Source organism: Sorex araneus, chromosome 6 (assembly GCF_027595985.1).
Source record: "Sorex araneus isolate mSorAra2 chromosome 6, mSorAra2.pri, whole genome shotgun sequence".
NCBI classification, from domain to species: Eukaryota; Metazoa; Chordata; class Mammalia; order Eulipotyphla; family Soricidae; genus Sorex; species Sorex araneus.
In genome coordinates, this window is record NC_073307.1 from 136,140,711 (window position 1) to 136,211,664 (window position 70,954).

Genomic DNA, 70,954 nt, shown 5'->3' on the forward strand with positions numbered 1-70,954 from the left:
GACACTCATAGGAGTGATCTCTCCAAGGTTGCTTCCCCAGTATAGACCAGGGTTTAAACTGGACTCCCAAGTCTCTTTTGGGGGGCGGTGGGGGGGTTGTGGGGTAGTAAAAGTGATGTTTCACCATGCCAGACCTGCCGGGGCTCAGGAGCAGCCCCTGGTGGTGGTGGTGGGAACCACATGTCTTGCTGCTTGCCCTATGAGACTCTCTGATCCTCCCTCCCACCTTACATGGACACAGACCTGGGGCGGGATTCCTGCTCTCACATCCTGCCTCCGTTTGGTTGCAGGTGAAGAACTTCAGTGATGTGCATCCTGACTACGGCGCCCGCATTCAGGCCCTTTTGGACAAGCACAACGCCACAAAATCCAAGGTGAGGCCCCAGCCACCTGGCCATGGTGGGTGGCGGTGGACCCGGATTGCCTCTGAGGATGGTTTTCCCAGGGGCTGTGACTGCTGAGTTCAGAGCCGTACTTGAGATATAAGTCAGTGGTCCTTTTTTTTTTTTTTCTTTTTGGGTCACACCTAGTGATTGATGCTCAGGGGTTACTCCTGGCTCTGCACTCAGGAATCACTCCTGGCAGGGCTCGGGGGACCATATGGGATGCCGGGGATCGAACCCAGGTCAGCCACATGCAAGACAAATGCCCTACCCGCTGTGCTATCGCTCCAGCCTCTGAGTCTTCGGTCAGGCAGCCCATGGACTGGTGCTGGCGTGCCGGTGTGGGAGGGCTGAAGACCATTGACCTTTGGCCACCGCTGCCTTGGTTGTAACTGCTGAACTTGGACAGGTGTCTGTCCAAGGGTGTAAAAGGGGTGAAGAATGCAGATTCGAAAAAACTCATCTGCAAAACAGAGACTCTTGGGATTTTTGTTGTTGTGGTTGCTGTTGTTCTGGACAGCACCAGACCAGTGCTTGAGGGGAGACAGGCAGTGAACTGTTATTTTCTTTCTTTCTTTTTGGGTCACACCCGGCAATGCACAGGGGTTACTCCTGGCTCTGCACTCAGGAATTACTCCTGGCAGTGCTCAGGGATGCTGGGAATCGAACCCGGGTCAGTCGCGTGCAAGGCAAACGCCCTACCCGCTGTGCTATCGCTCCAGCCCCGGTGTTCTTTTCTCGTGCATGTGGATTCAGGCGGAGGTAAATCTTGCCAAGTGGCAGCTGCCGAGTCCGTGAGTTAGCACGCTGATCTTGTTCTTTCAAAACAGGGCGCGATTCATACCTTTGTGCAACACGGGTCGCACTTGGCGGCGAAGGAGAAAGCTAATCTGTGAGAGTCGGGGGCCTGTGCCCCGCCCCCGTCGGGGAAGCCAGCTCGGCATTCGCCTGCAGCCCACCCATCAACTCACTCGTGCCGGAGAGAAGATGCCCCCCTGCTAGATGCACAGATGGGAGCTAGTGTTTGCAGAGGATGTGCCCGGTTCCTGTAGCAAATGGTGTGATAACAGCTTCTGCTGCTGCTTCCCTAGGGGACAGCGAAGGTTAAGGCTTAACAATCATAACAATCATTTAATACAAAGTATGGATTTTCTTTCTTTTTTTTGCTTTCGACAGTTGGTCGGGTTATTAACTTGAAATGGTTAGAATAAAAACTTTGGGCAGATGTTAACTTCCATTCATAAGAGAAAAATCACTTAGGTGAAATTGGTCTGTTTCTGTCACGGGATAGCCTGCTATATGAAAACAGGGCTATAATTGTATCAGCAGAAAAGATAAAGATCATCTACTTAGAAATTTTCATTTTTCTAAGTTCTTAGAGGAAAGATAGTGGTTCAGTGTCTCTCTAGACTAACATTAGTACCTTTAGGAAATCGGCTTATTCCTGCTTGAAGTTGATTGGATTTTCTTTTTTAAATTTGGAATTACTTTTATGCTGATACGGCATTGATTTTTTTTTTTGCGAGACTGATTTGTAATTGCTTACCTTTTTAACAATAAAATAATCTGTACATAAGAATGGCACTTGCTTTCCTTTGGCTTCATATGTAACTTGAAATTCCTCCCAGACTTTGGGGGGTGGGGGGGACATACCCTAAAGGACTCGAGGACCCTCTGTGGCTCAGGGCTTGGGGCTGTTCCTGGCAGTGCTTGGGGACCATGTGGTGCCAGGGATCAATCTTGGGGCTCTTGTAGGCAGAGTTTTCACTCTAGCTCTTTAAACTTTCTCTCCAGCCTCCACATCACCAGATTCTTCTTTTTTTTGGGGGGGGGGTCACACCCGGTGATGCACAGGGGTTACTTCTGGCTTTACACTCAGGAATTACTCCCGGCAGTGCTCAGGGGACCATATGGGATGCTGGGAATCGAACCTGGGTCGGCTGCATGCAAGGCAAACGCCCTACCTGCTGTTCTATTGCTCCAGCCCCCAGATTCTTCTTTTTTAAAAAAAAATTTTTTTATTCTATATCACTGCATGTTAAAATGATATAAAATTAAAAAAAAATTATTGTCCCCCGGAGAGCCCGGCAAGCTACCAATAAATAGTATACTGCTCGCACGGCAGAGCCTGGCAAGCTACCCGTGTCGTATTCAATATGCCAAAACCAGTAACCTCAAGTCTCACAATGGAGATGTTACTGGTGCCCGCTTGAGCAAATCGATGAGCAACGGCAGTGCTAGAGTGCTACAGTGCTTTTATTTTATAAAGTAGTTCACAATATTTGATTACACTTAATATTCAAACACCAATCCCACCACCAATGCACTTTCCCACCGCCATATTTCGGATGTTTTCATCCCAAACCCCAATCCCTGCTCCAAAGCAGAACTGAAATAATATGTTTTGTATTGTTATGAAAAATCGCTGAAAATGCTGCAAAAATGTATCCGTAGAGGAAAGAGTGTGGAGATTGTGGTATTTCACCCAGGGGCCATTAAGCCCTTCTATAAGAGATCACTAACATGTTAAAAGTTGAGCCTTGAGTGCTTATATATATATTTGTAAAAAATAAGATTTTTTACTCTAAGATTAGTTGCCTCCTACTTTGAACCCTATTAAATGACGTCACCAGATTCTTAATCTGAACATCATCCATTATCAGTTTTCATCCTTAAAATGGAAAAATCAAGAAGATCATGAAGAAACTATGTTATTTGTTTAAGCCAGTAGATGGGAACACAGTCTTCTAAGACACTGGGGACAGGAACTTGAATTCTGTTGGGGAAAATAGCTAACTTCCCCAAATTGAACATTTTAAAACATTTCTTGCTGACTTGATTATCACTTTTGAAAATAAGGGCTCGGAATCTCTATTTGCTTAAAGTTATTTATTTTGGGTGGGGGGGCACACCCAGCTGTGCTCAGGGCTCACTCCAGGCTCTGCTCAGGGATCAGTCCTGTCTCTGTGCTCAGGGTTACTCCTAGCAAGACTCAGGGAACTATATGAGGTGCCAGAGATTGAACCTGGGTCAGCTGCAGGCAAGGCAAGTGCCTTACCTACTATACCATTGCTCTGGCCTCTCCATCCATTTCTGATTTTATTTCTGAGCCATGTCATCTAAAAATGTATCATTTAGTGTTTTTCAGTATAGAAAAAATATTTTTTAAAATATTTAAAAGTATAGAAATGTATAGTATAAAATGTATCACTTAATGTCTTTCAGTTTTTCAGTACACAACTATCACCACAATCAGTTTTATTACTCTGTCCTGGCCCCCCCACCCAACACCTCGTTCCCTGGGCAGTCACTCATCCCTGACTTCTTCCTATCCCCCAGACCCACTTCTAGTTCTAGATTGACAAACTCTGCGAATATCACTTAAATGGGGAGGGGCGCTGAGATAGGAAAGAGGGTAGGGTGTTTGCCTTGCATGTGGCCAACTCAGTTTTGACCACGTGCAAGAACCCTGGGGTCCACCTCTGGTCTCCTGAGCCCTGCCAGGAGTCATCCCTAAGCTCAGAGCCAGGAGTAAGTCCTGAGCACCATTGGGTGTGGCCCCCAAACAAAACACAGCAAAGGGGATCATGCAGTGTATGGCCTTCTGAGACTCGGTGTGTACACACAACATGTCCACACTCCTTGCGGCTTGCTCTCCAAAGAGCCCCAAAGTAGAAGCAGCCCTGTGTCTAACAAATAAAAAAAGTGAGCCAATAAAACAACATGCACCAGGGTTGTGGCTCAGAGGCAAAGTGCCTTGCATGTATGAAACCTCAGTTTAGTCTGACCACCACAGAACAAATGAATGCAACAACCTATTCCAAGGAGTGTCATTTGGTCACTAAAGGAAATGAGTACTGATAAGAACCTGGAAATGAGTACTGATAAGTCCATTTAAGAACATGGAAACAGGCTGTCCCATTTCAGTGCCAGGGTAGCTTATGGCTTGCCTTGGGTCCATCCAAGTCCCTCGCTGGAAACCTCTTTTTGAGGGTGATAGGAAGTAAGGGCAACTGAGGCTTATATCAGGTAAATATGATGGGTGCCCAGGAATAAATATTATTTGGAGTCAATTAACTCCCATGGTACAAAAGCATAACATCAACTGCCCTGTGTCTATACAAAAAGGATATTGCTAACCCATGCAACGAACAAACAAAAAAGAAAAGAAAGAGAAAAGCGATATAGGATTTTTAGTGCCTGATGGTATTGGGTGTGCCTCAGGAGCACTGTGCTGGGAGTAACTCAATAAACCTAAACTCCCTGTTCGAGGAGTGAGGACCAACGAATATTATCCAACAGACCCTTACAAAGATGTTCATGATCAGGTTTCAGTCATACGGTGTTCCAACACCTACCCCTCACCAGTGTACATTTTCTGCACCAGTGTCCCCAGGTTCCCTCCCATCACCCCCGCCCCATCCCTATTCTGCCTCTAGGCAGGCACTATTCTTCTCTCTCTGTCTCTATCTCTCTCCATTTGGGCATTGTGGCCAAGGCTAGTCCTGCTCCCCCAGGTTATCCCAGCACCCCCAGGGGGCAGTATCGTCCACTGTGGGGAACACTGCGTACATTTAAAGAATCCTGTATATACTACTTTGAAGTTCACCTCTGAAAGTCCAATTCCATTCTCATTGTACGTTTTCCCTCTAGGCCCCAAATGCCCCTTTAAGTCATCTGATACAAGAGAAATGAAAGGTCTTAAAATCTTTGCCAAATTTTAAACGGTGTGAAGGGTTTGTTGGGGGTGAACTCAAGAACTTTTATATACTTTGAATGGTTGAGAATTTTAGATACATATATTGAAAGCTAAACTGGAGCGATAGCACAGTGGGTAGGGCGTTTGCCTTGCACGTGGCCAACTCGGATTCAATTCCTCCGTCCCACTCAGAGAGCCCGGCAAGTTACCGAGAGTATCCCGCCCGCACGGCAGAGCCTTGCAAACTACCCATGGCGTATTCGATATGCCAAAACCAGTAAGAACAAGTCTCACAATGGAGATGTTACTGGTGCCCCCTTGAGCAAATCGATGAACAACGGGACGACAGTGCCACAGTGCAGTGCATTATTGAAAGCTCATAATGCTAAGTATTATTGTATTCCTTTTCGTCATGGAAAGACTTTTTTCCCCCTCACTTGTTTGATCAGTGAATTTTGCATGTTTCCTTTGAAATATTTTTTTATTTAATTAGACAATCCTAATTAACAAAGTTATTGAGAGTTGAGTTTTAGGCTTGTAATATTTCAACACCAGTTCCACCACCTTCCCTCCACTTCCATCCCCTCCCCTCACCACCTTGACATGTGACAGAGTTCTTTGGTTGCAGCTTAGATCTCATGTTTGTCTCTTATTTTTATTTAGCTTTGAATTTTTTTTTTTTTTTTTTTTTTGCTTATAAGTGTAGTATATTGGGGCTGGAGAGATAGTATAGTACTTGCCTAACACGGGACCAAACCTGGTTTAGTCCCTCGAGTACCCCGCCCCCCTCACCCCCACCCCCACAGAAGTCTGCTGTCTCTATACCATCTTTATTTCTCAGTGAATTGCAGCATGAAGAGATGTGTGTAAGTAATACTCATATTTCAAATAATACAGTGTGTCGGAAGTTGGTGCTTACGTAGGAGACGCCCAGGTCCAAACCTTTGCAGCCTGTGAAGGGCGAACCTTGGGGGAAAAAATCTTTGCACGTACCTGTTAGTTAAAGATCTCCAGTTAAGATCACCCTGAAGCGTGCATCGTGCTTGACGTCCAGTGACAAGTGTCCTTGTGTGGGGCCGGGGGGGGGGGGGGGAGGGGCAGCTCCGTGAAGGTGGAGGCACAGCCAGCAGCTAAGGAAAACCTGGAGGCTCCAGAAACTAGAAGGGGCAAGAGCGAGCTGTGTCTGGGGTCCCAGAGCTCTCGCCTGCGGACAGCCCACCCTGGACTGAGAAAACACATTTCTCTCCTCAGCTATTGCCCTCAGCAGCCTGAGGATACTAATACGAAGAGGCTGCTGCTGGTTTAATGGTTTTGGAAAATGAAAACTTCTCAAATAGCGGAGGTATGAAGGGTTTTTTTTTCCCCCTGCTCTCTGAATTGCTGGATGAGTAACACGCCTCACACACAGGTCCCCAAACACAAAATCCCGTGGGAGGGTGAGGCGGGGGGAGGGGGGATGTCAGGCAATGTCTCTTTGCTTCACAATCCCTGCCATTCCCCTGAGCTTTGGCGTTTTGCTTCTCTTTCACTCCATGGTCTTTGCCTGCAAGCTCCGATCCTCTTCTATTCACGAATTTCCAATTCCTGCTTAGTCTTCTCTTCCAACTCCATTGCAATCTCTTGGTACTTACCCCTTCCGATGGCCATGACCAGGGTCCCCAGTCAAACTGTACCGGCACTCAGGAGATATGAGAAACCCAAACCAGAGCAACCTGACCCATAAGAGGGCCAAGAACCGGGTTGGAACGATAGTATAGCGGGTAGGGCATTTGCCTTGCATGTGGTCAACCAGGGTGCAGTCCCTGGCACCCCCTATGGTCCCCTAGGCATGACCAGGAATAATTCCTGAGTGCAGAGCCAGGAGTAAGCCTGGAGCATTGTTGGGTAAGAGAGAGAGAGTGTGCAAAGAATCAGGTTCAATAGCACCTAAGCAAAACTGAACATGGAGAAAGCAGCATGAGGATGGGAGCAGGCCCACTCAACAGGCCCACCCGCCACTAGGGTCAGCCACAGAGCTGCGCCCCTATGCCCCCCCCCCACACCCCAGGAGGAGCCTGGGAGTCCTTGGGGAGTATGAACACGAATCCAGTCTGAGCAAATAATGGTCCACTGAGAGGGATAGCGTCCACTTAGCTCCAGGAAATGATGGCCACCGGCCCCAAGAAACCAGGGTTGTCAGCCCCAGTTTGTTCCAAAGAAGCCAGGCATCAAAAGCCCGGTGACCAACAACTTCCAGAACTCAATGAGAAGTGCAGGTACATAGGTTCAGTGATGGCAAACTCCAGGCCCTCAAGGGATAGGGGATGGGCCGGTCCCTTTCATTCCCCCATGCCCATGGGACCCTGCAGGTCACGCCCACAAACTGCCTTTGGCTGTTACTTAAGCTCCTTAATGGCCATGATCCAGAGACACACAAAAGAATCTCCGAACCCGAGCAGCTCACTGCAGAGATTTCTCCAGACCTTAATTCTCTACAAGTTTAGAATTCCAGGACATCTTACCCTATTCATAACAAGCTATACAAAAGAGAGTATGGGGGAGATTGTCTGCCCTAGAGGCAGGGGGAAGGGTGAGGTGGGGGAGGGATACTGGAGACATTAGTGGTGGAAGATGTGCACTGGTGGAGGGTTGGGTGTTTGATCATTGTGACTGAAAAACTGGAAGGTTTTGTGACTGTATCTCATGGTGATTCAATAAAAGAAAAATAAATAAAATTAACATTCTGAATAAAAAAAAGTAATGTGGAATTCATGCCAATTTTATCAGCTTAATCAATGGCTGAATAAATAGCAGTACTCCTACGTTCAGACGAGCCTCACACATGAAGGGACCGGCAGAGGAACCCAGGTGTGCGGGACCCGGGGCTGAGACCTCCAAGCCTGCTTGGATTGGGACTGGGCCTTCTCCACCCAGACCCCCCATTTTCCAGTAGCTTGGCAGCCACACCCACAAACTGTCTCCAGTACCGTGTAATCCCAGCAATCACCAAGACCCAGACTATAAGACAAAGCTCCCGGAAGAGAGCGATGCAGTCTTTTGCCCCCTGCGCCTGGCTGTCTTCACTGGGGCCCCTCAGAGAGGACAGGTTGCCTTTCCCTCCCTGCCCCAAACAGAGCCTTGACAGCGGAAGACCTCCGGAATCCAGCCACTGCCATGCTCAAGGCCACACTCCACACGTTCGGACGAGCCTCACACATGAAGGGACTGACAGAGGAACCCAAGTGTAGCCTTCTTCTCCCTCTTGGAGAATTTGACAAGCTATCCAAGCTATCAAGAGTCTATTGTCCACACGAGAGAGCCTTGCAAGATCCCCATGGCGTATTCATATCCCAAATACAGTAAAAGATATGTACATACTTCTCGGAGAGCCTGGCAAGCTACCGAGAGTATCCTGCCTGCATGGCAGAGACTGGCAAGCTACATGTGGCGTATTCAATATGCCAAAAACAGTAACGATAGGTCTCATTCCCCTGACCCTGAAAGAGCCTCCAATCGTTGGGAAAGATGAGTAAGGAGAGGCTGCTAAAATTTCAGGGCTGAGTGTAATAGAGATGTTATTGGTGCCCGCTCAAGTAAATCGACGAGCAACGGGATGACAGTGATACAGTGACAGTGATACTCCCACATTAAAAAGAAGAAGAAGAGGAGGAGGAGAAGGAGGAGGAAGAGGAGGAGGAGGAGGATGAGGGGAGGAGGAGGAGGAGGAGGAGGAGGGGAGGAGGAGGTCATCTACATTTTCCTGAGTAGAGAAACAAAACAAATCCTTAGGACCACAAATTACATGTATAGTTGTGTACATGTGTGGCTCCAAGCAAAAGTTTAATAGACCCCACTAGATCTCACTGGGAAGTTTCAGTTACAGTGTAAAGGTGGCAGAATCCCTCCATATTCCTAGTATCTTTAGGGCTCTATAAAGACGGCCACCCCCACTGCTACAGAAAGCAGAGAGTCATCACAGGGTTGACTGTTTATTGAGTCAGCTTGAATGGAAATAACAGTCCAGAGACAGTTGAACATGTTAAATATTTTATTCACATTGTTTACAAACTATATCCACCTGGAAAACACATGAATCCAAAAATAGATTATTTTACAATCATTCACATTTTTTTTTAAAGTTACTTTTGACCTTAAACTCTAGCAGGACGTTCTCAGTCTTGACATGTAGCACTTCCTGCTCTGGTGAGGTCAGAGTCTGGGAGACTGTCCACCTAGGTGAGGGCACTAATGGCTTCCCCGTCGGTGGCTGGTAGGGAAAGGTCAGTGCAGACTTTAACCGTGAACAGTTCACGGGGTTCACTGTCACTATTTTTCTTTTTTGTCAAGGAAATATGTGTTTGAGAGCTTGAGTACGTATCAGGTAGGAAGACACAATAAAAGACACTCATTGTTGACCATTACAAAGACATCAGATTGTGTCCAGGTCTATAAAGACCTAATGTCTTGGTTGTAAGATAAAATCCACTAATTACAATTGTATGGTGTCAACAGCAAGAATCACACGAAGAGCTGTGCTTTGGGCTTATTGATTTTCTGCATATCCAATGCCCACCCCCCCTCTATGGGTAGAATGAAGAAGGGCAATGAACTCAGAATCCTGATGTGCCTAAGTGAAGCATGTCACTATAGAACAAGGGCCCTGGGAGTTTTGCCAAGTGGCCCAAAAGATGCTCTGGTTAAAAACCTTACAATGAACCTCTGTTACAGCCAGTCTCTCACCTTGATGCCTTCGCTCTTTCATTACTTAAGAACCTTCTGTTTGAAATCTGACGTTCACAATTTAGCATCTACACTTTGTTTGCTCCCCCATATCTCACCCCTTCCTAGTAGGTCAACTACAAACTACTCACGTCTCCCCTCTTTGCTGCTGCCACTGACTGTGAGGAAACACGTGAGCCTGTGCAGTGGAAACCCTAAGGAGACTCATGGCAGAAAGGGGATTTTTTTTTTTCACTGTGCAGCACCCATGGCATGTTGGTTCTGCAACTCTTGACTAGGGAAATATGTTTGATCGAGACATCACAAAAGATCATGTCCTCCTCCCCTCTGCTTGAACAACAACAACAACAACAACAAAGACGTCTCAGGGGTTGTAACCACCACCCCCAGCAGACAACAACTCTGAATCCAAAGGTAAGCTGAGATGTGGAGAAATTTTATCAGCACGTTTGCAGGTTTCAAAACAAAACAAAACAAAGACTTTCAAATGTCCATTGCAATCGGATTGCTTCAAAAGACAGAAATCCATAAAAGGAACTTGAGCCGGGAGACAATCATAACTTCTCTTCCTGCCACCCGTGGGCATTTTTTCCAAATTTATACACTAACCTTCGGTCGACCCGTTCCAAAATCCCTGTTTTATAGTAGTACCTGTGAGAGAGAAAGAGAGAGAGAGAGCAGAAGAGAAAGGAGGGGCAGAAGAGGGGCTGGCACCCAGAGAAACAACAGGATAACCCACACTCTCCTCCCCCGCTCTCGGGTGACAGGTAGCTTGGGGCTTACTCGGTATTTTCACACCCTATTATCAACTTACACATAAACCTTTCCCAGACAGCTTTCGGGCTGAAGCTCACCGGATTCCATTGAAAACATAGATGGGGGGTGAGCTTGGGGGATGGCCCTGAACCCCACCATCATCAAACACATACAAACACACATCCCTTTTAGTGGAATCTGGTGAGCTTCAGGCTGGAAGCTCTGTGCGTGTGTGTGTGTGTGTGTGTGTGTGTGTGTGTGTGTGGTATGTGGGGTTCAGAGCGATCCCCTGGGGAATACTGCCAAACAGGTAGGCACTGTCGATTTACAAAGCATAATCCCACCAGTAATTAAGAACCGAGGGTTTGTCTTCGAATCTTTGGGCAATCACGTGGCCTCTGCCCCACTGTCTGAAGTTTGTTACTTTATATAACTCTGCAGGGAGTTGGGGCTCCAGGGGTGGGTGGGTGGGTGGGGGCCGAGGGAGGGGTGGGGGGGGTGGCACTCACCTCAGGGCTCTGCTCAGCTTTTCGTAGGTCATTCTGTCATTTTTCTTCCTTTGTCCCCACATCTTGGCCAGCGCTTCCGATTTAACCACCCGGAAAATGCCTTGCTCCCTATCTTCCCACTCCAGAATGCCACAGTTTTCCTCCGGAGAGAGCAGCAGGTCGCGCACGAATTCCCAGAGATGCGAACTTTGGAGGCCTTTGGCCAAAGAGGGGCAAAAAAGAAAAAAGAAAAAAGAATTAACTTCCGGGGTGTTTTTAAATTCTAAGAGAAGAGGTGCCTAACTTGCTCAACCAAGAGGATGGCTGCTCCGGGGGTCCTTTTGCAGTGGTTAAAGCAGGGTGCGGTCCTTGGGAGGGTGGTACGTCCTGGGGGCATGCCAGCCTCTGGGAAGGGACCTCTGGATCTTGAACTCTAGGGCAGCCACCTGGACTCCCTGCACCAGGGCTCCGGAATGTTCTGTGGAACCGTGGACTCATTCCATTGCTGCGAGCTGAGTTAAGGACCCTTGAAGTCCTCCACAGGTGGCAGATGGCCCTGGGTTGCATAGTTATCAGAAAGGCCCCACCCCTGGTTATGTTTTCCATGAACAATTGGCCCATGTGGGGTTTGGACAGCCTCCAGGTACAGACCCGGAATTCATTTCTTTCCACATCCCTCCCCACATCTCTCTAGGGACCTTGCATGCTAAAAGAGATAGTAAAAGTTCCAATTCCTTCACAGAGACGATGGCTTCATAAACACATGGCAGGTGGCTGGATCCACATCCCGAAGTCTGGGTTTCTGAACGCGTTTGAGTTTGGGTTTGGGGGTAGCTATGCAAGTGTCAACCCTGGGGGGTCCTTCTGTTCCCATCTCTGGGGGAAACTGAATGAGGGCCAGCAGCCCGGGAGAAATGCGCTCTCCTCAGATGCTCTACAGCCACCTAACAGCTCTCCCCCCTCATGTCCCTTGTGATGATGCCTTTTCCAAATGAAAAGAAAAAATAGATGTTGATCATATCTGTGCACATGAGCGTACACTTCTCTAACACACAAAGAATTGGGAGGTGGCTGCCCCCTCCCCCCAATATATAGTATCAAAACTTTTCAGAATCTAATTTGCCGCTGGACATTGGGAGGAAGGTGCACAGGGGGCTTTCTGGGACATGGGAGTGGTGACAATGAGATATACGCATGAAAGACCCCACCGCCATGATATTGTCAACCCATGACAAGTCACCAAGTCCTAACTAAACTTAAAAAGAAAGTGAAGGGGCCGGATAGGGATAGCAGGTGTCTATCCAGTGGGTAGGGCACTTGCCCTACACACGGCCAACCTGGATTCAATCCCCGGCATTCCATATGATCCCCCGAGCACTGCTAGGAGTAATTCCTGAGTGCAGAGCAAGGAGTAACCCCTGAGCATCGCTGAGTGTGACCACCCCCCCACCACCAAAAAAGAAAGTGAAAAGGCTCCTCCTGCACTTACTTGTTCGCCCGTGACCGTGGCAGTCCTGGCTCTTGATGCCACTTGTCTTCAAGCAACTGGAGTCGGCATCTGCAACAACAGAGTGATTTCCAGCAGTCAGACAGACTCAGGAGGCCACAAGACAGGTACGATGGTGCCAACAATAGTCAAAGAGCAGCAGAACACCTTTTGGGTGGAAAGCGCCCTGCAGTGAGTTTTGGTCGTCATTAGTCAGGGGGAGAAACAGAGATGCCAAAGTCCTGGCACGTGTCTTTAAAACACGTTGATACTGCCATTTGTGTTGACTGACGTTGCATGTCAGTGTGTGCCAGCGGTGGTACATGCTGGCATCAACGTGGTAAGGATGTTTGTATCAATACTGCTGTGTGCCAGGCTCTGGGCTCCGAGCTAGAAGACAAGAGTGAGCAAGCAGATGTGGTTCCTGCTTCTGGGGACTGAAGTCCTCATGAGCAAAGCTAAACACAAGCAGCACAGGCAAATGGTCCTTTGCTTTACATGTTGGGAGGACGGCAAGATGGTAGACAGAGAAGGTGAGGAAAGTATTGACTTAAGGGTGTGTTGGGAGGGTATGGGGGGCACATGGTACCACATGGCCAAGATGCCAAGGGAACAAGTGAGGAGGTGGGAAAGACTGTCCCAGCTGAGCAATGCCATGGAGGGCCCACTCAGTGCCAGGGGAGAGGGGTGGTTGGGATGCCAGGGTGGGGGTGGGGACGTGTCCATGTCCAACTGGTCTTCCTTGTTGGGGAGGGAAAGGACTTTTTTTTTTTTCTCAGGCTGGAGCGATAGCACAGTGGTACGGCGTTCGCCTTTCATGTGGCCGACCCGTGTTCGATTCCTTCGCCCCTCTCGGAGAGCCCGGCAAGCTACCGAGAGTATCATGCCTGCACGGCAGAGCCTAGCAAGCTCCCCATGGAGTATTAGATATGTCAAAAACAGTAACAATAAGTCTCACAATGAGAGACGTTACTGGTGCCCCCTCAAAAAAATCGATGAGCAACGGGATAACAGTGACAGTGACAGTGACAGAGCATAGAACAGAATTCGGGAATTTGACAAGACCCACATTTTAAGAAGGACCTCTGGTTAACGTGTGGAGAACTTGCTAGAAGGAATGCCAGGAAAAGAAAAAGCAAGAGACCAGGGTATTTAGGTAGGAGAAGGCCAGGCATAAACACACACGGGCTCAACTCTTGGGCATAAGCACCCGCCCAAGACAGTCACACATAGTGACACCCAAGACAACTCAAAGCAACCTGAAATGTAAAAATGTTGGTGGTCGCCTCAGCCCCCTGCCAGTCCCCATGTGCACTCTCATTCTGTCCCCATGGCCTCCTGCTGTTTTCTGAAACTCAAGCACATTCCACTTCAGGGCCTTTGCACCTGTGTTCTTTCCTGGGGTGTTGCTTCTCCTCTCAAGCTTTGCTGCTGGTCACCTTCTCAGGAAGGTGCTCTCCAATTGCCCGAGCTCTCTGATAGTTTCTGGTCCCACCCACATACTCCTAAATATCTTCATCACCAATTTTAATACTGTTATCATCATCATCATCATCATCATCATCATCATCATCATCATCATCATCATTGCCATAACACTGATCTCTACTGAACCTATTCCTTTTCTGTTTGTTTATATTGGGGCCATACCTGACTAGACTCAGGGATTACTCCTGGCTTTTTGCTCAGAGATCACTCCTGGTCAGGCTCAGGGAAGCATATGGGGTGGTAAGGATTGAACCCAGGTTGGCTGCATGCAATGCACAAGTACCTGTCCCACTGTATTATTTCTCTGGCCTTATCAAACTATTCTATAAAACGTTGACGGGTTTGTTCTGCTATCACACCACAGAGGGACTTGTGTTTACATACCCCCATGTACTCCACCTGCATCCAGCGTAGTGCCTGGCACACAGTAGGTGCTTGGTCTTACTGAGTAGCCATTAGAATCTATGTACTCAGCCACCCTGCACTAGCCTTCCCCACTGAACAGTCCTGTAGCTCTGAGATGGTAGAAGCATATCAGTGAGGAAAGGGAGGTGGCCTGGGTACCACACAGCTGCCCCTGGACTGCCCTAGTGCCATCAGACCATGGGGCTCCCTGGCTGAACACCCCGCAGGGCTCGGCACTCTCCTGATATTAAGGTGAACACTCCCCTCTCATGCCAGCCTTTCAGACTGGCCCTTAGTGTCCCTACCTTCCTTCTAGCTGCTCTCTAATTTCCATAGAGCTAGAGGGTGGCTGGAGGGCTGGTTTTCTCCTGATCTCGGCCTCTGCTCAGTGTGCAGGGCATCACCAGCACCCCCTCCCTCTCCTGCACCTCTGCAAGAATCTTCTCCACGCTCAGCCTCTGCAACGAGTCTCCATGCTCAGCCTCCGCAACCAGGCCCTGCTCTGCCCCAAAGCACCTGAGTACTCTGGCTTTGCAGTGGGACTCCTGCTCCCCGCCACACACACACACATAAGAGCCAACGTCTACGTGGACCTTCCTAAGTGCTCAAGAGTGCACTAAGTGCCTTGCATCCAGGTTCTCTTTAGCCCTTTCCATACCATATATTATTATTTCCATACCCTCTATTATTGGGATTTATTGCTATTTATTTATAAAAAAATAAATCTGTTTACTTATTTGGAGCTCCTAAGCAATGCTCACAGGACCAGGATCATTCCTGGTGAGTCTCGTCCACCAGGAATGGAGGTTCCATGCTTTAGTCCAGGTCCCAGGGCCCCAAGGGCTTCCAGGGCCACCACAAGAGTGCCGGGGGCGAGGTCTGCCGAGGATCAAGCTCAGGGGCTGGCTGCTAAGCTATCTCCCAAGCCCGGCTATTTGCCTTGTACTGAGTTTGGAACCTAAGCACAGAGAGTTGAAGTTTTCTCCAGTTTTCAGCAGGCCCTGAGCCCAGAGCAGTTTGGCTTCAAAGTCCGAATCAACCACGGCTGCTGAACTGTCTTTCCTGGTAGATGCTCGGCAAACACGGGGTGTTTCTGGAACATGTGTGCCATCCGCAGGCACTCACTTATCTTTGGGGTGCGCGACTAGAACTGTCCCCCTTCCACTACGTGTGACAAAGTAGGGGGTGGAGTGGGAGGGCTGCTCTCAGCAGGTAGTTCACCCCCTGGTAGGAACTGGTCTCCGCAGCACCCCACAGTATGGGGGATTGGAGGTGCAGCCCCAAAGAACAAGTGGGCTCCTCGGGCGGTGGGAACAGTCACTGACAAGCCGGCCCAGAAGAGTTGAGTGGTGGTGAGTGCTTCGGAGGGAAGGAGCGGGCGAGGCAGAGTGGGGGAGTCAAGTGGCAATTTTATTCTGGCCGCACCTGATGATACTCAGGGCTAACTCCTTGCTCTGAGCTCAAGAGTCACTCCTGGCAAGCTCTGGGGACCATATGGGGTGCCAGAATCAAATCAGAATCATTTTCCTTGTGCTGGGTTTGACCGCATGCAAGGCAAATGCCCAATCTGCTGTACTATGGCTCTGAAACCCATTTCTTTTATTATTTATTTATTTATTTATTTATTATTTATTTATTTACATTTTGGATCACACCCAATGATGCTCAGGGATTACTCCGGGCTCTGCACACAGGAACTACTCTTGACGTTGCTCAGGGGACCATATGGGATGCTGGGGTTTGAACTTGGGTTGACCGAGTGCAAGGCAAACGCCCTCCCCTCTGTACTATCTCTCTGACCCTCCTTTTTATTTTATTTTATTTTATTTTATTTTAAGTAAAGGTGAGGGGGTGAGGATGCATCTGGAAGTACTCAGGGCTTACTCCAGGATCTCTGCTCAGGAATCACTCTTGGCAAGACTCAGGACACCATATGTGAGTTCAGGGATTGAACCGGGGTTGGCCACATACAAGGCAAGTGCCCTGCCTGACGTACTATTGCTCTGACCCCAACAAATTTGCAACATTTTTTGTTTATTTTATTATTATTTTTTTGCTTTATGGGTCACACCCAGTGATGCTCAGGGGTTACTACTGGCTCTGCGCTCAGGAATCACTCCTAGTGGTGCTCAAGGGACCATATGGGATGCTGGAGATTGACCCCAGGTTGGCTGCGTATGAGGCCAATGCCCTCCCCGCTGTCCTATTGCTCTGGCCCCAAAATTGCAGTTTTAACCGTGGCCGATCAGGCGAGGATGCTATCTTGACAAGGAGGCATGAGAGCAGGGGTGCAGGAATAGAGTGAGCCCTGGGGATGTTTGGGGGTTCACGACCCCAGCATGGACCCGGTTGCTAGTGGTGCCGTTCTCATTCCAACGCTGAGGAGAGAGTGAATGAGGGGAAGGAGGACGTGGAGCTTTGGGGGTCTCTGACTCTGGGGTCTGTCTCTGTACCGTCAGGCGTGGAGGAGGTGGTGAGTGTTGTCAAGTGCATGAAAGCAGGTGAGTGGGGCAGTGGCCAAGGCTCCCTGAGCATTCTCTCCCCTCTGTGTGACCCAAGGCCTCCTCCACAGGTCACCCCACAGCTGCCCCGGCTAGAAATCACAGAAGAGAAACAAAGGTGAATAGAGGTCAGAAATGCCAAAGGCAACAGAGCGAGTCGCCCTTTCCACTCCTGAGTCCGTTCAGGTGCGTCTGTGATCTGGCTCTGAGGCTGACGGACTAACCCAGCACGGGCAGAGGGAGGCATGTGGTGGCTAGGGGCCTCTTTTTCCCTGGGGGCAAGGTGGGGGGATCCCTGGCCTGAGACAGTCTTGTTTTTACTGCAGAGGCTCTTCTGAACGTTCTCAGAGTTGACTGCAGCTCGAGGCCTTTACTGGCTGGGGGGCGGGGAGTGGCATCAGGACAGAGGGTTTGGTATCTCAGAGGTAGGATGGGTCTCCCCTTCACCCCTGCTCACGGGGTCCTGCCAGACAAAACTCTGTGACAGACCCCAGCATCTCCTCCTTTACATTTTATTTTTGTTTTGGGGCCACATCCAGTGGTGCTCAGGGGTTACTCCTGGCTCTGCAATCAGAAATTACTTCTGGGAGGAGTCAGGGTATCATAGAAGGTGCCAGGGATTGAACCCGGGTCAGCCATGGTGTAAGGCCCTATCTGCTGTGCAATCGATCCAGCCCCTGCAACCCTTTCATTTTGTCTTTTCTTCCCACCACCCTCTCCTATCCCCCCCTGCAGACAGGCTGAGAGCAAAGCCTGGATTCCTGCTCAGACATCTCAAGTACTTAGGGGCGGGGGTGCATATCTACGGCCCACGCTAGTGACCTTCAGGTCTGGACTTTATTCTCCTGGAAGGTGGTGCCTTCGCCTTGCCTGAGCGAGTCCTGGGTTCAAGCCCCTCAGCCCTGGCCCCAGCCCCTTAGGGGCCCATTTTCCCACCCAGGATTGACAACGCAGACTCACTGGGCAGGGCAGCCCACCCTTGACAAATCCAACCAGTCTCGGCCAGGAACTGGGCCACCTCGGAGGCCCATTCAAGGGGAATGACAGTTGTGAGACCGTCCCTGTCCCTGCCACATTCTGGGCCCCAGATTCTACCCCTGAACACCACCGGGGAGCGGGGGGAGTATGGCTGGGTGTGTAGGAGGAGGGCTTCTCTACCAGAGGGGTCCTTGGCCTGGGAGGTGCAACAGAATGAGCCACAGAGGGAAAAGAGCCCCCCGGGCGGCACACAGGAGGGGCTCACTGGCCCAGTAAGTGTTGGCTTTGACTCGCCGTGAATCTATGAAGAGGTGAGTGAATAGATGAAACCCCCTCCTCCCCAAAGAAAGAATGAAGAGATTAAGGGATAAAGAAAGCCCTGTCTGCATGCCTCACCAGTTACCTAAACCCCAAGCTTGCCTCCCTCCCTCTGAGAAGCTTGTGTCTGTCTCCCTGGTTAGGGACGCTTGGGACCCGGTGGATAAAGGTGCTGGCACCAGCTGGCTCAGAGAAAGCTCCTCCCAAAGGTGCAGTAAATGCCGGCTGTGCTATTCCTCTGATTGCTGTGGCAGGATAGACTCTCTGGGCTGTTCTTTTTTCCTGTTTATTTGACGTTCGGGACACATTTGGGATTACACATCAGGGGTTACTCCTGGCTCTGCACTCAGGAATCACTCCTAGCGGTGCTCCGGGGACCATATGGGATGCCAGGGAAAGAACCCGGGTCTGCTGCATGCAAGGCAGGCATCCTACCCACTGTACTACCAGTCTGAACCAAATTGGGCTGTTCTATGTGCAGGGAACACCTGCAAACACTGTGGGTGTGCAGTCTCTCTCCCTGACCCCCTCCGCTTCTATCTCCACATTTCCCAGGGGGAAAGAGACTTTTGTTACAGGTGCAGACACTGGCCCTGGGAAGGGTTGGTTGGGGGCCTGTCTCTGGGCCCGGGAGGACAGAGACACACGCTCCGCGATGCCCTCAGTGGCCTCCCTGGGTAAGGGCCTTTGCTTGGGTGGGGCTGGGTGCTGACAGTTGGGGTCCTCTCCTGAGGCTGCTGCAGAGGGGTCCCAATCAGGGGACCCCCAAGGTAACAGCAGAGTGAGGAAAGCTGAGGGCTGAGGGTCCAGGCCACAGAGGTGAGCCTGGATCTTCAGTGCCCAGGATTTTCAGCCTGGACCAACCCCCCTACACTAACCGAATCATTCCCAATATGAGAATTTCGCTTTTTTCATTTTTGTTTTGTTTTGTTTAGTTTTAGGGTCACACCTGGCAACGCTCAGGGGTTACTCCTGGCTCTGCACTTAGGAATTACTCCTGCCAGTGCTCAGGGGACCAAATGGGCTGCCGAGGATCAAACCAAGAGGGCAGATGCATACAAGACAGACACCTTACCCTCTGCACTATCACTCCGGTCCCTGATTATTTCATTTAAAGTTTTGGTTTTTCTTTCTTTTGGGTTTTTGAGCCATAGTCAGCTGTGCTCAGGGCTTACTCTTTATTTATTTTGTTTTTATTTTTGTTTTGGGGCCATACCCAGTGGTGCTCCTGGCTTATTCCTGCCTCTGTGCTCAGGGATCATTCCTGGTGGGCTCTGGGGACCATATTGGATGTGGGGGATGGAACCCAGGTTGGCTGGGTGCATGGCAAATGCCCTCCTCCGCTGTGCTATCTCTCCAGCCTCTCAGGGCTTACTCTTGGTTCTGTGCTTAGGGCCCCCTCCTGATGCTGCTCCAGGGGATGCTATGCAGAACTGAAAACTGAACTGGAGTCAGCCATGTACAAGGCAAGCGCAGGAACTCCTGGACTATCTAGCCCTTTGAGTTTTTAGGAAGAGGAACAATAAATCCTAAGAAATGTTTTCTCTCTGTCTGTCCTCAGCTTGGACCTCTCAGAGGTCAGAGAAGTCACCATACACCCTGTCCACCTTAGTAGATGAATGAATGGATGTGCAGGGAGGGAAGGGGCTGCAAGGAACCCAGGTGAACACATGGGTCAAGACCTTTGTGTGGGACACAGTAGTTCATAGTTATCACCACTGTTGTCACCACTATCATCATCACTATCATCATCACCATCCACCATCATCACCATCATTATCACCATCATCATCACCATCAACACCATATTCATCACCATCAACACCATCATCACCATCATCATGATCACCATCACTATCATCACCATCATCATCATCACTGTCATCATCATCATCATCACCATCATCACCATCACTGTCATCATCATTATCACCATCACCATCATCATCATATCACTGTCATCATCATCATCACCATCATCACCATTACTGTCATCATCATTATCACCATCACCATCATCATCATCACTGTCATCATCATCATCACCATCATCACCATCACTGTCATCATCATTATCACCATCACCATCATCATCATCGTCATCATCATCACCATCACCATCATCACTTTCACCATCATCATTATCATCATCATCATCATCACCAACATCATCATCATCACCATCATCATCACCATCATCACTGGTATCATCATCACCATCACCATCATCACTTTCACCATCATCATTATCATCATCATCATCATCATCATCACCACCACCAACATCACTATCATCACCATCACCACCATCAGCAGCATCAACATCTGTAAAAGCCATTTCCAACATTTCCTTTTCTAAACCTGCATCTGCAACTGTGGAGCCACGAGGGTTAACCGTCGGAGCCAACAGATCCTTCCATCACCAGGTAACCCTACACCAGACCTCCTCCTGAGAGCTCAAATTCCTCCTCTCTCAGCAGCAGGGCCAGAGGAGCTCGGCAGGGGTGGCTATGATGCCTGCTAGTGGATGCCAGCCTCGAGCGGCTTTGCCGTGCGCAGTGGACACTTGGTGGCCACTGCTTCTGGAACTCCCCAAGCATGTCCCACGTTTTTAAAAACAGGGAAACAGAGTCTGGATCAGCAGTCCCTAAACTCCAGGGGATTCATGGTCCCAACCCACACCCATCCTGCCACATTTATCCTGCTGCTTTCTTGGTCTGTGGCGGTCTCAGCTCTCCCACCTCATGGGCGGATCCCCAAAGAGCCTGGAGCCCATCTGCCCAAACTCAGTGTGGACATGGCTGCAGGTGTGGGTGTGGCCACTTACAGTCTTTGATGGTGGCCTTGGTCTTGTCAACGTCATTGAAAAAGGAGTAATCTGGAGAAGAAAAAGAAATCAGCAAACGCTCCTATGTTCATTGCATCACTATTCACAATATCCAGAATCTGGAAACAGCCCGAGTACCTGAGAACAGATAACTGGATAAAGAAACTCTGGTACAACTACACTGTGGAATACGATGCAGACTGGAAAAAGAAACTAGGGTTCATCTACATTATGGAACACTACGCAGCCACCAGGAAAAATGGAGTCATGAAATTCACATATAAATGGATGGACATGGAGAGGGATCTGCTGAGTGAAATAAGTCAGAAGGAGAGGGACAGACATAGAATGATTGCACTCATTTGTGGGATATAAAAAAAGATGCAATGAGACTAATACCCAAGGACAGTAGAAACAAGGGCCAGGAGGATTGGTCCACAGTTGGATGCTTGCTATAAGTGTGTGAGTGGGAAGTTAGGATAGAGAAAGGACCACAATGACAATGATATTGGAAATGATCACTCTGGACAAGAATTTAGGACTGAAAAGAGGTAAAGTGATATGCGTGATACCCTTCCACTAATACTATTGCAAACGAGAGAGAGAGAGAACGAGAGAGAGAGAGAGAGAGAGAGTTGCAGATCCGCAGTGCTGAAGAAGACTCAGCTTTTTCAGCCTGAGAAGTTTCTACCCAGCCCGTGTCCGTGTGTGTGTGTGTGTGTGTGTGTGTGTGTGTGTGTTTCTGATTCTGAACAATTCATAGGCAGAAGCCAAATGTGACTTCTATGTCAATTCTTTCCACCTTGTTTTTTTTTTCCTGGGCTTTTTGGGTTACACCTGGTGATGCTCAGGGGTTACTCTTGGCTCTGTGCTCAGGATTCACTCCTAGAGATACTTGGGGAACCATATGCCTGAAATAGAACTCAGGTCAGCCGCTTTCAAGGTGAATGCCATAGCCACTCCCTTATTCTGATGTGACTCTGTGCACTGTCCCCACCCTGGTGGGGGGGTTGCTGCTAGAACTCTGGTCTTGGGGGGAAGGCTGGGAAGAGGAGGAGTGTCTGCATGAGGCAGTGACCAGAGCCAGAGCATCTGCTGCTGACACTGAGGCACTTAGGAGGTCAAAAGGCAGCTCTGAGTCCCAGTCCTGGTCACAGGTGGAAACAAGTTGCCCAGGGAACAAACCTGGCTCACAGGTGTCTTACGCCCTCAGTCCAGTCTCCCGCTGGGGGCTGGGAAAGAGGGATTGCGGAAGAGGGGCACAGAGAGATTTACTATGATCACTTGTCTGCCCTGGCCTTAGGTGGGGGGGCTGCAATTAGTGGGCTGTACCCCAAGCAGACAGATTTTTGTCTATTGGCTCTGCACAGACCCAGAGTAATGGCATCAGGCACTGGGATTTCTGGGGGGACATATCTGGAGGTGTGTGCTCAGGGCTCATTCCTGGCTCTGTGCTCAGGAATCACTTCTGGTAGGGCCGCGTCTGGCTGGGCTCAGGGTATGGGGGCGGGGTCTATCTGGGGTACTGGAGACTGATCCCAGGTCAGGAGTGTCCAAGGCCCTAGCCGGTACCCTATCTCTCCAGCCCCTGGGTCTTTTGATGTAACCATTCCCAGGGGACAGAGGAGCCCTGCTAAGGGCGGGGGCAGCTGGAGTCTGGAGACAAACTTGGTCCAGGCTAGCAATGCGAAGCTACACCTCCCTGCAGCCTGGAATGCTTCCCTGTCTGGGTCCCCGGGATTGGAGTGCAGTGGATTCTCTCGGCAGGGTTCTGGGTGAAGCTGGAGCATCTCCCCGAGCTGCTCTGATCTGTTCAGATTTGCACACAGATCACCGTCCCCAGCTATAAGAAGCTAATAGAGCTCGGAGAACAGGGATATGGGTGGAAGAGTCGATTCTTCCCCTCCCTTCTCTCCCCGGTTCCCCCCCCCTCCAGGGTGGGAGTAAGTAGTGGGATGGGAAGGAGACCCGAGTGGCGGGGTTCTGCTAGACTTTCTGCCATATCATCTCCACTCAGCAGGGGCTACTCAATTGCTTGATTTTCTCTAGTGACGGGGAGCCTCCCACTTAGCCAGCTCTTCCGAAAGTAGGAGCACACTTAAAAAAAATTTTTTGTCTTACAAGGGCCAGGACAAATGGTCCATGGTTGGAAGCCTGCCTCAAGGGTTGGGAGAGAGGGCATTGGGACAGAGAAGGGACCATTATGACAATGATGGTTGGAAGGGATCGCTCGGGATGGGAGGTGTGTGCTGGAAGTGGGTCAAGGACCAAACACGATGGCCTCTCAGTATCTGCATTGCAAACCATGATGCCCGAAAAGGGGCGGGGGTGGGGGAGAGAGAGAGAGAGAGAGAGAGACAGAGAGAGAGAGAGACAGAGAGAGAGAGAGACAGACAGACAGACAGACAGACAGACAGACAGAGACAGAGAGAAAGAGAGAGACAGAGGAGGCAGACTGGGGGTGGAGGGTGGAAGGAGGGAAACTGGGGACATTGGTGGCGGGAAATGTACACTGGCGGAGGGATAGGTGCTGGAACATTGTATGACTGAAATCCGATCACAAAAGCTTTGTAATTGTATCTCACAGTTATTCAATAAATAAAGACAAAGATTTTCAAATCCAAACAATGAAAAAAAATCTTTTCTTAAAAAAGTTAGGTTATCACGTATATCCTTTTACCTATTTTTAACACTCAGTTCTTGTCCAGAGTGATCATTTCCAACTATTGTTGTCACACTGGACCCTCCTCTATCTTAATACCCTCCCCACCCCGCCCCCCACACGTGTGGTAATTTCCAACCACTGACCAGCCCTTCTGTCCCCTATTTTTTCTGGCCTTAGATATTAGTCTCATATTATTTTTTTATATCACACAAATGAATGCAATCATTGTACTGTTCCATCTCATGGTGATCCCATTCAAAAAAAAGAGACATCTCTCTAGTTTTTACCTGTAAGCCATGTAAGCCTCACATGGTCTGCAATACTGTGAATGGTGGAATCTAAAGCATCTGATGTTCTAATTTGACTCCCAGGGTTAGCATCCCCCCACCAATGTCTTACATCACCCTTCTACCCACCCCTCAGCAGACTCAGATCCTGAGCCCCATTCTTAGGGAGAAAGAGCTTTCTTAAAAACTGAGCTGGATTTTCTCTATTTATCTTTTTCTGTCTTGGGGACTGGAGAGACAGTTCAACAGACTGGAGCACATGTTTTGCATGCTGAGGCCTCTGTACAGGTCAGTTCCTGGCATGGTTATGGTCCCTCAGACACTGCCAGGAGCACCTCAAAAGTAGGACACACAAAATTAAAAAGGATCAATTTCTGTTTCTTGGTTGTGGGATGACTTTCACTGACTGTATTTGTGTGTCCATCGGTATGAGGTAATATGTCCCTGACTATTAGCTGGTGGAGGAGGGGGTCGAGATCTCACGGTAGAGGTGAGGCAATGATGAGGTTCTGTGGCTCTGGACTTGGAAGCAGGCTTCGAACATAGAACTTTCTCATCTCAAACTTTTTTTTGTGTGTCAACCTTTCTCTAGGCAACCCTGTTATTGTGTGATCTTGGAGAAGTCACTTCACCTCTCAGCATCTCTGTTTCTTTATCTGTGGCTTGGGTGGACAGAATTATATCCTCTCTGAAAACAAATACAAACCTGCCATCCAGGTTCTCTTCTTTCAGGGCAGGTGGAGGGGTTAGAAGAAGTTACTAGCGCCACCTTGTGACCGTTCGGGCCTCCCCTCTTCGGAAAGTGCTAAAATAAGCTGCTAATTGAGCTCCTTTGGAGATGGAGAGGGTAAAAGGTTCATTTTCTTTGCAGCTCAGTAAAACGTCCAAGAGCCCTTTGTGCCAGCTGTGAGCTGTGAGTCCTTATAAAAGCAATACGTGTTTGTTGTTTCAGCTGTGTTCTTGTGAGTTCAGTGAATATATTTTAGCTGTCCTTGGGTTTTGAATAATTTTTTTTTTCACCCTTTCTTGTAAAGATGCTTACTTTCTTGTATGTTTTTCTAGGGGAGGGTTTTGGCTATACCCAGGGGTTCTCACGATCTATTCCTGGCTCTCAGTTCATGTGTGACCATTAGAACTGGTGTTCACTGGGGCTGGAGCGATAGCACAGCGGGTAGGGCGTTTGCCTTGCCCGAGACCAACCCAGGTTTGAATCCCAGCATCCCATATGATCCCCTGAGCACTGCCAGGGGTAATTCCTGAGTGCATGAGCCAGGAGTGACCCCTGTGCATCGCCGGGTGTGACCCAAAAAGCAAAAAAAAAAAAAGAACTGGGACTCACCGTATAACTTAAACCCTGTACTATCGCTCCATCTTTTGCTTTTGGGTTACATCCCGAGGTGCTCAGGGGCCTCACTGGTAGGACTGGGGGACCACAGGTAGTGCCAGGATTCGAACCTGGATGGAAGGTGCGGCCCCATGCTAACAAGAGCCATAACCTCTATCTCTCCAGCTCCTCTCTGGCTTTCTTGTAATTTTTGTCTGGGAGCTCGGAGACTCTCGCATAGCAGGACAGCCAGGGATTGAGAGCCCTGCGCTCCCAGTGGCTGCTGGCTCTCAGAGCTTCCCGGGCTGGAGTCGGGGAAGCCCCTGGCTGGGTCACTGGCCCTGCCCCTGCTGCAGCTTCGACCCGTAGGTGAGGCCCCGTGGCACCGACCTTGTGAGCGGATGTTCTGGAGGATGAAGTACAGGTACTCCCCGCAGATGCCGGCCGCCTCGATGAACTCCTCCTGCGTCATGCTGCAGAGCTGCAGGCCACTGATGTTGAAGTGGCAGAAGGAGATGCAGTTGGCGTCCAGCTTGTACTGGTCGCAGCAGAACTGGAGCCACTCCCAGACGTGGTGCTTAGTCCAGTACTCGGGGTGCACTGACGTCCAGTAGGGGTCACAGGCTGCAGCAGGGGGGAGAGAAGCGAGGGAGGAGGGCCCCCGGAAGGAGGCCCTGGTCACACCCACATCCTCATCCCTGCTCTGGGGGGTGCAAAGGGCCTCCACCGCGGGCTGCTCTGCAGGGGTCCAGGCCGCCTCTGTTCCGCAACCAAAACCAAAGGGCGCTGGACGATGGGCTGGATTGGCAGGGGGGGGGGAGGCAGGAGAGGGAAGGACAGGGGAGAAAACCCAGTCATGGCTCGGGAGTGCTCAGGCCCAAATCTGGCGCTCAGAGAGAGGTGACTTGGGGCTGGGGGGTGTGGCGCAGGGCTCTGGGTACATGTCTAAGCACCCGGGCGCTGGCCTTGGCCCCTCCCCTGGCACCACTGGCCCCAAAGCAATGCTGCACCCCCAAGTCTGAACATTGGCCCATCTGTCCCCTCCCCCCAGCTCCCTCACCTCCCACCCACCAGTTCCTTGGGAGGGTCCCCCAGCAAAAAGAAAAAAGAAAACCAAGAAAGAGGAGAACTCGTGACAAGAGAGAGACAACGGTTTGCAGTGTTGGGCTACAGACAGCATCAAGGACAGTATCAAGTAGAGACAAGTTCAAGGGCAGAGGGTCAGGCTCCTCACGGGCCAGGGTTCACATCCTAATTCTGCCACTCGTCATTTGGGCTACAGACACTGAGGCTGCAGCTACCTCGTCTGTCAAAAGGGCATGCGGAGTTCCACTCCCGGGACTGGTGTGGAGTTTGGGGTTCAGGTCGCTAGGCTGTGTGGGATGTAGAAGATGACGAATCAATGGCATTTATGAAGTGCCATTATTAAGGGATTCAATGCAATGGAAGCCCATTGGTCGCCACCTGCTCTCTTCGGCCAGCTGCCCAGCACTGGTGATCAGTGGAGTGGGCACTTGCCTCTGGCCATCCTGTGAGACATCGCCCAGGGTCCAGTAGACCTGGATAGCCCCAGCAGGGGAGCAGGAGGTGGAGGGGTGTGCAGTTGTTAGGTTTGGGGTGGTAGAGGACTTGCTTCCTGAAGCCACAGACCTTTCCTTTCCCTCTCCCACTTTCTACCCATCCCATACCCAGAGGATGCTCAGGGCTTACTCAGGTGTCTGTCCTGGAGACAGGGCTTTGGGGACAATCTGTGGTGGTGGGAATTGACCCAAGCGAGGTTGCATGCAAGGCAAGCTCCCTATCCCCTGTACTAACATGTCAGCCCCAAACCAGTCCACTCTTTGGGAAGAACAGGCGTCCCAAGAAAGGTGGGTGCCACCCTACCCAGGAAGACCGCTCCAGGCCTACAGGCACAGACCGGGTGGTGCTCATCAGCCTTGTTCTGGCTGGGAGAAACAGGAAAGAGAACAAGCACAGGATACAAAGAGACGAGGTACCAGGGATCTGAACAATTTTGCATGAATAATTCTTGCAACTGCCTTGCACACATTAATTCATTCAATGAACTTTTATTTGGTCATCAGTAAAATGGGAGGGTGATAGTACTGGATTAGGTCGCTATTCTGTGGCTTACCTGGGACTTGTTGGTGCAAAAGTGCTTAGAGCAACCCAGAAGATTTTATTTTATTTAAAAATTTAAAAAAATTTATTGAGTCACCTTGAGATACACAGTTACAAAGCTGATCACAATCAGGTTTCTGATCCAATGACACCCACCTCTTCACCAATGTTCATTTCCCACCACCAATGACCCCAGTTTCCTTCCCACCCCCCTCCCCTCCCCTCCCCTCCCCTCCCTCTATGAATCCCTGGAAGGCAATTTCCTTCTCTCTCTCTCTTTTTTTTTTTTTTTTTTGCTTTTTGGGTCACACCTGGCGATGCACAGGGGTTACTCCTGGCTCATGCACTCAGTAATTACTCCTGGCGGTGCTCAGGGGACCATATGGGATGAACCCGAGGAATTGAACCCGAGTCGGCCGAGTGCAAGGCAAACTCCCTACCCACTGTGCTATCGCTCCAGCCCCTTTCCTTCTCTCTCTTTCCCTCCCTCTCTCTCTCCCTCTCCTTCTCCCTCTCCTCTCTCTCTCTCACTCTCACCCCTCCTGTGGCCCAGAAGATTTTAATGTGATGATTAACACTATTATAGAACGTGTGCGATGCTTGAAGCAACATATTCTGTGCTAAGGACTCACGGTGTCTAAGTAGTTGGGTCTCCGTTCCCCGCCCCTCCCAGGAGGCCACAGTCAAGGAACAGAAAGGTGCAGGGCTGGGGCAGGGCTGCATAGCCAGGGTGTGGCAGGCTGGGAAACGTCTAGTCTTCTGGTGGGAGGGATGGGGTTTGAACTTGAACCTTGTTCTATCAACCCAGGCCTCAGAAGGTTGGCACGGAGAGAAACACAGAGAGTGTGGAGGAGGCCTCCGGGGAGCTAGAGACAAGCAGAGAGCCGAGGAGAATAGCAGAGGGCAGCGGGGGCCTTGCTGGCTGGCTGGGACTTGTGTGCTTGACCCCAAAGGGTCACTCTCGATGGAACCTCCCCAGCGAAGGCGAGGAGCCGATGACCATTCTAGTTTCAAATGTTGCTTTATAAAATTTAAAAAATATATTTTTTGGTGCCCCACCTGGTGATGCTCAGGGCTTATTGTTGGCAATGCACTAAGGGGTCATTCCTGGTGGGGCTTGGGGGGAACCCAATGGGGTACCAGGGATCAAACCTAATTGGCTGCCTGTAAGGCAAGTGCCCTACCCCCTGTACCATTGCTCTAAATGATGCATTTTCTGCCACTGGCCCCAAAGCTACCCATGGCATATTGGATATGCCAAAGACAGTAACAATGAGTCTCACAATGAGAGACATTACTGGTGCCCTCTCGAACAAATCGATGAGCAATGGGACGACAGTGACAAGTGACAGTGACATCCTTCCAATGGTCCGAATCTCTTGGCCTGACCGGCTACTTCACTAAGGAGGTAAAGTAAAACCCAGAACCTGTCTAGAAATCTTTTTTTCCCACCATTCAGTATGACAGGGAGGTCAGAGCTGAAGACTAAACAGAGGAATCCACAGCATTAGGTCTGAGGGGGGATGAGAGTCAATATTCTATCGGGATGGATGAGGACCAAGTGGCCAATGGCAGCTGGTCCTGCTCCCTGAGTGCTGGCTGGCTCCCAGGCCGAGCTTTACGGGTCTCCTGGGCAAACAGGGCCCCGTTCCTGAAGGTGGCTGTGCTGTGCGTTCTTTCACCTATAGGCTTCTGGGGACGGGGAGGGGCGGGGACGCTCTGCCTTTCCTGGAATCCTGAGGACAGCTGCTCACCAGCCTGGAAATCCCTCCACCCCTGCTCCTGCCTCGTGCCCCGCCCACGATGGCTATCAGTGGGAGGGGCTGGAGGACACAGTTTACTTCTTCTGCACCGAAAGGCCTGGCCAAGTGCCCTTTCCCCTCCCCGCTCCCCTCCTGCCCGCTCGTTGTTTCCTTTGGCACTTGAAGCAGGGCCTTGTGTTATTTCTGGAAGCCGAGAGGGCCTAAAGGATTCAGAGAAGTGCGGGGCCAGGCGGGCCCTGACACTGAAGGTGGTGCTGACTTGGCCTCCCCTGGCCTCCCTGCCTTGCCACCCTCTCCGCAGCAGCAGGTCCCCACAGAGCAGGCTTTGTGTGCGGTTCCAGTGGCCCCGGGGCTGTTCCCAGGGACCTGGAAGGCCAGGAGAGCCGGAGGTCAGGGGGTGCTTTCCATGGCCATCTGTCCCCCCAGTCCTGCCTTCCCCGCCATCCTCTCAGCCCCTTCCCCATCACTCCACCAGCACCGTCTCCTAGCCGGCGTCTTTCCTCGGGACCCCCAAACCAGGCCCCGCCCCCCCACTTTGGGACACCTGTTTGGAACACCTCCCGGCCGGCCTCCCTCCACCTCCACCTCTCTGGGCAGAGCCCCCGTCAAGAGACTTTGTGGCTGCCCCCTTCCCTCTCACTCCAGACCTGGCTCTCCGACAAGGTGGGGCGCTGCTCTGCTTAGCCCGAGCCTCGAGCGTCGGTCAGTGCGGTCAGTGAACGTGCCAAAACTCTGGTCTCCCTTTTACAGGTGAGAAAACTGAGGTTCTAAGAAGGTCTGTGATTGCTGACAGGACCACAGGGCCCACCAATAAAGCAGTTGGGCCCAATTCCCACAAATCTACTCTCTTAGTTTGGATGTGGAGATTTCCCATCCGATCCTGCCTCACTGTTGTGTGAGGAGGATAAAGTCGGGCATACGTTTCAAAGACTGAAAATGTTTTGGAGAAAGGCACTGAAAAAAAAAATCCCAAAATAGACACAACAGTCTGCGTTGTAGCACAGCCGGTAGGGCATTTGCCTTGCATGCAGCCGACCCGGGTTTGATTCCTTTGTCCCTCTCGGAGAGGCCGGCAAGCTACTGAGAGTGTCCCTTCCACATGGCAGAGCCTAGCAAGCTACCTGTGCGTATTCAATATGCCAAAAACAGTAACAACAAGTCTCACAATGGAGACGTTACTGGTGCCCGCTTGAGCAAATCGATGAGCAACAGGATGACAGTGATACAGTGCTATAGTGATATGTGCATATGTATATTATTATATATGTCCAAATATACACAAATATCTAGATAGCCTATGTACACGTATCATACATATTATATATTTCAAAAGGCAGAGAGAGAGATTGAGAGACAAACGCTGAAAGTATCTGCAGCCCTGGGGAGTATCAGCAAGAAGCATCTTTTTTTTTTTTTTTACTCCTTGGAAATCAGGATGTGAAGGGAAAGGAAGGCTCATCCCCACTGCAGGAGTCTCTTCCATCGGCTGTGTGGCCTGGAAGTGTAAAAGCCCTTGCTCGGCATGAATTTATTTCCTTTTCTTTTGTCTCCCAGCCACACCCGGCAGTGCTGAGGGCTTACTCCTACCTCTGCACTCAGGCAGGCTCAGGGGACCGTAGGGGATGCCGGGGGTTGAGCCTGGATGGGCAGCCTGCAAGGCCAACTTCCTATCTGCTGTGCTACACTCCGGCCCCTGGGTTTCCTGGAGAAGAGCTGGGGAAGTGACCGCTCGCACGTTTTCAGTAACAGTGCTGCAAACCACAGAGCCTGAAGAGAAAAAGGAAAAAGGGGAAAGTGTCTGCCACAGAGGCAGGCCAAGGGGGCGGGAGGGAAACTGGGGACACTGGCGGTGGGAAGGGGACACTGGCGAAGGAACGAGTGCTCTTTCCAGCACAACCTGAAACTTGGTAATTCATGGTATCACTGTATCACTATATCACTGTCATCCAGTTGTTCATTGATTTACTCGAGCAGGCACCAGTAATGTCTCCATTCGTCCCAGCTCTGAGATTTTAGCAGCCTCTCCTTACTTGTTTTTCCCAACGATTGGAGGCTCTTTTTAGGGTCAGGGGAATGAGACCTGTTATTGTTACTGTATTTGGCATATCGAATACTCCATGGGGAGCTTGCCAGGCTCTTCTGTGCAGGAGGGAGACTCTCAGTGGCTTGCAGGGCTCTCCGAGAGGCATCTATATATATAACTATATGTACATATATATATTTCTATTTATAATAATGTAATTCATGATGATTCAATAAATTAAAAAAACAATCAGTGATGAGCTCATCTGCCGGCATGTCCCAGGTGGGCCAGACAGTGTCCTAGGCCAGGAGGCCGCACACGAATGTCCACAGGCCACTGTTAAGCAGCAGGCGTGGCCAGCGCCTTTGAAGTGGGAAGTAGGTCAGGACACTGGTTAGGGACCAGCTGCCTGGGGGAGAACTGAGGTATTACAGGGAGTTTGCAGCAGTTTGGGATGTATTCTTTAAGCGTGGCGATCTATCGCCACTGGAGCAAGTCTGAATTCAGAAAGCTGGGAAGCCTTTATTTTAATTTTTAAATTGTTTTTATTTTGGATCACATGCAGTGATGCTCAGGGGTTGCTCCTGACTCTACACTCAGGAATTACTCCTGGTGGTGCTCAGGGGACTGTATGGGCTGCTGGCGATCAAACATGGGTCATTCGTGTGCAAGGCAAACACCCAACTTGCTGTACTGTTGTTCTGGACCCTGGAAAGCTTTTAGTTCTGGGCTGGTACACTCAAATGTCCGGGGGCTCTGGAGGTAATGTTCAGGCCTAAGATCAGCAGAGGTGAGGACAGTGGGGAGTGAGATAGTTACGTCAAATAAACTATTGCTGCTCAATTCATGCCATTTGGGAAGTGGGTTCTGGCTTGCTAGATCCCAATTGCCAGGTGAAGTCTCATGATGATGATGATGATGATGATGATGATGATGATGATGATGATGGTGATGATAAATTTTGGCTTTGGGGCTGCCCCCAGCAGTGCTTAAGGCTTGTTCCTTGCTCTATGCTCAGAGCTCACTCCTGGTAGACTCAGGGAAACCTTTGGGGGTTGCCGGGGATCAAACCACATTGGCTCTTTGCCAGGCAGGTGCTCTACCCTCTGAACTATTGCTCTGGCCCCAAATTCTCATATTGTTTTCGTTCTGATTTGGGCCACACACCATGGTGCTCAGGAATTATGCCTGGCTTTGTGCTCAGGGGCCACTCCTGAATGGCCTAGAGGATCATATTGGGTGCTGGGAACTGAATCCACACATATGGGCTGTGTACACTATCACTCTGCCCCATTGTCTCATGATTTTGAAGGGTAGGCAATGTATTTGCCATGCTAAAGCTTTTCACATTTTTGTGTGTGTCACTTGAATAGTGTTTTCTTCAAATTAAGATTTATTTGGAAAGATGCAGCACTTCTCTGCTAGGAAAGGAGGTAGAGAGATTTCCCCCTCCTTAGTTCTGAGGGCTCTTAGAGAATCACTGCATTAGAACTTGAGATCAGGACTTCCTTTATTTGCGTTTCTCTGAAAATTCACAGGGTGTGTGTGTGTTCTTATATTAGTGGTCTTGCCTCTTTGGGATTTATCTGCAAAATGGGACTAGTTAGACTGACCTCATTGTGCAACTGAATAGACTAGTGAGTTGATAGGCGGAAAGTGCTTAGAATGGGGCCAGCCACGCAATCTGGACTCATTAAATAGTAGTTAGTATTGCACAATCCATACCATTTTAACTGCATCCTCAAACACATCTGGTAAGTTACTGGTGTGTGAGTGCACAGAGTTATTTTCTAGAACATTGAAAAAATGAGGACATTCTATTTTTAACCATGCGAAAGCATTCTTGTATTGGTAGCATGAGTTCCTGTCCAAGGACATTGAAAAAGTGGGAACAGGGCTAGTAAGATGATTCAAAGGCCTGAAACACATAATTTTCATGTGGGAGTCTCAGATTTGAGGTGCAGTACTGTGGTCCTGCAGTACTGTCGGATTGGAGCGATAGCACAGTGGGTAGGGTGTTTGCATTGCACATGGCCTACCCGGGTTCAATTCCCCCATCCCTCTCAGAAAGCCTGGCAAGATACCAAGAACATCCTGTCTGCATGGCAGAGGCTGCCAAGCTACCCGTGGCGTATTCGATATGCCAAAAACAGTAACAACAAGCCTCACAATGGAGATGTTAACTGGTGCCCGCTTGAGCAAATTGATGAACAACGGGACAACAGTTCTACAGAGCAGTGCTACTGTGGTCCTCTGAGTACCACCAGATATGATTCCCAAACAAAAATATATGGGAGTTTATGTAACCTGTAAACAGAATGCCTCCCTCCCCTGACCCAAGCTTTGACACTGGGGTGAAATGAAGGCTGATTTCTAGGGTGCTAGAGGGTGCCAGAAGCTACATGAACAAGCCTGTGAATCTTCAGTGAAATGCCAGCGTTCGGGTCCATGAAGCCCCCACCTCCATTCTTTGCTAAAAGCATGTGATGTCTTCTCAGGGTACTCTTAGAAAAAACATATTTCTAAGCAAGTTCCTTATCATCGTTTGCAATTGAATGGTTGCCTCTATGCCCTTCTTAAAGAAATTCTGGAGCCGATCTTGTTTATTTTATTAGCATCTTACTGGAGGTTAGAGTGGAGGTGGGGAGTTCATGGACCCACATTCTGGCATGTCACTGAAGATTTACGGGCTTGTTCATCATGTAGTTTCTGGCAGCCTCTACCACCCTAGCAAGAGTATGGATGGGGCAGGGGAGGCTTTGAGTTATAAATAAAACTTGCGATGAAAATAGATACGCAGTAGAATCATAAATCGGCAGATGGCAAGAGTCATTTGAAGTTAGAGCTTTGGGTTGGACCCTCTGCTGCAGAACCTGATCTTTCCCTCCTGCTGGTCAGGGAGTAGAGGGAAACTTTGTGAAGTCAGATGAATCCATGGCTAAAGAGGCCCCATGTGCCTCTTGTTCCCGGTCTCCAGCCTGGAATTCTGTTAACCATTTCCAGAAGTCCGGAGCTGCAGTACTGTGTGGAACGTGTGAACTTGGACTGTGGTGATGAGGGTCTCTGATTGGTAACCCCCACACTACATTCTATTAGTTGTGCAACCCTAACACAATCTCCTAACCTCTCTGAAGCCTCCAGCCTTTTGAATTTTCACATGTGAAGCAGGAATAGTATCAAAATTGACCTTTCAGAATAACAAGATATGGGGCTAGATAGTATATATGGGGTGTACTATCTAGATATGTACATACAAGATATGGGGTGGATAGTACAGTGGATAGGGCGTTTGCCTTAGGAGTAACCCGTGAGCATCACCAGGTGTGATCCAAAAAGCAAAATCAGGAAAAAATAAAGGAAAAAAACCAACAAGATACAAGCTATAAGGCACATTGAGAACCTAGCTGAGTTAACTGGGCAGCAGTAAGCTTTAGCTGGAATCTATCGGCAGTTAGTGATTAGTTAGGGAGTCTTTGTCAGATCCCTGGAAAATGAGGTCTTCCCCACTGGGGCCCCTGTCCAGCGAAGAGGAGAAGCCAGAACAAAGCTGGCCAGGGCTTGGCCGGGGGAGGCAGACAGTCTGGGGCACAGGTGGCCGAGTTCCACAGCCACAGTCCCACACTGTAATTAGTGTGATTTATTAGCATCAGGAATTGGGAAAGTGTTTTGCCCAGGGCAGCCCTGAAGAGAATGGGTGCAGGCATGGGGTGGCACGGGGCCCCACTCATTGCGGTTTTCACTGAAAGGGAGAACTTGACGAGTGAAAACCTGAAATGACAAATGGCTTCCAGACTGCCACCCGGGGCCCGCCCAGCCCCATCCAGAGACCCTTCTTGGTTTTGCTCGCTGCCTGTGGAATGACATAGCCCCTGAGATGGAAAACAATACATCATACAAGTGTAAGGAGCTGGGTGAAGACAGGGCGGTGGGTCCTCGGCCCAAAGAGGCGTGACTGAGGCCCTGGCTGAGGGTGTGGCTATGGCGGTGCAAAGTTAGGATGGAGCACTGAGTCTCAGACACTTGTCAGAGATGCTGGTGGTGGCTAAGGTCGGGGTCCCTTCCCTCAGGGCTTCCTGGAATGTGACTCCTGTCCCATGGCTCTCTGTGACGTTCTCAGTGATTTTGCTTTTACTTCTCTGGTTTTGACTTAGAAAGTTTGTATCTGTTCATTCACTTCGAAACCCATCACCTGATTTTGCTGGGAAAGGGCCATCTGAACCCCATTTTAACTCACGTTCATGCTCAACATCAGTGAGTCTTGTATTTTTTTTAAAAAAGCATTTTGGTGCAGGGCTGGAGCAATAGCACAGCGGGTAGGGTGTTTGCCTTGCACGCGGCCGACCCAGGTTCGAATCCCAGCATCCCATATGGTCCCCTGAGCACTGCCAGGAGTAATTCCTGAGTGCAGAGCCAGGAGTAACCCTTGTGCATCGCTGGGTATGACCACGCCCCTCCTCCCCCAAATAAAGCATTTTGGTGGGGTGGGTGGGATTTGGGCTAACTACACTGGTCTTGCTGAGGGCTCACTGCCAGTGGCGGGTGCTTAGGGGACCATAGAGGGTGTCCAGGGTGGAATCTGGGTCAACCTTGTGCAAGGCAAGCGCTGTGCTCTCACTCTCGCCCCTTAAAGCTCTTCCTTCAACTAAACCTGCCGTGTGTAATGACAGCTAATCTACTGCTGAGCCCTCGGGCTGGGCGGGTGCTCCTGCTCGCCCCAGCACCGAGCCAGGAGGCCCCGCCTCTACGGAGTTAACAGAGCAGGCCAGGTGGCATTTTCCTTGTGGTCATTTGGTCAGTCTGATGAGTGGCTAGGTCGCCTCTCGGGCCCCTGAGCCGGCCTTGGTGAGCGCTGCATGCGACACTGCCTCAGAGTGAGAGCTGGGGCCTTGCTTGGGAGAGAGGAGGGAGAGACAGCGGGAACCTGGGCCTTCTCGGCCCCTCTGCAGGCCCGCAGGGACCTCCAGGAACCCTCGGCGACGCCAACCTAGGAACCTCTGCTGAGAAATTTCATCCCGACCCCAAAGCCCAGAGGACGCCACAGGCTATTAATCAGGATTGAGGTGTGAGGGTTGCAGAGGGTCAGAGGAAGTTTCAGAAAGTTGGGGTGAGGCCAAAGTACCCCTAACGCTCCTCATGCTTGATTACGGGAACTTGATGGGAGAAATAACCTTTTTTTTTTTTTTTTGCTTTTTGGGTCACACACAGCTATGCTCAGGGGTTACTCCTGGCTCTGCACTCAGGAATTACTCCTGACAGTGGCTTGGGGGACCATAAGGGAAGCTGGGAATCGAACCCGGGTCAGCCGCGTGCAAGGCAAATGCCCTACCCGCTGTGCTCTCGCTCCAGCCCCAAGGGAGAAATAACCTTTTAAAACCCTCTAATCACTGTGAAATGGATGCAGCCCTCACCCTTACATGCTGGGAGAGAATGTCCCAGTGTTGAAACCTATTAATTAATTATTATTATGTTTTTTTTTTTCTGGGGGGTGGGGTTCACACCTGGCTGTGCTCAGATATCACTCCTGGTGGAGCTCCGAGGACCATATGTGGAGCTGGGGATCAAACTGGGGTCAGTTGCGTACAAGGCAAGCACCATCCCTGCTGGACTAGCTCTCCAGCCCCCATGGTCCTTTGTTTTAAAAAGAAGCCCGTGGCAGACCAGGGTGAGCGAACGGAATCCGAGAGTCTTTGCAAATGGTGCCGCTCCACGCTGAGTGGAGTGCAGCCAGGCAGAATCCCCACATCAAAGAGCGGCTCCCTTCTGCCAGGGGGAGCCCCCGAGGGCGCAGCTCCAGCCAGGCCTTCCTGTCCCCCACGAGACACCCCGACCCAGCGGTCTTGCAACCCCATCTCTCTCTCTCTCTCCCTCCCTCTCTCTCTCTCTCTCTCTCTCTCTCTCTCTCTGCACTTTTAAAAGTTCTGAACTGGAACCGGGCAGCTGGGGGTCTGTGTGGTTGTTTTTACACCTTACTGGGTGTCATAAAAGGGTCCCTGGGAGGGGGGACCTCCACAGAGCCCTGAGTCTGTGTCCCCGCAGCTAGACGAGGCAGACGCTGACACAGTTAGGGAGAGAGTCTCCTGCAACTACGAGCTGCAGGCCTTGAACTCCCAGGGGAAGCTGCCACTGGGACAGGGCTGAAGTTAAGGAGAGATGTGTCCCTCTCCTGAGGAAGACAGGAGGGTATGCAGAGCAGTGTGGCCGCGTGACTATCCCCTGTCTCCCTGTCAGCCGAGCCTTCTGCTAGTCCTCCAACAGGTATGTGGCATCTCTGAGGAAGAGAGGGGTTGGAGGTGCCGCTGGCTGGGTTTCCTCCCACTGGTGTGTCTGAGGAGGTCAGGCCTGAGAGGCTCACCTCGAGGCACTTGTGTGAACCACCCCCTCACGCCCGACTGGGACCCGTTGGAGGTCAGAGACCCTCGGCTCCCCGTGAAACGCAGAGGTCTGCACGGCCAGGCTGATGCCTGACTCCTCACACGGGAAATATCAGAAACCATGTCCCCTCCTGGAGGAAACGGAAATTTTCAACAGCCTCACACCAACGCGGGAACTTCTATTCTCTCAGTGAGGGAACGAGGCTATATTTGTGCTGTTGCTTAGTGCAGGCTTCAGAGAAGCTTCTGGAAAGAAGCCTCAGCATGACCAGGTCCAACCTCCATTCTACTGTTGGAAAACAGGAGCCCTCAGACAAAGAAAGACCGTAAGTGTCCAATATGGGGGCACTTAAACTCCTCTGGCTGTCCGGGTTGGGATCACTTCAGGCCAGGTTTCTCGGTGGCACAATAGATGTCAGGCAAAACAGACCATTTAAACCCCCTTTCCTTGTGGAGTTCATGGGTCTTCAGTTCATTCACACTACTGTCACCAGTTCCCACTATCCATGTCTAGAATGTTCCATACCCTGATACGAACTCTTCCTTGCAAAACACAGGTGTGTGTTTGCCATGAGGCTGAGTGAACTCGTCTCTCTCTCTCTGTTTCTGTCTCTCTCTCTCCCTCTCTCCTCACAGCTCTCCCAGGGAGGAGCCATGAGCCCCAGACCCACTTTCTCGAGGGGAACTTAGAGCTACAGAGTGCCAGTTGGGCAAGGGGAGGCCTGAGTTTGAGGGGGAGCCCACTTCTTCAAGACCTGGGTCATTGTACGGGGCAGGAGGGGGAGGCCAGCCCTGGTGTCTGGCAGCCTTGACCGGTGCTACCACATGGCAGGAGGGGCAGGAAGAGGGGCCTCTCACGGAGGCAGGGTGGCTTATGCACGGCCAGAGGGAAGGGCTTGGAGTCGGGCCCAGAGGCCCAGAAGCGGCACAAACCTCCCTTCTCCCTCTTCGCTTCGAATCTCCCCTCAACCCAGGTTCCCCAGAGAGATGGGAGACCAGCCGATGGTGCGCCTTCCTTATCATCCTGAAAGCCCAGTGCCTCTGCAGCCTAAAGGGGAATGGTGATCTGTATCTGTGTCCTGCGGGGTGTGTGTGTGGCGGGGGGGAATGCAGGTGTCAGCTGTGTGCAGGGGGTGGGGGCAGGGCCCAGGGTGGACTTAGCTTGCCTCTAGCCCGTCTGTACAGCCCTGCCTTCTGGCCAAGAGCCAGGGGCATCCTGGGGTGGGCGTTTGGCGGCATCCTCACATCCGTCTCTTTTGAGCCCCGCCAGGCCAGGATGCACAGGGTTAAAGCTTGGGAGGACGGACAGCGAGATTAGCCCTGGCCTCCCCCGCCCTGGGGCTGTGCACCTGCTCCCCAGCAGCCAGCCGGCCGGCTGAGCCAGCCTGTGATGTGCACTCACCCAAGCTCCCGGGGACAGGCGCTCAGAAGGGTTTCTGGGGCAAAGCTCAACCGGCCTCCCTCTGGCATGAGATTTGCACGGGGCCCCATACTTCTTGCTCAGGTGGAGCAAACTTGGCCAGGAGAGGAGGAGGAGGAGGGGAGGGGTGGGTGTCCTGGGAGACGTGAGGGGACTCAGGGAGGCTGACCACTTTGCTCTGTGCCCGCCTATTGCATGAACACGCTGGGGCTGTCTTAGCCCCTCAGCAACTCTCTTCAGCCCTGCAACAGCGAGCCCAGCAGAAGCACAGAGAAGAACCACATCGGTAGTGAGAGTATTATTAGTGTAGTGACTGCGTTAGCATTTTCTGTGGTATTAATGCCTCCTATAGAACAACCTTGCAAGACACTTAAGAAGATGAGGAAGTCCACTCAACTTGCACGAGGCTCAGCAAGCTGTGAGACCTTAGGCAAGTCACTTAACTTCTCAGTTTCACTGTCTATAAAATGGGGATACTGGGGCTGGGGTGTCAGCTCAGAGAACTGGAGCACATGCTTCGCATGAGGAAGCCCTGAGTTCTTTCCCCTGTACCACATGGTCCTACAAGAACGCCAGGAACAAACCCTGAGCAATATGCTGGGAGTAAACTCCCGAACGATGGGGTCCCATTGGATGTTTACATCTCATAGGGCCTCCATCAAGAGGGGATGGCGTTTCGCCCAGCTCTGTCTCTCTGCAGAGCAAGATCCTGCCACGGTAAGAGACAATTGAGATGACTGTGTATCACATGGTCCAGACGCAGGACCGTCTCACCACTCACTAGTGTCCACAGAGTAAGCCTGAGAGATGGGCACCATTGTGCCTCTCTGGTCTGTTAACAAAAGGAGGCTCAGAAAGGTCATAGACCTGGGAGGAGGTCACAGGAGAGGACTCTGCAGCGGCCCCACTCTCTGCGTCCCGGAGTCCCCTCTTGTCCTTAACTTCCGTCCCGAACATGGTGAGGGGGGCGTTTCCTGAGGCCAGCACCCCACCCTGCCCCAGGCCAGCTCACCTGTCTGATGCTCAAAGGTGGGATAATACTCTTCATTGCTGAACAGGTCCGTCCACGACATCAGGGGGTCACAAAAGGACGGGTTGGGCAGGAAGGTGCTGTGTGTCACGGAGTCCAACATCGCCCTGGAACGGAGGGAGAAGCTGTGAGGAGGTGGCCGAGGTGCCCAGCCCAGCCCAGCCCGGACAGCCCTCCCTCGGGGGGGAGCACTTCGCAAATAGCTCGGAGGAACTGGGAGCCTGTGCAGGTGTGTCCCCCAGGCAGCTGGAGGAGCTGAGCCACCGTCTGCTTCTCCCCCTCGAAGAGGTGACAGAGCTGAGGCAGAGATGCTAGGAACTGGGTGGGGGGGGACAGAAGCGCTTTCTGCAACAGGAGCTCTTCCTCTCCTTTGCCAGTTGGCCCACCTCTGCCTTCCGGTTTACAACATTGAACAATAGGTTGCTGAAAGCCCGGCAGGAATTGCCTGTTAGAAGTGAATATACCTGCAAATCCTTAGCCATAACTCTGACAGCTGAAAGCTCCCCGTGGAAAAGTGTGTGTTGGGGATTACGTTTCCCAGAGAAAGCCAATCCCAAATGAGTATCCTTGAGCTATATAGATTGTGATTTGCATATCCATTACCTGCAGACATGTTTATCTTTATATAAAACTATACATGCACGTGGTTTTATAAGGTGACTCCTAGTTTCATTTATTCCCTTTGAGAATATTCATAGGATGCCTTGTAGAAATATTGTGTTGAAACAGTTGCGGCAATCAATACCTTGAGGGGGTTATTTTCTATTCCGTGATGAATGAATACACCTTCCTACCGTGTGCATGGCCTTCTAAATACCTGAAGAATTCTGAATTCTGCAGCACAGCTAGCCCCGGGGTTTTAGACCAAGGGTGAGGGCCTGTGATGATGATAACGAACAGCTTACGTGGGTTCCATGAGAGCATGTTGAGGATATCTTACATGTGTTCTGCATGGTTCCCTGAGAATGACCACTCCAGGATGTGTGATGGAGGTCACTTTCGCCCACAGAGGAGGGACCGATACTCTGAGACTCTGGGTAATGTGGTTCTAATCACTTGGTTGGCAGGTTTGTCTATCTAAAAAACCCGGCGCTCCTGAAAGGGGTGCTCCATGCCTTAGACCCGCTAACTGAGCAGGATGCTTCTGTAGAAGGCCTTGAGGCAAGGGTGGACACAGGGCAGGGGGAAAATGGGCCTAGGGACCCCCGTACCCACATACCTGCCTCCTCCTTCAAGCTGCCTCTTGGCTGATTCCCAGCTTCCCCCAACTCTGAAACAAGGATGCATGCTCGGGGGAGGGGGTGGGGAGGGCTTGAAAAATTGATTCACTTAGACTGTCTCTACTGGTGATTGCAACAGTGAACACTGAGAAGATGGGGCAGGAGCAGAAAGAGGGCGATCCTACCCCCGTTTTGCGAAGGGAACGGAGCAGTTCAAGATCAGGCAGTTGGTAAGAGTCAGAGAAAAGACTGGATGAGAGGTGTTGGAATACTTGAGCAGAAGGAACGTTAAAAGGGTCAGGAACTTATCGATCATCTAGATTGGTGTTTCTCAAACTAGCCATTGGCCCGCAGCCACAATAACTGACTTAATATACTAAAAAACATAAGCTCAACTCCCTTGGAGTTTTAACATAACTATATTTATTGAAAAGGGGAAAAGTTATATAATCACCAGAAGGGCAGTAGTCTTTTAACATGCATGAAAAGAAAGACACAAGCATTTAAAATAAAAATTATTCATCCATGTGTCACCTGAATCAGTTAGCAAACAACCCACAGGCCCAATCCAGCCCACAATCTATTTTTGAACAACCTGCAGCTAAAAAAAAAAACAAACCGATCTTACATTTTTAAATGGTTACATTTTAAAATGGTTATGTAAGGTCCCACCTTGCATCCTCAAATTTGCCTTTTGGTTTTATATTTCTGAAAATATTATTTTCTGGCCTTTTAGGGAAAAGTGTGCTTATACCCGACTGGATTCATCTTGTCTATTATGAATAGATGGAGAAGTGTTTTGGAGATAGGGGAAAGGAGTTTGTTCTATCTTTCCTTTCACTCTAATCTTTTACAGTCAAGAAAATGAAGTCTTGGGATAGTTCGTTCACAGTGATGTAGACCAAGGGCGACTGTGTTGCATTTGCAGAAAGCTCCTTAGTTTTTCAACTCTTGGCCCTTCGGCTTCTCTTTCTAAGACACACTCATGGTTGACTTTCTCCCATGGACCCTCCTAGACACATTTACCTTTCAAATATCATTTTACGACTGTGTGTGGGGTGGCGGTGAGGGTTGTGTAACGGCAGAACCAAAGGTCAATTCTTGGGAGGGTGTTTGCAAAGCTACCGTCATTTTCGCTGTTAAAAAAGGAACAGAGGGTGCCGAGGGGGTGCTGCAGCAGGGAAGGCACTAGCCTTGCAAGTTGGCTGACCCTGGTTCAATCCTGGGGCACCCCGTTGGGTGCCCTGAGCCCTGCCAGGAGCGATGCTTGAACATAATAACCTTTGGGTATGGTCCAAGAACCCCCTTCCGCACTAACTCACAGAACCACATTTCCTACACAGAGAATGAACGGAGTTTAAATTCCATACATCAGCATTCTTCCCGGGAGAGCCACATCTTGGGAGTCGCCACACTGCCGGGGAGGCCTGTTTCCAGATGCCCAGTGAGGGGTTAAAGCGCCCGGTGCCCTATCATACTCCCACATCTCCCTCCAGGAGACATATCAAGCAGAGGTCAAGGCTGCCTGGGTTTGGGCTCAGATTTTCCCATGGATTGGCTGGTTTTATATCCTGAGTGGGAGGCAAGCAGAGGAGGGGAGGGGCAGGGAGGTTAGGAGGGAGGGATGGGTCTCTGCTGCCCAAGTTCCTTCTGCTTACCGGACTTGACCTCTGAAAGCTCCTCTAGATGTGGACGAAAGGGAAATACGCCCCCCCCCCCTTGCCCCTTGGAGGTCACCACCGGAGGGGGAAGGATGACCCACCTCTGATTTGACCTTCAGTGGGTTTGGAGAGAAGAACGGGTGGATTCAAAGTGAAAGCACACAGAGAACAGTCACCCGTAAGAACCCTCTGATTAAAAGTCCCACACTAGGGGCCGGACAGATAGTACAGTGGGTAGGGCATTTGTCTCGAGTGCTCAATCCGTGGCATGCTATATGGTCCCCTGAGCCCCCCCAGGAGTGATCCCTGAGTGCAGAGCCAGGAGTAAACTGTGAGCACCCCTGCGTCTGCTTTTCTCCTGCACCCCCCCCCACAAAAAAAAAAAAAGAAAACAAATTTCACAGTGGGCACAAGCTCACTCTTCCATGGCGATGCCTGACAAAGAGCTCTCAGAAGTCATTGGATTTATCCAAAACTTAGCAATCCTTTTGTTCAATCAGGTCTTTTCCCCTTGAAGGTTTCCTTCCCCTCTTCCTCCTCACCCCAGCCCACTCACTTTGCTCTGTACTGTACTGTCTGTCTGTCAGGCGGAGCACAGCACGTATCTGATTCCCTTTGGTAATTTCTTCCTTGGGCAAATTATATCTATTAAGTTTTCTTAAAGGGCTCTCTCCATTTGTACAATGGGCTATTTTTTCTTCGGTAATTATTTCAAGCTTTTGGGGAAAATGGCTTTTAGAACAGCAGGTTGTTTTTTTTTTTTCTTTTACTCTTTTTTTTTGCTCTTGGGGTAGGAGGGGTGTTATTAAGTCTGGGTTTTCCACAAAAGACGGGGCACTCAGCAGCACGCACTCAGGTGGAGGCTCCCGCATAAGGGCGGCTTTGTGTTAGCAGCCCTGGCCCTGGAAGCCTGCTAAGTTCTCGCAATAATCGGACAATTTAGCTCTTAACGTTTTTTGTAATGTAGGTGGAGGCAGGCGGGTGGGAAGCAACAGCCGTCTGGGGCCCCTATCTCTGTGGGGACCTTCGGGCCCAGGATGTGGAGGCCTCAGCACAAAGCTGGAACGTACCTTCCCCAAAGGGGAGGGCGACAGGATTCTGAGAGGGAAAGGATTGGTTGTCGGGAGAGTCAAAAAACAAAACAAAACTAGACAAAACCCATGACCTTAGACCTCCCCCTGTTTCCTGAGGCTGCAAAGGAGCCTAGATAATGTAAAACTGGACAGTTGGGCGCGGGGTGGCAATCAGGAAATATGGATCTAGAAGTCTCCTGGGGAGAGGGCACTGAGCACTGTAGCACTGTCTTCCTGTTGTTCATTGATTTGCTCGAGTGGGCACCAGTAATGTCTCCATTGTGAGACTTGTCGTTACTGTTTTTGGCATATCGAATATGCCACAGAGAGCATGCCAGGCTCTGCCATGCAGGCTGAAAAGAGAACAAATGCTAAGAAGCCCTGGGTTGGACCAGCAATCAGCAGGACAAAAGGGCTCATGTGGTCTAGGCCACGGCTCAAGCCAGGCCTTTTGTTTTTCAAGAGGTTGAAAGGGAAAGACCACGGGAAGGACAGTCTCCATTCTCTCTCTTGGGTCTCTCCAAATCTCACCGTTTCACCTGAATGCATTGATGTCAGGGACCCAAGATCTAGGGACCTAAATGTCCTAGCGTTAAATACATACATACATATATATTTATAGCTTTATTAAGTCATTGCGGGGCTAGAGCCATAGCACAGTGGGTAGGGCATTTGCCTTGCATGCGGCCGACCTGGGTTCGATCCTTCCGTTCCTTTCAGAGAGCCCGGCAAGCTACCTATACTCTCAGGGTATCCCGCCCGCATGGCAGAGCCTGGCAAGCTACCCATGGCATATTCAATACGCCAAAAACAGTAACAACAAATCTCACAATGGAGATGTTACTGGTGCCCACTTGAGCAAATTGATGAACAATGGGACGAGAGTGCTACAGTACTACTAAGTCATCACTTTAGATATAGACATACAATATTCCAACGCCAATCTCACCACCACTTGCCTTCCCACCACCATTATTTCCAGTTTTCCCATTCACCCCTTAAGTCTTCTCCCATAGCAGGCCCTCAATCATTTATTTTATATAGCTTATTATAAATAATTTGCTAAAAGAATGATCAAAAAATGTTTCCTTAGAAGAAAGTTACCAAAGATTGTCGTATCTCACCACTTCATATGTTTCTTGAATGGGGGGGAGTCTTCCAAGTGGGGCATTTAGGAATATTTTCAGTGATACTCAGACTTCCCAGGCCAGATGCTACCATGACCAGCATGGGACCTCCAGTGGAGCTTTGGGGGTTTATGGTGCCATGGATAGAATCAAGCATGCACCTTTGACGCTGAGCTCTGACACTGACCTCCTGGCTTCACGGCGTTCTGTCTGCCGGAGCCAAGACCTATTCTTTGCACACTTGCCCGCACGCGGGTTCTGCCTGGATATTGCAGCAGTCGAACAAACGCACCGAAGTGAGATCAAATCTAACCACGCCAAATGGGTTCAACATTCAGCTCTGAAATAGCCCTCGATTTCCTCTATTCTCGTCTCTTCTCCCTGGCTCATTGTCTTTAGTGGGGGCTCTGGACCTGCCTCACCAGGGCTAGACAGGCCCCTGAAGTGCTCTGCATCCATGCTACTCATTGCCCGGCCACGGACCCACAGCTGTTAGAGTCAGCACCCCCCACCCTCCATGCCCACTCGCAAGTAGGAGAGGCTCAAGCGCGATTCCCAGGGGCACCAGCAGGGCCGGCTGTGGGTCCCTTTGGAGGGAGACAGCGATGGCATGGAAGCTGCATCCCGGAGGCCTCCAGGGGCCTCCTCCCACTGTGGAGAGCCGCCTCACTCACCCCGTGTGCACCGGGAGGGTCCACCGAGCCAGAGGGACAGGCCTGTGGGCTTCTGGCCCCCACACGGTTCAGGCAGCAATCACGGTGTCCATGACTTGAGCCACCGGGCACCTCTGCTCAGTCTTCATTGGCTGCGGGGGTGGGGGAGAAGGAGCAAGGCGCCCAGCCCTGGCCAGTTTGCTAGAGGAGGAAAATTCCTTCCTGACCCCGGCTGAGATCAGCAGCTTCACTCCGGGCATGTGACCAACAAATCCACCCAATGAAGCATCTAGACCTTCTCTATGTGGCACCCAAGTAGGACCAGGCGGGACCAGGTAGAAACCAGGACAAGGAGGGCCAGAGGGGACCTGCCCTCACCCAACCCTCTGCACAGTCTCCGGGGGAAGTCAACGAGTCTCCGTGACACCCAGATATCCGAGGGGTCCCCATCCCTCCTGATGAAGGGGACCCACGCGGAGAAGCCCTGTGGCTTGTTTCGACACAGGCAGTTGGAGGACTGTGGGTTGGGTGCTTGAGTGTTTGTTCTTTGCGGAGAGAGCACAGCTGCTGTGTGAACGGGCTTGTTGACGCTTTGCCAAGTGATGCCTCCACTTCCTTCCCCTCGCTTAGGGAATGCACTTGTTGACTTTTTAAAAAGTTGTTTCCCTTGGGGAGCAGTACAGACCTCCACCTTCTCCCTAAGGGATGCCGCCGGCTTCATGAGGGGCTCTTGTGCGGAGCTCATTGGTTTGGGATTAAATCCGCTGGGGGCTCAGTCCTGCTTCTGCCATCCCTCAGTCTCGGGATTTGGGGCCAGCCTGCTGAATTGCTTTCTTTTTGTTCCCTACAGGTGGGGTATATAAAAACCCACAACCGTCTCTGACTTCTGTCTTCTCGTTTGCATTTCTAAACTGAGGATTGGTGAGACCCCATCCTCAGGATCCCATAAGGATTTGCTATGATATTCCATAATATCTTCAGGAGAAAGAACCCGCATTGCATCTACCCATTCCCCCCCACCCCAAATTGGCCAGTTGCTGCCAATGAGTCTAGAAGGTGCAGGCAAGTCCAGTGCGTAAACGCCTGCCCAGAGCACTTTGAATCACCAAAAACCATTCTGACCGAAAACGTGGGCTTTCCCTGAACACTGCCCGCTGCCCCTAGTCTCAGAACTCGACGAGAATACAAAGCGGTGTCTCCTTCTAGGCCTCTGTTTCCTCAGGTATGAAAGAAACAGCTTGCACCTCAATGAACGCTTTCCAAAGTGGGTTCCCAGCTTGAAACGGGAGCATGTGCTACCCGGAGCTGCCAGCAGGGGGCGAGGGCACAAGCCCGCTTTGAAACGGCTTGAGCAGCCAGTGGAAAAACCCTGACCATTGCTTTTCCGGGAAACATTCGGTTCGCAGGTGGTGCTGCGAGAAGGCAATGTGGGTGTTCGCTTTTTTCTGTTTTAAAAATTATTTTGCGCACATTCCTAAAACAATGTCCCGAATGGGAGCAAGGCAACTCTCAGTTTTATACTAGGTGGGGCTAAGAGGTGGGGACAATGATGTCAAATCAGCCAAAAGGAAAGGAGGGGTTAAACCAGAGGCCGGTGCATTTTTCTAGAGACTGAACACTTTTTTTTTTTTTTAGTGTAAAACTCCAGCTTTCTTCATAAAAGCAAGTGTCTTTAGAAAGCTTGAGAACTGGGTACCTCTATGCATTCTCTCTGGGTTCCTCTGGGTTCAGCTGAGTGATTCCCTGGGTCAATGGGGGCATGCGAGTGGGGGGGTGGAGGGTGGGGTTGCGGGGGGGGTTGGCTGCTGAGGAAGGGGGGGGTCCAGGGCCCCAGGAGGCAAAGCTGCATCTTGCAGGTAAGCAGTTCAATCCCAGTCCAACAGCTCCGGGGAGGCACGGTGACGAAAGCGGCAGACGGCCGGCCCTCTGGCGCTGAGGATGGACTCGCTCGCAGACCCGGGCCCCAGCCGCTAAGCCCTGACACCCCCTACAATTCCTCCGAAAGAGCAAAGAAAAGGTGCTTACGTGAGGACAGCGGTGACTAGGTCCAAAGAGGAGGCTTTGAAGGCAAGAGAAGGCAGGCGCTCCCAGCACTGGCGCGCGCAGTGGAACTCGGGCACCTGTAGCCTTGTGATATAAGTAACACCTACAGACAGGTCCGTTTGGTTTTTCAGGTTTACGCACAGCCCCTTTGATGACGGTGACATACAGTGTGACACAGCTCCTTGGAGGGGGGGGGCTGGCTCTCACATGCAGAAAGTTTACCTTTATCCTGCTTTTGTGCCCAGCTCTCCCCTCAACCGCCCCCACCCTCCACCCTCCCCGCCCCAGCCCAGGGGACTCAGTAAACAAGCCCAGAATTCTTGCCTCTGGGAGCTTTGCGGGATCCTGCGTGGACTAGCAATTCTTGTTTGTGCTATGTGTGTGTGTGTGTGTGTGTGTGTGTCGGGGTGGGGGGTGGGGGTGAGGGGGGAGCAACTCCAGAACCGCTGGGATGTCAACCCTGCACATGGGAGGGAGTCCCACACCTCTGCCATGCCATGCCATGCTTCCCTGCACAAAGGGCAGGATGGGGCAGTGGGTAAGCACGCAGGCTTTGCAGAGAGATGGCTGGGGAGTCCCATTCCAGGGGCCTTCATTTTCAGCTGTATCACCTGGAGTAAAGAGCCAGGCTGACCCTCTGCCACAAGGAACAGCACCAACCCACAGTGCCGGTGAAGTGCCCGGTAAGGTGCTAGCCTGAGGGTCCGAGTGTTTTCCTCTATGGGGTGTGTTCATCCGAGACGCTCTTCTAGAGCATTTCCTCCAACCTGTGACTCCCCTCCAGGGGAAGGGAGCAGACAGGGCACAGAACCCGAGTCAATACCCCTCTACTTTTTATTTTTTATTTTTTTTCACTTGAGGCACTGTTGGGACATCAGACACAAAACTTATTCTGCTTCTTTCTTGTTTGGGGCAGGGACCTGCCTCCCAAGCAGTGCTCAGGAACTCCAGGGGTTACTCCCTGCAATGCTTGGCTCCATTGTGTGGGCGGATGGGTCCATGCTTGGGTCTGGCAGTGCTGGGGGAGCCTTGAGGACCCCACCCAACGGTGCTGGGGGTTGGGTGGTGGCATGCAGTGGTGGTCAGGATGGGATCCACATGCATGGCCTGTGCTTCAGCCCCTGTCAGCGTTCTGTCTGGTGCAACTGATTCCACTTCAACATCTTTGGGCACAGCTAGCCACATGATGTCCTCTCTCCCCTCCCACTCCTTACACAGAAAAGAGGTTTTACTGTCTACATTGGTGTCCCTAGCTAATGGAAGGGGTCCCTCACCTCAAGGCCAGCTCTTGGGTATGTCATTTGACAACTACCCAGTTTTGGAGCTGTTCTCTGAGCTTCCAGAAAGCCAACCCAGTGAAATGCAGTGTCCTGGGGCCCACAGGACAGCACTTAGAGGCTCTGGCTTCTTTGCACTTGGTGTCCCACTCTCTTTGACAGCTGGGACATTGTGTCCACACTGCAGACGCCAAGCTCCAGGGTGAAAGCAGGGACTGGTTTGTTTGGTTTCTTGGGAGCACTGGGCATGGGTACAAATACACACACACACAGTCTGGAGAAACAAAAGGGACTTCATCAGGGGTTGCAGGGTGTCATCATGGGGAAATAATTGAAGGAAGATAAGGGGTCCACCTCGACTGCTGACTTGCTGTCTATCGCCAGGGAAGTGGTGGAGCTTCTCTGGGTTTCATTCCCCCATCTCTCCTGCCCCCTCCCCCCACTCCCATCTCCCCCCCAAAATCAAGGAAGACGCAAAAGGATGAGGTTGGATTAGAATAGTGGTTTTCAAATTGTGCTTGGAGGAATCCAGGGGTTCCTTACCAGGGCTGTTGGGGGGGGGGGGAGAGGACAGGAGTGGAATGAACAGGCTCTAGAATTCTCTTCTCCCTGAGACAATAAGAGCATTTCAGCTCTGACATAAATCTTCAGGGTAAGATTTCATTTGAACAAAGGAATCTGCACTTAAAGAGTTCGCAAAGAACTGGATTAGATGGTTTTTGAAATTCCTTTAAGAGCTAAAATTCTGGGATTTGCCTCTTCCTCGTCAATGTCTGGGGAGTTCCAGCGTTTCTGCACAGCACGCCTTTCCCCTCTCAGCACAAGTTTCTGAAAAGCATCTCGGGCTGGGATTTGCACCCAAGCATTCCCAGTGGAGAGGATTTCAGGGAAAGCATCCTGTCCCATGGCTGGTCTTGAAGAGTTTTTTTCTGAGGAGTGACTTTAATTTCAGAGGGAATGCTTTGTGGGTGTTCACGACAACTAACTCTGTTGGTCTCATAGTCCTGGATGTATAATCTGGCATCTCAGAGTGACTTTGTGGGAAATTACAGGCTCTGGACTCGGGGATAAAAGGGATGATTAAGATAAAACCAAAATAAAAAAGTAATTTGACTCTAATTAAGTGTAACCATCACATTGAACCTAAAATTTGATTGGAGTGGGGATCTCAGATGCTATCAAACACTAAACTCAAAAACACTGTATCATGAATGTCAGTGGAAGGCAAGACATGTGTCAGGATGGGGGAGAAGAAGGAACGAAGCGTTTAAGAATCTCCAGCCAATCTTCTTTTTCAGGGTTTCAATTATACAGTAACAACAGGTAACACAAAACAAGCTTCTACAGCAACCAACTATAGACAGATATTGATATATGTCTGTACATGGAAACTATGTAATGTTATCAAACAATGTTACTTCAATTAAAAATGAAACTACCTAGTGAAGAAGCCCAGATTCTAAGGGGAAGTATCCAAGGTTTGAATGACTGCTTTACAATTTGCTGGTTGGATAAACCTAGGAAACTTATTCAACAGCCTTGCAAGCCATTTCCTTCACCTCTAAGTTTTGAGTGGAATGGGGGCAGGATAAGGCAGTTCTTTTTTTTGGGGGGGGGATCACAGCCAGTGATGCACAGAGGTTACTCCTGGTGGTGCTTGGGAGACCATATGGGATGCGGGGATTGAACTCGGGTTGGCCAAGTGCAAGGCAAACACCCTACCCGCTGTGCTATTGCTCTGGGAAGGCAGTTCTTACTGGAGTGCTTCGTGAATTCAGATTGGGTAAATTATTAGGACCTGGGGAACGGAGAGATCTCTAAGTATGTTCTCTATTATGTATGCGCTGATCTGTTACCTGTGTTAAAGTCATTAAACCAGCAAACCAGTAGAGAGGGGTGGCTTTCATTTCTTCTTTGGTAGTGTAACCAAAAAGTAGCACTATAGCACTGTCGTCCCATTGTTCATCTATTTGCTCGAGTGGGCACCAGTAACGTCTCCATTGTGAGACTTGTTACTGTTTTTGGCATATTGAATATGCCACAGATAGCTTGCCAGACTCTGCCCTGTGGGCAGAATACTCTCGGTAGCTTGCTGGGCTCTCTGAGAGGGACGGAGGAATCGAACCAGGGTCAGCTGCGTGCAAGCAAACGCCCTACCCGCTTGCTATCGCTCCAGTCCAGAAAGTAAGTGAACCAAAAACTAAGTCAGAGTATCTTATAAACATATTTGTATCTGGGAAAAATATATAATTAAAACAGAAGAATCAACCAAGTTTCCCTAATGAGGCAACCCTTTAAGCTATAGCCATTCAAATATCTGCCTTGCTTAATTTCCATATCAACTCCATACAAGTCTTCCTCCTGTGTCTTATGTGCTCCTTACATCTTCCAGTTTGGCTCAGCTGGATTTAAATTTATCCATATCTTGGAAAAATGATCCTGTGCCTCAGTTTATCTCTGAGCACATTCTTTTTTTCTTTTTTTTTGCTTTTTATGTCACACCCGGCAGTGCTCAGGGATTACTCCTGGCTTTGCACTCAGGAATTAGTCCTGGCAGTGCTCGGGGGACCATATGAGATGCTGGGAATTGAACCCGGATCGACTGTGTGCAAGGCAAACGCCCTACTCACTGTGCTATCACTCCAGCCCCCTCTGAGCACATTCTTTAACATAAATTCTCAAAAAACTTTGATGAGGGAGTTACTTATTATCTCCATTTAACAGATGAGGAAACTGAGTCACAGATAGGTTAAGTAATTTGCCCATGGTCACACAGTTAATAAGTGGTAGAACAAGTATGGTAGTCCAGGTTGCTTGTCCCGAGAGTTTATCCCTCTAACCACTGGGCTAACTAGCCTCTGGTGCTCCTGGGGAGGCTGTTTGGGGACAAGGCGTAGGAACTCACACAGGTATTCATACATGGCACACGTGTGCCAAGCTGTGTTCTGGGAACGCTCAATTGTCGACCCTGGCTGTGTTTCATAATAACTCTGGGAAGTAAGTAGCGAGTGCTCCCTTCGTTTTAGGGTGAAGAAAGAGAAGTGCAAGATCTCCCGGTGTTCCCCAGTCAGCTCGCACCGAAGCTGGGTTGCGGAGACCAATCTGCGCTCACAGGAGCTCAAAGGACTTGGCTTCTGTCCTTTACCTCAGAACTTGCCTCAGAGGGGACTTTGCTCTTTCTGTTGGTTCAAGAGCTTGCTGGTCCAGTCTGTTTCTCAGTGTGGAGTGGAAATCGAATCCCTGGTGCTTAGCATGGTTCTTGGGACAAAAGGGATATTCAATCCGTGCAGGCACCATGGGAATGAATTAACAGACAGCTTCACCTGAGCAGAGACTTCTACCCAACTCTCTTTACTCGGTATTCATGAGGGACTTGGCGCCATACTTTTCCTAGAACCTGCCTCTTTTCATCTAAGCCAACACTGCTTTAGCCTTTCCTTCTCTTCCCTAATCTGCCCCTCTACGGCCACCTCCCAGAGCAGCACAGGACAGAAACAAAATAAGCTTAAACATAAGTTTGAGTAAATTTCTAGAGAATGCCATTGCGAGGAAAGAGATTTTCAGTGTGAAGGTGAAATATCTGAGTTTTGGATTAGTTTTACTGTTTTTTTTTTTTTGGGGGGGGGTCACACCCGGCGATGCACAGGGGTTACTCCTGGCTTTTCACTCAGGAATTACCCCTGGCAGTGCTCAGGGGACCATATGGGATGCTGGGACTAGAACCCGGGTCGGCCGAGTGCAAGGCAAACGCCCTACCCACTGTGCTATTGCTCCAGCCCCTTAGTTTTACTGTTTTTATTGGGTTAGTACTATTTTAATAAAAAAAAAGAGTTTATTGGAGAAACGGCATTTTTTTCTCTTCTCACTTGGCTCAAATATTTAGAAAGGGGGTTAAAATTATGAGCACGAGAAATTATTTTTAATGGCATTTTAAACCACAGAATCTCAATCAATAAAAAATTTTAAAGCATTTAGAGATTAAAAGTTTCCTGACTTTGGGCCTACATAACGATAAAATCCTGGTGTCCTAAATGAGTTAGTTGAGGCACCAACTTGTCAGAGCTTTAGTGTTTTCATCTGGAATTATTTATGATGCTTCTTGATACACATGCTAAGTTCTCACCAAATGGCAACAATTATGGTCCAGGGAGAGAAATACAGATGTTATTTGTGATCCCTGATCTTTGAGCATGGCCATACCATGTATGATAATGTTCCCTTTCTATAGTGAATAATCATAACCAATACCATGTATCAGGCATTAGCTAGGAATGATCTAAGCATGTGACATCTATAAAATCACTTAACATATCATTCTCCCTGAGGTAACTGCTGTGATTATTATCTAAAATTCATGGATGAGGAACAGGTACAGAGTTCACTGAATTTTTTTATTATCCCACAGAGGGTAGAAGACGAAGCAGGATTTGAAAGCAGGTGGGATGGCCCCAGAGTGCCACACTTCATTATGAGACTATCATTAGGCATCTTTGGTGCAGGCAGAATCTAATCTGAAGAGATACCCGCTCTCTTTGGCTTCTCGGGTTTCTGGCAGTGTCTTTGAAAACAAGGAAAAGAGTTGTAAACCTATTGTCTTCTTAGTCTTTCTTTCTTTCTTTCTTTCTTTCTTCTTTCTTTCTTTCTTTCTTTCTTTCTTTCTTTCTTTCTTTCTTTCTTTCTTTCTTTCTTTCTTTCTTTCTTTCTTTCTTTCTTTCTTTCTTTCTTTCTTTCTTTCTTCTTCTTTCTTCCTTCCTTCCTTCCTTCCTTCCTTCCTTCCTTTCTTTCTTTCTTTCTTTCTTTTCTTTCTTTCTTTCTTTCTTTCTTTCTTTCTTTCTTTCTTTCTTTCTTTCTTTCTTTCTTCTTTCTTTCTTTTTCTCTCTCCTTCCTTCCTTCGTTCCTTCGTTCCTTCCTTCCTTTCTCTTTCCTTCCTTTCTCTTTCCTTCCTTTCTCTCCTTCCTTCCTTCCTTCCTTCCTTCCTTCCTTCCTTCTTCCTTCCTTCCTTCCTTCCTTCCTTCCTTCCTTCCTTCCTTCCTTTCTTTCTTTCTTCTTTCTTTCTTTCTTTCTTTTCTTTCTTTCTTTCTTTCCTTTCTCATTTCTTTCTCTCCCCTCCCTTCTTCCCTCCCTCCTTCCCTCTCTCCTTCCTTCCTTCCTTCCTTTCCTTCCTTCCTTCCTTCCTTCCTTCCTTCCTTTCTTTTCTTTCTTTCTTTCTTTCTTTCTTTCTTTCTTTCTTTCTTTCTTTCTTTCTTTCTTTCTTTCTTTCTTTCTTTCTTTCCTTTCTCATTTCTTTCTCTCCCTCCCTTCCCTTCCTTCCTTCCTTCCTTCCTTCCTTCCTTCCTTCCTTCCTTCCTTCCTTCCTTCCTTCCTTCCTTCCTTCCTTCCTTCCTTCCTTCCTTCCTTCCTTCCTTCCTTCCTTCCTTCCATTCTTTCTTTCTTTCTCTGATCAAACTAAATATGCTCTACAAGAGCATAGCTTTGAACTCAGTCCGTGGATGCCTTTGCGGAGGGAGGTTTCTTAAAGAAAAAGTTTTTTTTTGTTGTTGTTGTTTTGCTACCAAATACCTGTCCCCAGTGAGGCATGAAACTTCATTTCTGTGTTTTGGGGTTTGCAATGTGAAGAACAGGTGACACTGACTTCTGTGGCCCTTCCAAACTGTTGGCTAGAGGCTGGCATGCTACTAATGATGATGCTGACGTTAACATTAGACTCAAAGCCAGGTTATTTTCACTAGGTTCTATTTGTGAGCAGATACAGAGGCTGTTCCCAACCAAGGAAAGCTGTAGGTGTGTGGGCGGAGAGATGAATACAAGTAAGCCCAAGACTATTCAGGACTCAAGGTCTGCAGATGTTGTCACATGGCAGTTCCAGGAAAATTTGAGTCTTGCTGGATGGATAGGAGTTTCTATGACCAAGGAGGTCTCTACAACGGGGGATTTGTAGGATAAAGAAACTTCAGATTTTGTCTGCTCTTCAGGATAAATTTGGGCAGGGCAGTCACTTAAGAATTGGTCAAAACTCCATTTTTCTAAGATTCTTTCCCTTTGTTTTCTTTCATGATCACTTTCTTTTTTTTAACAATGTAGGAGTACTTCTATTTATTCAGCCATTGATTAAGCTGATTGAATTGGGCATGAACTCCACATTACTTTTTAAAAATTCTATTCTGAATGTTAACTTCCATCGCTTCTCAGCCTTTAGGCTAAGATCAAATGAATGTTAACTTCCTCCCCAACCCCCTGACCCATTTCAATGCTTCCCAGGATCACTTTCTTTCTTTTTTTTTTTTTTCCTTTTTTGGGTCACACCCGGCGATGCACAGGGGTTACTCCTGGCTCTGCACTCAGGAATCACCCCTGGCGGTGCTCAGGGGACCATATGGGATTCTGGGATTTGAACCTGGGTCAGCTGCGTGCAAAGCAAATGCCCTCCCCACTGTGCTATTCCTCCAGCCCCAGAATCACTTTATTTCTTATGGAGGCCATTTCTTAGGTTTTTCTCATTCATAAAATCTGAAATAATATTGTCTTATTTTATTCTATAGCTGTCTCCAACGGTTTACTTTGTCTATTAAAAGTCCAAAGGTCTGAAATTTCTGTAGGTTGGTGGTATTCTGAAACTAATTTAGAGAAACAATCTAAACAAAGAACAGTGTAAGAATTTAGGCATTGTGCATCTTACAAAATTTTATTTTATCACTTTTTGGGAAGTTGTCTACTTCATTGTCTTGTTGCAGAGTTTGTCTGAATCCTAACTGAAATGCAGTAAACCCTTATACTTTTAAATCTGAGGGGAGAAGGAAATTTGTGAAATCTCCCCAAGATTTTCAGGTCAACACAAATCCAGTCACGACATTATCTATGCTTCGGACTTGCAAACCTGGGAGGTTCCTCTTAGGAACTTGCCACTCCCCAAGGTGTGTGTCCAAGGTGAATCTAAGGAAGTGATTGCTAAGCGCCTAGAGTGAAAGTGAAGGCAGGTATCTTTGGTCCTAGACATCAGTCTCTCTGTCATCTCTTATTATGATATTGATGTTTCAATTCCTTCTCAATGGACCAGGAAGATGGCTGAGTGTCAGATACGGTTTATGCTGATCCCTTCAATTCCAAAACAAAAATGAGATTTGGAATGTCTTCAGATGATACAAATAATTATATCATTAAATCAAAACCAGAGGCAAAGATAACTAAGGAAACCTTCAGTAACAGAAAGAGCAGTGGGTTTCAAGTGAGATGGACGGATGGTTGCTCAAATTTCAGGGGCTGGAGCTCTAGTACAGCGGGTAGGGCATTTGCCTTGCATAAAGCTGACCCGGGTTTGGCCCCCGGCATCCCATAGGGTCCCCTGAGCACCACCAGGAGTAATTCCTGAATGCAGAGCAGGAGTAATCCCTGAGCATCTCCAGGTGTGACCAAACAAAAAAAAAATACATAGGCATGCTAAAATCTCAGTGCTACCACTTGGGAGCCTGATATTTCCTCTATAAGTCTGTTTTCTCATTTAAAAAAAAACCTGGGGAAAAAGAATGACTTTATTTTGGTGAGGATTACAAGAGCTAATATAATGTAAGAGGTACTTAGTCAACGTGACGTATTTATTTGATATATGATGTTTTTTCTTCTCATTTTCCCTTGCTTCTATCTTCTCTCCATCCATCACCCTCCTCCTCCTCCTCCTCCTCTTTGTCCTCCTCCTCCTCCTCCTATTTTTCTTCCTTTACAACTTCCTTCTCTTCCTTCTGCTCTGCTGCTCCTCTATCTCCTCCACCACCTCTATGTCCTCCACCTCCTTGCTATTGTTATTAAACATTTTCAAACTTCAATTTTCTCAATAGCAAAAGGAGAATAATACTAACTACATGCTAGATTAATTTATATAATGCAGATATATGAATCTGACACTTGTAGAGATTCATTCATTCATCCATTTCCCCACTTTTAGTCTTTTATCAAAAAGCCTATCCATCTTTGGGAGCTAAGGAAAGTCCATTATATTTGACCAATGGTCCTTAACTGTCTTTACTGGAATAATACTTATACAAAATGTTCATCTCCCCCATCATATCCTTTTGGTCCCAAAGAAGTGACAGGAAAACCTTTTATTTCTGAACATGAAATATGATCTTTTGGGATCAAGGAAGCACCAGGAACACCAATATCTCACTGTATAGGGCAGCTGGTTCCCTAGCCATAAAGATTCCACTGGCCCCTTTCACATGGCCCACACTTAGCCCTATGAGTGGGGCTTTGGCGAGTTTTCCTTTCTTCGGTATCCAAGAGGAGATGGAGACCAACTGTGTCTCAAGGAAGAAACAGTGGGGAGGCTTTCTATCTGTCAAATGGTCTCCACCACAGGCTGCAACTGTCACTTTGGACAAAATTCAGGTGGCACCTCTGCATCAAGGTGGAGGGCAGATTTGGCACAAGGCTTTCTGAGGGAGGAAATGGTCCATTTGGACCAAGAGTTCGAGCCAAAGTAAGTGGTGAGTCCCACCACAGGCCAGCAGATAGAGGCTACACCAAGAGCAGGGTGCCTTAGGAACCTTCAGCTCTGAGTAGAGATGGGTCAGGGCAGAGATCATGCAGCCGGCTCTGCAGCGCCTCTTCTGGGAAGTGGCTCACCCTTTCTCTGGGAAGAGTATGTCCGCAGAATGTGATCTCACACCCACCTGGCCATCAAGTTTAAGTAACTCGGGACACTGAGGTATCTGGGCCTCAAGAAGCTCACTTCACCTGCCCCAAGGTGAGTGGCATTGATTTCAGGGCACTCAGGGGAGCCGGGCTCCTCTCAGGATCCCTGGCAAATGACCAAGTGTTTTGAAGTGACAGGTACTTTAGACCGGAGACAGGACAATAATATTTGTCTGTCATCAGTGGCTAAAGAAGGCAGCATCAGCTGGAGTCTGCAATCGAGAGCTATGGAGAGTCCAGCTAAGAACAAACAGGGAGAAAAATCTACTTTGAGGAAGAGCTGTGAAGAATCCAAGGTACACATTTAAGTCCAGTTGTGAAAATCTGAACATGCGCACACGTGCACATGTGCACTCACGCGCGTACGCGCGCGCACACACACACACACACACACACACTGCATGCAGTCAGTTCCAACACAGGTGCTCCCCTCCTTAGCCAAACAGCCCACCTAATCCTTAGACACCCCTTTACCAGCCACGTTACCTCCTGTACCTACTTTGCTCTCCTTTGAGCCATTTTCCTTCCCTATGGACCAAGCAAGCTCACACAACATTGCCTCCCCAGGTCCCCATCTTCCCTCCCCCCCACACACACATGCCGTACACTCATTATACACTCAGTCATCAGATAAACACAGTCCTCTTAGGAAGCTGATTAATAAAACTATTTTATCTATAATTACACTTGACTGATAATAATGTCCTCAGAGCCTGCATGGTTAGATGGGCTCAGATTGTCACATCCAGATTAGGGCTGAACTCCCTTTGAACTCTGACCACACTGCTGGTCTCTCCAGCTCAGAGATTACAAATGGCTTTAGCTGGCTTGGCCCCGTGGAACCAGAGGGTAAGTAGAATTCCAGCTCTCCTCGGTTCCCTTGTCTCTCTGGCATTCTGCAGATGATATCTCTGGAAACACAGGGCCCACACGAGGAGGAAGGGCCATGTTACAAGATCTCCTCTGACCCACCAGGGCCTACCTGCTGCGTCTACTCTCCAACCAATGCCAAGCTCAGGTTCCGTGGAGGAAGTTGGCTTGAGGGCCTCGTTCAAGGCTGACGCTTAAAAAGAAAGAGTTTAATTCCTAGAACTGGGATTCTTGGGGAGGGGATCCACGGAGCCATAATTAACTCTTTAAAGTCTTCATGGTACCCTACAAAGAGTAAAATATCTGATTCTTTATGATGTAACGCTGAATGGAGGCCGTGAGGAGGCCTTTGAGACTAATTACATGTTGGAATGAGGTTAACGACATGCCAAGGATTCTTTCCCTGGCTCCTCTGACATTGACAAGTTACCTGGTAACACACTACAACGAAAGACGGTGAGGGCAGGGAGTGAAGTGAGACAGCTTTGGCATCCATTGCCTAGTTGATCTCTTTCCTGAGGGGGCTTCCATGCCCTCCCCCGTGCCCACCTCTGTATCTAGGAATAACGAGATCTTACTTTTATTTATTATATATTTTTTTCTTTTTGGGTCATACCCAGCAATACACAGGAGTCATTCCTGGCTCATGCACTCAGGAATCACCCCTGGCGGTGCTCAGGGGACTATATGGGATGCTGGGATTTGAACCCCGGTCGGCCGTGTGCAAAGCAAACGCCCTACCCACTGTGCTATCACTCCAGCCTCGAGACCTTACTTTTAAACTGACACTGTCAAGGACTTAGAGATGTGAACTGGCCATCAAGCCCTGCCCAAACAGTCTTATATATATATATATATATATATATATATATATATATGTGTGTGTGTGTGTGTGTGTGTGTGTGTGTGTGTGTGTGTCTGTGTCTGTGTGTGTGTACATATATAATAAGAGAGAGACAAACACACACGAGAGAGAGAGAAAGCGAGAGAGAGAGAGAGAGAGAGAGAGAGAGAGAGAGAGAGAAGGAGTAGGTGATTTTTAGCTGATGATGAGCAACAAAATCTACTACCTCAGAATGCTCTGGGGCCAAGCTCGAGGTGAGTGAATACGAATAATCAAGGTGCATGGAAACGAGCAAGTGGGCCACGGGTGAATGGATGCAAGGACAGGGCTTAACACTACAGGACCCCCAGCTGCAGAGACCCCCGACGGCAGAGACCCCTGTGGGCATCTCAGAAGCATCTTAGAAGACCCAACCACGGCGGCTTCTTTTGATCCTTCTCCCCGAGTCTACGAACACCTCTGTCACCCGCAGAGCTGTCCCAAAAGAACTGCGTCCTGAATTCGGGATGCCGTAGGCTGCTTCCCCGCCTTCCCAACGCTCCCTACCCTGATGGCCCCGTAGGAAGAGTAGAGGGGTACAGGACCACCGTGTTCCCTAGGAAGGCTTGTCCTCCTCCTTGGCGCGCTCATGGGGGCTCGAAGGCGTGCGGTATCAGGACCCTCCGGGTTCCCATGACATTTCCAGGAAGGCACTCCCCTCCACCCTCCTCTCCCTCTCCCTACCCCAGGCCCCTCCTCAGCCCTGTGACACCCCCCCCCCCCCCCCCCACACACACACGAAGCACCCACCTCAGCTCGCTTGTCCCGCCAGGCTGGGCTGGGGCGGGGTCTTCTGCCGTTGTCATCAGCCTGTCCAAAGATGGCCCTGGGCGGGTGGGCCCCTCCTCAGCGAGGACACCGCATGGCTGTCCCCAGGCAGGTGGCACCCCTTCTGGGGGTCCCGGCCCGGAGCAGCCTCCCAGGGACAGCAGGCTCCCGGAATGGCAGCCGGCAGGAGGGTCGCCCACCTCCACAGTGGCCCAGGTCTCGTGGGCAGACAGTCAGGCGGGCTGCAAAGGAGGGCGGCAGAGAGAGCCGCGCAGACACGCCCGCTGGCAGCTGGCGGGGCGCTGAAGTCTGAGCACACGTCGCGCGCTCGCTCGCTCAGCCTGGGCACTGACTGCCTGCCTGCTGCCTGTGGGTCTGTGGTCCCCTGCGGAGGCGAGGAGAAATGTGTCAGAGGGCGCTTGTCAGCAGCACCGCCCCCTGCCAAACAGTAATCACCAGGCCCTCGTGCCGCCCAGCAGAGGGAGGGCAATATTTTTGCCCCCATTTTATAGAAGGGTAAGTGGAGGCCTTGGGAGGTCAGACAACCACTCGATCCAGTCAGTCAGAGGCTAAACGTGGCCCTGAGGGAACTGACTCAGAGGTTACCAGGGGAGCTTGGGTGAAGCCAGGCCTGTCCGCGGGGACAGCCGCAAGCAGGCCTGCTCCACACGCAGCCAGCCGGGGCCCTCCCACTGTGGAGCCGGCTGTGCTCCCCGGGGGGTTCCCTTATCTCCTCCACTTCTGCCTCCCCTCGCCCTTATCAGCCTGCACCTTCTAATCCGACCCATTTCACCCTTGTGGAGAGCACAGTTCTCTGCAGTGGGGGGTGTGTGTGTGTGTGTGTGTGTGTGTGTGTGTGAGAGAGAGAGAGAGAGAGAGAGAGAGAGAGAGAGAGAGAGAGAGAGAGAGAGAGAGAGAGAGAGAGAGAGAGAGAGAGAGAGAGAGAGAGAGAGAGAGAGAAAGAGAGAGAGAGTGGGGAGCTTGTTTCCTGAAGTCCTGTGCTGAAACGTGGCTGGGCAGCTAAGGCAGGGCAGGGGACAGGCTAGTCCCGGTCTGGGAGCCACAGTTCTGGGTGCCTCGGAAAGGCTCCAGATGTCTTCCGGTAAAGAAACCAGTTTTTGTTTTCTCCTCCCTGCCTTTCCCAGACTTTCCTGAGCAACTTCCCCCACCCCCAGTGATGCCGATTAGCATACCACCCGGCTCCCAGGCTGCTGAAATGCTGATGGACAAGGTCTCTCCGGGGGAGCCGGGCTGAGCCTCCTGGGTGGGCGGGCTCCCCGCTGCCCACGCCCCAAGGCTCTGTGAGCAGCCCCGGCCTCTCGCCAGCTCCTCCGGCTGGAGAGCCTCGAGTCAACGTCCACAGGGACAACCTCAGAGCCCTTGGTAGGGGCCAGTCACCTAGTCAGACCCATGGACCCCCGCATGTTCCTGACCCTGGGGAGACCCCAGGGCTCTTTCCTGGCCATCAGTGTCAAACTGTCCCCACAGACCCCAAGGAGATCATTGGGGGCTGTTAAAATGAGGCAGGGTGGCTGCCCCCTTGCTCTCTGCACCCTTCCTTCATGCTAATCTTCCCGGAACTTGTCATGACAGAACATTGCCTCTACTGCCATATTTATTGCTTCTTGATCATTTCCAGACTTGTGTCTTTTAAAAAAATTCTGTATCACTGTATCACTGTCATCCTATTGCTCATCGATTTGCTCGAGCGGGTACCAGTAACGTCTCCATTGTGAGACTTGTTGTTACTGTTTTAGGGATATCAAATATGCCATAGGGAGCTTGCCAGGCTCCGCTGTGCGGGCGGGATACTCTCAGTAGCTTGCCAGGCTCTCCGAGAGGGGCAGAGGAATCGAACTCGGGTCGGCCATGTGCAAGGCAAATGCCCTACCCGCTGTAAAAGTCACAAAATATAATAATCAAAATGTTTATCTAGAATCAGGCAAATGGCTTATGAAGATAGAATAATTTTTTAAAATTATATCACCATGAGATACACCACAGATACAAAGTTGTTCATGATTGGGCTTTGGTCATATAATGTTCTAACACCCGTCCCTTCACCAGTGTACATATCCCACCACCAGTGTCCCCAGTTTTCCTCCTTCTACCCCCCCACCTCCAGTCTGCCTCTTTTCAGCAGGCACTTTTCCTCTCTCTCTCTCTCTCTCTCTCTCTCTCTCTCTCTCTCTCCCTCTCGCTTTCTCTCTCTCACTCACTCTCTTTTCTCTTGGGCATTGTGGTTTGCAATACAGGTACTGAAGGTTATCCTGTATATCCCCTTCCCCACTCTCAACACTCAGTTCTCGTCCAGAGTGATCATTTCCAACTGTCACTGTCACAGTGGTCCCTTCTCTGTCCTAACTGCCCTCTCCCCCCAACTTGTGGCAAGCTTCCAACAGTGGGCCAGTCCTTCTGGCCCTTGTTTCTACCTTGTTGGGTAATTTCATGCTGTTTTATATATTCCACAAATGAGTACAATAATTCGATCAGATTTCTCTTTGGATTCTAAGTTAAGTACAGTGAATAAGGCTCTTGCCTTGCACCTGTCTGACCTGGGTTTGATTCCTGACACCCACGTAGTCCTCAAGCCCTGTCAGGAGAAATTCCTGAGTGCAGAGGAAGGAGTAAGTCATGAGCATTGCTAGATGTAACCCCCAAACATACAACCAAATGAAACAAAATCTATATGTGGCTTTGTGTCTTTTTATATCAGTCCCTATTCCATGCTTAGCTTGCAAAACGATGTAAGTGGTAGAACAAGAGGAGTTTGGAATCCAGCAAGAGCTGTGTCTTCTAAGGGAAGTAGCCTGCCCAGAACGCCTCCTATCATCCCACTAAAGATATCTCTATTCAATATCTGCTTGTCTACTTGTGCACCCCTGGGCCATGTCCACTCATCAGGGGACACTTTGTCTGGTTTACACTAGGGGGCCATGTGGGAGAGCCTCCCACATGGAACATAAGCTCCCTGATTTGTTATCCAAACCATGGCAATGTTGAGAATAAGTATGGCACTCTTGCATAAATATGTGGGGATAATAGATAAGAACATGGAAAAAAAAGAATATGGACTGTTGTAGGCCAACCAGTTGCTCTGTCCGTGTGGGGTAACCTTATTTTGTTTGTTGCGCTTGTCTAGAACAGTATCTAGAACATCATATTTATGGCATAATGTCTGAGTGAATGATTCCTATAATCCCCAAGTGACTTCCTATTTCTTCTTTCTATGTTGTTCCTTTCTCCTAATCCATGCTACTGGATTAATTCTCCTAGTACACCATCCTCTCACTTTAGCATCTTTACAAATCCTGAAGTTTTATTTTCCAAATTGTATTCCAGAGAACATTAAATTCATAGGGCCAGAGAGATGGTACAGGAGATAAGTCGTTTGCCTTGCATGTCGCCTTGTAGTCAACTCTGGCACCGCATGTGGTCCCCAGAGCACTGACAGGGGTCACTCAGAGCACAGAGTCAGGGATCGTTTCTGAGCACTGCTGGGTATGGCTCAATGACCCTCCTCCGCAAACAAATAAAACTCCCCAAGCCACTAAATACTAAATTCACCACAATCTGTTTGCCCCATTTCTTTGTTTTCATTTGTTTGTTTTCTTGTTTGAAAGAAAGGAACTTTTTTGGGTTTTGATTTTTTTTGGACCACATTCGGTGGTGCTAAGGGCTTATTCCTCCTGGCTGTGTCCAGGAACTGAGGGACTGTGTGGAGTCCAGATGATCAAACCCCAAATCATTTCTGTGCAAGGCAAGTGTCCTACCCACTGTACTACGTTTCCAACCCTAGAAAGTAACATTTTAAAGGTGATGCTTTAGGATTAGCATTTAAAATTCCAGTGTTGTCCAATTACTTCTAAAATCACAGCAATGTGATTTTTTTGTTTTGTTTTGTTTTCTGGAAAGAAAGGAACATTTTAGAGGCAAGTGCGATTGAGTTAGTATTGAAGATTTGGATACCTTCAATAATATGGTACACATGAAAGAAAAAACTAAAGAAAAAAATTGTCCAAATATTCTTTAACTTTCAGTGATCTAAAACCCACATTTGAACCCAGAATTCTTATTTTTGATGTCGTAACATCTGATACTATTGGATGGTGAATACTTTCGTCTTGTTCTTTTTTTTTCTTTTTGGGTCACACCTAGTGACCCAAAGGTCTCTGGGTTAACTCCTGGCTCAGAGGTTAACTCTGGCTCTGCACTCAGAAATTACTCCTGCTCGAGGAAACAATATGTGGTTCCAGGAAGCCAACCCAGGTCAGCCGCCTGCAGGGCAAAACATGCACGACACTATGCTATCACTCTGCACTGTTGCTCCAGTCCCAGGCGGGGAGTACTTTGGAATATTATCCAGGAGATCAAAGCCTTAGTTTGAGACTCAAAGAATACAATTGAGTTTTGTATTCTATTGTATCAAGCATTTCCAAGTTTTCCTGGGCCGACCCTCTGTCCACGCCATCATCTAGCCAGTGTTTCCTGAGTGCCAGGCCTTATCCTAGGTGCTGGGAACACAGCAGTGCTTAAAAGCGAATAAGGTCCCTGTTCTAGACAAGCTTGCATCTAACTGGACCATGGAGAAAAAAAAAAACAATCCCTGTTTAACCTGGACAGGACCATCTCTCCCGAGGAGGAGGTGACATTTAAACTGGCAGTCACCGGAATGGCCTTGAGGTTAGCTAACTTGGTTTTCTCTTCGTGCCCCGAGAGGACAACCCAGACCTCCCCCCTTCTCTCTCTCTCTCTCTCTCTCCCTCCCTCCTCCCTCCCTCCCTCCCTCCTTCTTTCTTTCTTTCTTTTCTTTCTTTCTTTCTTTCTTTCTTTCTTTCTTTTCTTTTCTTTCTTTCTTTTCTTTTCTTTCTTCTTTCTTTCCCTCTTTCCCTCTCTTCCCTCCCTCCCTCCTCCCCTCCTCCCTCCCTCCCTCCCTCCCTCCTTCCTTCCTTCCTCCCTCCCTTCCTTCCTTCCTTCCTTCCTTCCTTCCTTCCTTCCTTCCTTCCTTCCTTCCTTCCTTCCTTCCTTCCTTCCTTCCTTCCTTCCTTCCTTCCTTCCTTTCATTTATTTTGGGTCACACCTGGCTGTGCCCAAGATTCATTTCTGACTGGCTTTCAGGGATCACTCCTGGTGGGGCTTCGGAAACCATATGGGGTGCTGGGAAGTGAACCTGGGTTGGCCATGTGCAAGGCAAGTGTCTTACTGTACTATCGCTCTGGCCCCTCCACAACCAGAAATTTCTCTCTGTCCCTAAGATTTAGATTATACTCTCTTTAAAGTTTGAATTTTTCTCCTCTATCTTTATGTATCCAAGTTCTATTTTAGTTTCAGTAATCAACTAGAGCAGAAACTTTCGACATTTGTCCATTTGTGGAATGGTGAAGAGATGACAAATACTTTGAGGGCCATCTAAGACAATAGATGTATACACACCATTTCTTATTCTTGTTGTGGGCAGTATTGTCCTGCTCCTCTCCACTGCTTGATCCAGGTGGACAACAGGTTTTTCTTTTTCTGCAACTTTTTCTCGCATCAGCAGGAAATTTTTGTGGATGCTCACTGGTCCTTGAACAGTGGTTGAAATTTCTGTGAACTCGCACTGGTCCTTGAATAGCTCATCTTGGTTTGCATGCTCCAACTTTCCCTGGCTCTTCTTGGAGCCTTCCTGGTCTCCACTTATCTAACCTCCTCCAACACATGTTGGCCCATTTAATGTGGAGTCCTTTTACAGTCTATCTAGTGTCCCTTTCTCTTCCCTCTGCTACTACATCCCCCTCCCTGCTTGCTGGTATTTTTGCAATTACTGGTGGTGGCACACAATTAGTGTTGGTGCTTGTTGAGGCTCATGTGCTGTAGTTTGGGTGCTTGCACACACTTGGCTTGGTGCACTGGACATCACTCAGTGAGGAACCAAGGTTCCCAAATAGCTCAGCAGCTAGGGATTATACCAAGGCATATGGAGTGATGCTAGGCTGGGAACCCAGCTCATGGCCTCACTGGCTTTCTGCTTGCAAGGCAAGTGCGATCAACTTGACTTATTCATTCCCCAGAGAAGGGCACCTTACCCCATTTTTTTGTACCTTTCCTTAAGCTATACCTAGATTTAAATTACACATTAGTAACTCAGGAGATGTTTGCTGATAATGAAGATAAATTGTCTAACAGGGTAGATAAGGAATAGAAAATAATGCTTATCTCACACACCAAATTGGACTGCTGGAGATAGGTGCCTGAGAGTATCAGGTTTAGAAGGATCCTGATGCTGTTTGTGGAGAGATCCGTGTGTGTGTGTGTGTGTGTGTGTGTGTGTGTGTGTGTAGGTGCTTAGGAAATGTTTCTTATTCCTGAGCTACATTTCTCCAGAGAATTATACTAATGTTATTAGCACAAATGGGATTAAGTGTAGAATTGAAAGAATTCTCAGGTGAAGATGAACAACATAGCTGATGCTCAGGTGTGCCCAGCTATGAACATGGGTTCTGTCAATGCAGTTCCCTGTGCCCAAGTGAGAAGGATAAATGATAGCAGAAATCTTTCTTAAAATCTCCATCTCTGGGGCTGGAGAGATAGCACAGCGGGTAGGGTGTTTGCCTTGCACGCGGCCGACTGGGTTCAAATCCCAGCATCCCATATGGTCCCCTGAGCACAGCCAGGGGTAATTCCTGAGTGCAGAGCCAGAGTAACCCCTGTGCGTTGCCAGGTGTGACCCAAAAAGCAAAAAAAAAAAAAATCTCCATCTCTGGCTGTATGTTGCCTTGGGGGAGGTGACAGTAGGTTGGTGTCTAATCTGTGAAAACATAGCTTTCCTACTGTACAATAGAATTGAGCATAGGAGAGTTTTTAGCTTCCTATCTTTACAGAAAAAAAACTATTTCAGTGGGGTAAAATACCTTTTAATGATGCCTGAAAATTGTTTTGTCCCCACTCCCATGATACCTGAAAATTTCAATAAAAAATTATAAAAAGGGAAAGAAGTCCTGTGTCAATTCTCACCCAGGACACAATATTTACTTTGGATAATTTATTTGTCCTTTCAAGAATGATTTATTTTGTATGAACTAAGGACTAGGCACTGGACTAAAATAATGCAAAAACAAAGAGTATCTGCAAGGAAACATAAGATTTCTTCTTCTTCTTCTTCTTCTTCTTCTTCTTCTTCTTCTTCTTCTTCTTCTTCTTCTTCTTCTTCTTCTTCTTCTTCTTCTTCTTCTTCTTCTTCTTCTTCTTCTTCTTCTTCTTCTTCTTCTTCTTCTTCTTCTTCTTCTTCTTCTTCTTCTTCTTCTTCTTCTTCTTCTTCTTCTTCTTCTTCTTCTTCTTCTTCTTCTTCTTCTTCTTCTTCTTCTTCTTCTTCTTCTTCTTCTTCTTCTTCTTCTTCTTCTTCTTCTTCTTCTTCTTCTTCTTCTTCTCCTACTCCTCCTCCTCCTCCTCCTTCTCCTCCTCCTTTTTCTTTTTTTTAGGGTACAGATTTCCCAAAAGGTGGATGCACATGTGAGTCTGTGGAGACTGTTGTGAAGAGGGAACGTGCCCCTGTAAAGATGTTGAGGAGAAAAGTTTATCCCCACTTTTGGTTTCCACTATACAGCCACATGTAGAGGTAGAAGCACAGGTTGAGAGTTAAATACTCAGAAAAGGAGGGGCGATGAAGAAGGAGGCAGAGACTGGTGATGAAAATTGAAGACAAGGTCAATGAACACTTACTGGAAACTGGGCAACACAGGGAATGAAACCCAGGGAGGGGGCACCTTGGACACCTTGCCAACCTCTTGATAGTAGACATCCAGATATCCAGCCTTAAAAAGTGGAATGGAAAGTTTCTGTTCTAGTTCATCACATCTGGGAACCCTAGCATCCAAATATGTCAAGAACTAGGAATTCTCTCCAGAAAATACAGCCAAGTCCCACTAAGAAAATTCCATAGTTAAATAATGCTGCAGTTAGGGAATAAAAAGACAGAAGACAGACAGCACCATCCCTTATGTGTCCCCCCCTTTTTCAGGTCTTGTTCTTGGGTTTGCATATTGTTTTTATGGTTCCAGTTTTCTGTGGTGATGGATGCCATTGCAGATCTTGACAGTAGCCACTAGGGCTGGGACAGGATAGGGGAACTCTCCGTGGCTTTTCTTGAGAGTGAATTTCCCAGAGTCTAGCCTGAGAATCTGGGATGGGCAAGAGAATATGGGGAATAAGACAGGCTCTATTTAGTAAGAGAAGGAAACAACATTCAAACCCACAGAATCATTTTAAAAAGTGAGTTCATTTAAGAACAGATTTGTGACCATATTAAGGAGAGCAGGAGAGTGTTCTCAATGTAGATTCAGAGAAAGGAGCACTGTAGCACTGTAGCACTGTCCTCCTGTTGTTCATCGATTTGTTTGACTGGGCACCAGTAATATCTCTATTGTGAGACTTGTTGTTACTGTTTTTGGCATATCGAATATGCCACGGGGAGCTTGCCAGGCTCTGCCGTGTGGGCGGGATACTCTCGGTAGCTTGCTGGGCTCTCCGAGAGGGACGGAGAAATCGAACCCAGGTTGGCTGTGTGGAAGCCAAACACTCTACCAATGCTCCAGCCCCAGAGAAAGGTAACCAGGGCAAATGTAAATTTATGGCTAGGCAGTGGTGTTGCTTGGAGTAAACATTACTTAGAGGCTTTCTGTTGCTTCATCCCTGCCCCACCCTATAGGATGCAAAGCTTAATAAAGCCATTTCTTGAATGAAACAGTCCTCCTTGCAGGGACCTCTGGTGATAGCGTGGTGTTCAGAAGCATTTGAAGTTATCGCCATAAGAAAGCACACACCTTACTTTTGTCATCAGAAGAAAAACATGCTTCTTTTGTATGTAGTCACTGTCTTGTACATGCTCATGTTTTTGTATTTCCATTTGGGGGATGGGTGGTACACACTGGAGAAGGCAATAGCACATAAACTTGAATTTAGAAAGGAATGACTAGAGAGAAAAATTCTGCCCATGTCACACCCAGGAAGCAAGAAGGTGGATCTTGAAGTCACAATGAAAGTGAAATGAGAACAACCAAAGGCTACAGGTCACAGGATTCCATTAATGGTACCTACTTACAGCGTTCCACTACTTGTGCATGCTTTGCATCTTCACTTTGCTTAGTCCACATTAGCACCTGGTCAATTTGTTATTATCATTCCACTTTACAAATAAATAGAGACTTAGGAGATCAGAGGTTAGCCTAACCATTTACAATTCATAATTTGAACCCACGTCTGCTGGATTTGAAACTGTATACCGGGCTGGAGCAATAGCACAGCGGGTAGGGCGTTTGCCTTGCACGCGGCCGATCTGGGTTCGAATCCCAGCATCCCATATGGTTCCCTGAGCACCGCCAGGGGTGATTCCTGTCCTGAGTGTAGAACCAGGAGTAACCCCTGTGCAACACCGGGTGTGACCCAAAAAGCAAAAAAAAAAAAAAAAAGAAGAAAAAAAAAAGAAAAGAAACTGTATACCATTTTTCTATGGCTTCATATTCATTTAGTCTGGTTCTCTGCTGCAGCAAGGAGGAAGTGGGGAATGATTTGTGGATGATCTAACATGACAATTTAATATTTTAAGATGGTCCTTGGTTTGTAGGGCCTCTTCTTCATCCTCTTAGAAGTTGTGCAAGCTCTAGCTTGCCTTCCTTCATTGCTTTTCTAAGAACTCCAAGACACCAAGACAGCCTTTCCTGCACAACATTGTATTATGATGATTTACTGACTCATCTGTCTTGTCCACCAGGTTAAACGCTCTAAGAGGGTGTGAGGTCTGTGTGATTTATCTCTGTTTCCTTGGTGCCTAGCACGGTGTCCCACTCGTAGGCGGGCTTATTAAACGTTTGTTGAAAAGAATGCATAAAACCAGAGTGACCAATGAAAGATTTTAATTAATGCCACAAAATAAGCTTTATCTTGTTTGTAAATGAAATAATCTCTGAGGTGCTCTGGTGATGGATGGCAGTGTAGGATGTGCAACATGATGATAACATTTAGTGTCATTGAACTATGCCCACAAACTATGCCCACAAATTATTCAAACAGTAAGCTTTACACTATGCATCTATTTTTGAAGGCTCCCCCCCGCCACCACACACGGAAGTGCTCAGGGCTTACTCCTGGCTCTGTGCTCAAGGGTCAATCCTGGTGGTGCTCAGGGGACCATAATGGATGCCAGGGATTGAAGCCTGTCAGCCACATGCAAAATAAATACCCTACCCACTGTACTATTGCTCTGGCATGCATCTATTTTTAAAAAGAGTTTCTGTAGGAATTCTAAACAAGAAGGGAGAAATAATAGCAGTGGTCAACTTTTGCTTCTTATTTTGGTTCTTGTATCACTTGTATCACTTGTCATCCTGTTGATCTTCGATTTGCTCTAGCGGGCCCCAGTAACATCTCCATTAGTTCCTGTCACATGCTAGTGTAGTCCAATGGTATCTGCTCACTCCAGGAACATGAAGAGCCTCAAACCATTAGTTCAGGATTTTTCTTCTTGTTTTTTTTTTTTTTTTTTTTTTTGCTCTTTGGGTCACACCTGGCGATGCACAGGGGTTACTCCTGGCTCATGCATTCTGGAATTACTCCTGGCGGTGCTTGGGGGACCATATGGGATGCTGGGAATCGAACCCGGGTTGGCTGC

At 49.1% G+C, this 70,954-nt stretch overlaps 2 protein-coding genes across 4 annotated transcripts in view; one reads left to right on the forward strand and one right to left on the reverse strand.

Moving 5' to 3' along the window:
- CAT (catalase) overlaps nt 1-1,967 on the forward strand; it is a 35,928-nt gene extending 33,961 nt beyond the window's left edge. The window contains exons 12-13 of the mRNA XM_004607890.2: nt 291-374; nt 1,214-1,967. Coding sequence (XP_004607947.1) covers nt 291-374; nt 1,214-1,279 — 150 coding nt within the window. The 3' untranslated portion in view covers nt 1,280-1,967. The remainder of the gene's footprint in view (nt 1-290; nt 375-1,213) is intronic.
- A 7,124-nt stretch (nt 1,968-9,091) lies between these two features.
- Nucleotides 9,092-47,892, reverse strand: ELF5 (E74 like ETS transcription factor 5). 3 transcript variants are annotated; one of them, XM_055141958.1, is made up of 7 exons: nt 47,812-47,892; nt 40,035-40,159; nt 25,715-25,948; nt 21,049-21,099; nt 12,535-12,603; nt 11,067-11,262; nt 9,092-10,452 (listed from the first exon to the last, which is right to left on the reverse strand). In XM_055141958.1, exons 2-7 carry the CDS (start codon nt 40,153-40,155, stop codon nt 10,356-10,358), a joined length of 768 nt encoding a protein of 255 aa, XP_054997933.1. In that variant the 5' UTR covers nt 40,156-40,159; nt 47,812-47,892; the 3' UTR covers nt 9,092-10,355. The 3 variants fall into 3 exon arrangements, with proteins under 3 accessions (XP_054997933.1, XP_054997935.1, XP_054997936.1); XM_055141960.1 differs by lacking the exon at nt 47,812-47,892 and adding an exon at nt 40,439-40,451; XM_055141961.1 differs by lacking the exon at nt 21,049-21,099.
- Nucleotides 47,893-70,954: the final 23,062 nt, after the last annotated feature.

Coding starts and splice junctions, on each gene's coding strand:
- ELF5 (XM_055141958.1), bottom strand. CDS start 40,155: ATGTTGGACTCCGTGACACACAGCACCTTCCTGCCCAACCCGTCCTTT. Junction 25,949..40,034: donor CACCTTTGAGCATCAGACAG/GTGAGCTGGCCT, acceptor CCCCTGCTGCAG/CCTGTGACCCCTACTGGACG. Junction 10,453..11,066: donor AAGCTGAGCAGAGCCCTGAG/GTGAGTGCCACC, acceptor TCTCTCTCACAG/GTACTACTATAAAACAGGGA.